General features: G+C 41.2%; 1 protein-coding gene and 1 long non-coding RNA gene across 2 annotated transcripts; both read left to right on the top strand.

Moving 5' to 3' along the window:
* Positions 1–13,611: 13,611 nt before the first annotated feature.
* Positions 13,612–20,339, top strand: LOC132881986 (uncharacterized). Its single transcript, XR_009654095.1, has 3 exons — positions 13,612–13,978; positions 14,727–17,118; positions 19,991–20,339. It is a non-coding gene; the product is annotated as an uncharacterized LOC132881986 (long non-coding RNA).
* Positions 20,340–29,785: 9,446 nt separating this feature from the next.
* Positions 29,786–67,034, top strand: LOC132881981 (macrophage mannose receptor 1-like). Its single transcript, XM_060915116.1, has 6 exons — positions 29,786–29,905; positions 54,182–54,220; positions 54,306–54,514; positions 63,885–64,059; positions 64,790–65,156; positions 65,240–67,034. The coding sequence occupies exons 2-5, from the start codon at positions 54,184–54,186 to the stop codon at positions 65,149–65,151; spliced, it is 783 nt and encodes a 260-aa protein (XP_060771099.1). The 5' UTR covers positions 29,786–29,905; positions 54,182–54,183; the 3' UTR covers positions 65,152–65,156; positions 65,240–67,034.
* Positions 67,035–72,089: the final 5,055 nt, after the last annotated feature.

Here is a 72,089-nt window from a genome sequence, read left to right as displayed (position 1 = left end):
ATATATATATATATATATATATATATATATAAAAAAAAAAAAACAATCCTGTGATTTTATCAGATGTGTCCATTTGCATTTCAAGTGCCTTCTTTGCTCCATACACCAAGAAGGTGTTCTGTCTCTTCAACTGACTAGAACGACCCTTTATCCACCATCATGAAACTTGTAACATGATAAACAAATCAAGTTACTTGACATGCAGTGCTGAGAGAGGATAGTTTCCAAACACTATGCGGACTATAAGAGGGTTCAGTTGAAATGAGCCTTGGCTCAGAGAAGAGTTCCTGCACCTCTCCAAGACTCAAAAACAGCTTTAACACTTGAACAAATGTATTCTGGAGTACAACCCCAATTCCGGGTGTCACGGTGGTGTAGTGGTTAGCGCTGTCGCCTCACAGCAAGAAGGTCCTGGGTTCGAGCCCCGGGGCCGGCGAGGGCCTTTCTGTGTGGAGTTTGCATGTTCTCCCCGTGTCCGCGTGGGTTTCCTCCGGGTGCTCCGGTTTCCCCCACAGTCCAAAGACATGCAGGTTAGGTTAACTGGTGACTCTAAATTGACCGTAGGTGTGAATGTGAGTGTGAATGGTTGTCTGTGTCTATGTGTCAGCCCTGTGATGACCTGGCGACTTGTCCAGGGTGTACCCCGCCTTTCGCCCGTAGTCAGCTGGGATAGGCTCCAGCTTGCCTGCGACCCTGTAGAAGGATAAAGCGGCTAGAGATGATGAGATGAGATGAGAACCCCAATTCCAAAAAAGTTGGGATGCTGTGTAAACTGGAAATAAAAACAGAATGTGATAATTTGCAAATCATGGAAACCCTGTGTTTCATTGTACAAAGTACATGTAAACAATATACAAAATATTGTATGCAATACAATATACAAAGTATTGTATGTTTCAATATTACAAAGACAACATATCAAATGCTGAAACTGAAAATTTTATTGTTTTTTGAAAAATATATGCTCATTTTGAATCTGATGTCAGCAACACGGTTCAGAAAAGTTGGGACAAGGGCATGTTTACCACTGTGTTGCATCACCTCTACTTTTAACAACACTCTGTAAACGTTTGGGAACTGAGGAAACCAATTGCTGTAGTTTGGAAAGACAAATGTTGTCCCATTCTTGCCTGGTATAGGATTTCAGTTGCTCAACAGTGTGGGGTCTCCTTTGTCATATTTTATGCTTCATAATGCACCAAATGTTTTAAATGGGAGACAGGTCTGGACTGCAGGCAAGCCAGTTTAGCACCCGGGCTCTTACCTGAGCCATGCAGAGGTGATTGTAGAGTCTGTTGTGGCCCCAAGCAAAAATTTCCAGGGGGCCCTTCTGACCAGTGTTCATCACCAATATGTTATAAATAATCTGACACCAACGAAAAATGCATGAAACCAAAGTTTTTTAAATTCCAAATGTGAAAATACAATGGTAAAGAACAATAAAAAACAAAATAAATAAGCCCTCGGGCCACGACTCTCAGGGGGCCCCTGGGCCAGGGGGCCCCAATAGTTGCCTGCCTTGCCTGTTCACAAGCTGTGCGTCTGGAGCCATGCAATTTTAATATGTGTAGAAAGCGGTTTGGCATTGTCTTGCTGAAAGAAGGAAGGCCTTCCCTGAAAAAGATTTTGTCTGGATGGCAGCATATTGCTCTGAAACGTGTAGATATCATTCAGCATTAATGATGCCTTCCCAGATCTACAAACTACCCATGTCATGTGCACTGATGCAGGGGTTCTCAACCTTTTATACTTCGAGGCCCTTCATACCATCACAGATGCTGGATTTTGAACTGTGCAATGATAACAAACTGGATGGTCCCTCTCCTCTTTAGCCTGGAGGACGTGGTGCCCATGATTTCTAAAAAGAATTTCTACTTTAATCTTTTAATGATATTATGGACCATAGATGATGTGATGCCCAAATTCTTTGCAATTTTACATCGAGGAACATTATTCTTAAATTTTGCCCACAGTCTTTCACAGAGCGGTGAACCCCATCCTCATTTTTACTTGTGAGAGACTCTGCCTCTCTGGGATGCTCTTTTTTATACCCAATCATGTTACAGACCTGTTGCCAATTAACCAAATTAGGTGGGTTTTTTAAAGCATTATGTAACCCACCTCAAAAATGGTGGTTTGTGTATTCCTCTTAGACAGATGATTAATATGACATTAAGTATGGTCTCTATGTTAACAAAAAGGGCATGTATAATATAAACTATTGAGTTCCCGGTTTCATTGAATTATCAGGCACAAATAGCCCAGGTTGAGTCCTGTTTTGTCTATTCTTTCATCCACTTTGCAGCAGTTGCCAAGTGCCCTACAGAATGGCCCATAGGTGGCGCCCGTGTCATGCAGTTTTGTTTCTGGCCAGATTTTTTATTATTATTGTTTTGGGGAATTTGAAGTTCCAAATGAAAGAAACAAATGTGAAGTTGTGAACTGAGAAAGGTGAACTGTGCAATAATTGAAAAGAAAGAAACTGAATGTGTGTGAAGTGATTTTCTTACAGCCAAAGATTTATGTTATTGGGTGTCAGTCATTGCATTTAAATAACATAATCTTTACCCCAAACCAGGGCATCCCTTAAGAGTGGTGACCCCTAGACCGTGAGATTTTTTTTTTTTTTTGTTAGTTTCATTATCCTGGTTACAATTACACAACTTTTTCAGTCTTTTGTTGCCCCTGTCCCAACTTTCCTGAAACATGTTGCTGACATCAAATTCAAAATGAGCATATATATTTTTTCAAATAAACAAAATTTCTCAGTTTCAACATTTCATACGTTGTCCTTGTACTGTTTTCAATGAAATTTAGGGTTTCCATGATGTGCAAATCCTCACATTCTGTTTGTATTTGTTTTACAGTGTCCCAAATTTTTTGAAATTGAGGTTTCTCAAGTGTGAAAACAATCTAGGGAGAACATTGTCGGCTTCCTGTCTAGTGTAAAAAAAAAAAAAAAAGGTTACAAACTGAATGTCCTCAGGAATCTAGATCCCTTAACCAGCCAAAGAACCCTTGAGGAGCCCATTTTTTCCCCCCAAGTTTGGGATAAGTGCACATTAAATAACTCATAATTTCTCTTTCTGATAAATATTATTTGGTCTCAATATTGCTACTGTATCATGGCTCTAGGTAGTGCTTTTAAGGTCTATGGTTTCAGTTAAAGCTGTATTCAGAAGAAATTAGTTTCATGTTGGTAGGTGAAGTAATCATTAACGTGCTTTCCATCTTCTTAAGTATGATGACACTCCTGAAGGTGCTCATTTGTATTGCTTCCCAATTAATCAAGTAGTGATTTCACAGGCAATATTACAAAATAATGTATTCACCCAGTGTAACATTTGGGAAAAAAAATAGAAGTAGCTCAGATATATCCATGGCTAGGATAAGTTGAAGTATTGGGTGCACCCCACCCCCCTTGAATTAGGCCCATTTGTACCTTCAATATTTTGTCACATTTATAGTTTAAAATATCCTGTTATCTCACACTGGTGCATGAACGTTCATTGCAGCTGATTCATTTGCATCGTCTCTTTAAAAAAAAAAAAGGCATGTGATGAACAAATAGTCATTGAAACAAAGTTTGTTAGTTTACAAAATTGTTTTAATTTTTCAAGTTCATTTTTTTTTAGATCCAGTGTTTACTAAAGAGATGATAACACACGAGAGGAAAGAAAGTTCCTGCTGATCATTTTTCACTGAAAGAGAAAGCAACGTAAGAGTGATGCAGCAAAACTAAAAAAAAAAAAAGCTTGACTGTGAAACATTTCCTGTTTGTTTCAAATTAAAGGGTGTGTATTGTATCTCATGTAAAAATGATCATGGAGTGAAATGCAATACAGCACAGTGGATGATGTTAGTAATAGATAACATTCACAGGCCAGACCTTTTACAATGGGGTGGACAGGTTAGACCTGATTACTTCTACTGAGATGGCAATCTAGGGTGGGATAAAATATGATGATAAAATACTCACACATCCACAGAAAATGAAATAATGTGGCTACTCCTGTTGGTGGAAGGTCTGGGTAGGATCCTCATCTGACATAAAAGGCACATAGCCAAGCAGTACTTGTTTTTTTATCTGGCAAGCTCCAAAAAAGTCAAGTATGCCAGAATTATAAATTCAGTGTGAACTGAAGAAATCCAATGTTATTCGAATTTGTGCTATCAGACCCTTAGAATAAAAACATGGACCCATCCATTGCACTACCGCTTCTGAATGATTTGTGCGAAATCTTTACCTTAATCAATAGCAGTGTTAAATCTGTCTTTGTTGTCAAAACTGAGCATAAATTAATTAATGCAGTTATTAATTAATGCAGTTATTGTCAGTTTCCACATCTGTAAATGCACATGTAGCCAAGTCAAGTTTATTTGTATAGTGCTTTTAACAACAGACATTGTCGCAAAGCAGCTTTACAGAAAATTAAAGACTTGAAGCATGAGATCATTTTATCCCTAGTTTATCCCCAATGAACAAGGCTGTGGCGACGGTGGTGAGGAAAAACTCCCTCAGACAACATGAGGAAGAAACTTTAAGAGGAACCAGACTCAAAAGGGAACCCATCATCATCTGGGTGATAACAGATAGTGTGATTTATAAATAACTAGCTTCTATAACTGTGTCCTATATAGTTGTTAGGTATGCCCAATGTCACCTAAAGAGTAAGAACGGCATACATTTTGCACTGAATGCAAGCAGGGACTCCGGCAAGACTAACTATGACAGCATAACTAAGAGGAGAGAGCCAGAAGGTAACACAGTCATGAGGGAGCCCTGGGACATGAAGCAGCAGCCACTACAATGTCAACAAACCTGAGTGCACAAGTGAGAGTGGGGGGTGACGGCAACCAAACATCCCAGTTTACCTAAACACTCTATATCTGAGGACCTTCCAGATCTATTCCTTGATCTAATAAAACTATTAACAAAAGGCTTGACTAAACAGATATGTTTTCAGCCGAGACTTAAACACTGAGTCTGAGTCCCAAACACTACTTGGAAGGCTGTTCCATAACTGTGGGGCTTTGTAAGAAAAGGCTCTGCCCCCTGATGTAGCCTTCCCTATACGAGGTACCAGCAGATAGCCTGCACCTTTTGATCTAAGTAGGCGTGGCGGGTCATAAAGGACCAGAACTCCGCTCAGGTACTGTGGCACGAGACCATTCAGTGCTTTAAAGGTCAACAGTAGTATTTTATAAACAATATGAAATTTGATTGGGAGCCAATGTAGTGTGGATAAGACAGGGTTGATGTGGTCATATTTTCTAGTTCTAGTGAGGACTCGCTGCTGCATTTTGAACTAACTGGAGCTTGTTTTTGCACTTATTGGAACATTCAGACAGTAAGGCATTACAGTAATCCAACCTGGAAGTAATAAAAGCATGAACTAGTTTTTCTGCATCATGTGGTGACATTAAATGTCTTATCTTAGTAATATTTGTGAGATGAAAGAAAGATATCCGGATAACATTATCAATGTGAGTTTCAAATAAAAGACTGGAGTCAATGATCACCCGAGGTCTTTTACTGCTGCATGTGAAGAAACAGAAAGGCAAGCCAGAGTTACTATGTAATCAGAAAATCTACATCTACCTGCATGTGGTCCTCGTACAAGTACTTCAGTCTTGTCAGAGTTAAGCAGAAGGAAGTTAATAAGCATCCAGTGTCTAATGTCCTTCACACATTCCTCAATTCTATTAAGCTGGTGTCTCTCATCTGGTTTTGCAGAAACATACAACTGTATGTCATCAGCATAACAGTGGAAACTAATACCATGTTTATGAATAATATCACCCAGAGGGGGGCGGCACGGTGGTGTAGTGGTTAGCGCTGTCGCCTCACAGCAAGAAGGTCCGGGTTCGAGCCCCATGGCCAGCGAGGGACTTTCTGTGTGGAGTTTGCATGTTGTCCATGTGGGTTTCCTCCAGGTGCTCTGGTTTCCCCCACAGTCCAAAGACATGCAGGTTAAGTTAACTGGTGACTCTAAATTGACCATAGGTGTGAATATGAGTGTGAATGGTTGTCTGTGTCTATGTGTCAGCCCTGTGATGACCTGGCAGCTTGTACAGGGTGTACCCCGCCTTTCTCCTGTAGTCAGCTGCGATAGGCTCCAGCTTGCCTGCAACCCTGTAGAACAGGATAAAGCGGCTAGAGATAATGAGATGAGATCACCCAGAGGTAACATATATATATATATATATATATATATATATATATATATATATATATATATATAAGAAAAAAGCAGTGGGCCTACAACAGAACCTTGTGGAATACCAAACTTGACCTCAGTATATGTGTGTGTATATATATATATATATATATATATATATATATATATATATATATATATAAATCATCATTTACATCAACAAATTGATTGTGATCAGTTAAATAAGAGCTGAGCCAGGAGAGGGTCGTTCACTTAACTTCCACAACATTTTCTAGTCTATCCAAAAGAATGGAATGATCAATGGTATCAAAGGCTGCACTAAGGTCAAGCAATACTAGCAGGGAGACCCGGCCCTGATCAGATGCCAACAATAGCTCATTTATGAATGAATGAATGAATGAATGAACCCTTTATTATCATTGTACCAGTGAAATTGACCATCAACCTGTCCTTACATACAGTGGGGCAAAAAAGTATTTAGTCAGTCACCAATTGTGCAAGTTCTCCCACTTAAAAAGATGAGAGGCGCCTGTAATTTTCATCATAGGTACACTTCAACTATGAGAGACAAAATGAGAAAAAAAAATCCAGAAAATCACATTGTCTGATTTTTAACGAATTTATTTGCAAATTATGGTGGAAAATAAGTATTTGGTCAATAACAAAAGTTCATCTCAATATTTTGTTATATACCCTTTGTTGGCAATGACAGAGGTCAAACGTTTTCTGTAAGTCTTCACAAAGTTTTCACACACTGTTGCTGGTATTTTGGCCCATTCCTCCATGCAGATCTCCTCTAGAGCAGTGATGTTTTGGGGCTGTCGCTGGGCAACACGGACTTTCAACTCCCTCCAAAGATTTTCTATGGGGTTGAGATCTGGAGACTGGCTAGGCCACTCCAGGATCTTGAAATGCTTCTTATAAACCACTCCTTCATTGCCCGGGCGGTGTGTCTGGGATCATTGTCATGCTGAAAGACCCAGCCACGTTTCATCTTCAATGCCCTTGCTGATGGAAGAAGGTTTTCACTCAAAATCTCACGATACATGGCCCCATTAAATTCTTTCCTTTACACGCATCAGTCGTCATGGTCCCTTTGCAGAAAAACAGCCCCAAAGCATGATGTTTCCATCCCCATGCTTCACAGTAGGTATGGTGTTCTTTGGATGCAACTCAGCATTCTTTCTCCTCCAAACACGACAAATTGAGTTTTTACCAAAAAGTTCTATTTTGGTTTCATCTGACCATATGACATTCTCCCAATCCTCTTCTGGATCATCCAAATGCTTTCTAGCAAACTTCAGACAGGCCTGGACATGTACTGGCTTAAGCAGGGGGACACATCTGGCACTGCAGGATTTGAGTCCCTGGCGGCGTAGTGTGTTACTGATGGTAGCCTTTGTTACTTTGGTCCCAGCTCTCTGCAGGTCATTCACTAGGTCCCCCCGTGTGGTTCTGGGATTTTTGCTCACCGTTCTTGTGATCATTTTGACCCCACGGGGTGAGATCTTGCATGGAGCCCCAGATCGAGGGAGATTATCAGTGGTCTTGTATGTCTTCCATTTTCTAATAATTGCTCCCACAGTTGATTTCTTCACACCAAGCTGCTTACCTATTGCAGATTCAGTCTTCCCAGCCTGGCGCAGGTCTACAATTTTGTTTCTGGTGTCCTTTGACAGCTCTTTGGTCTTGGCCATAGTGGAGTTTGGAGTGTGACTGTTTGAGGTTGTGGACAGGTGTCTTTTATACTGATAACGAGTTCAAACAGGTGCCATTAATACAGGTAACGAGTGGAGGACAGAGGAGCCTCTTAAAGAAGAAGTTACAGGTCTGTGAGAGCCAGAAATCTTGCTTGTTTGTAGGTGACCAAATACTTATTTTACCGAGGAATTTACCAATTAATTCATTAAAAATCCTACAATGTGATTTCCTGGATTCTTTCCCCCCATTCTGTCTCTCATAGTTGAAGTGTACCTATGATCAAAATTACAGGCCTCTCTCATCTTTTTAAGTGGGAGAACTTGCACAATTGGTGGCTGACTAAAAACTTTTTTGCCCCACTGTAGATACATACACATAATTGACAGAGGGGGAGTAGACAGGACAGGAAGATAGGGATAAAAGAAAATTACAGAGTAACATGAGGAGAGGGGAGAAGAAAAAAGCAACCCCACCCTATGTTCCTGTGAGGAGTACAGTGTGGGAACATTAAAAAAAACCTCAGCACATAAGCACAAAATAACACAGGTACACTTTACAACATGAAAACTCGAGACTTGAGGGGGAGGGGGAGAGCAGGTATGGGGTAAAAAAAAGGGGGTGAGGGGGTGGGGGGAGGGGAGGAGAGGAGATAGAGGCAGCCATGATGGTGCTGGTCACGCACCCATTTGTCAAACTGGGGGTGAAGCAGCGACCGCGGGAAGAGGGGGGAGGAATATGAGAGAGTCTAACAGCAGTATTCTCCAGGGGAATTGTTGTCCCAGCAACGGCCTTGGCCAAGGCCAGTGCTGGCTAGGGAGCCGAAAATAGATAAGATTGGAATTTGTTTGGTCTTAGCGAGCAGACGCATTCTTTGCACGCCTACTCCATATGTCCATTTTGGTCTCCAAAACGATCCAATTTCCATTGCAAAGCCGAAAGCTTCTCCATGATGTTATCCACGTTGCGGTTCAAGTTCTGAATAGCCACAGTCTGAGTGCTGACAGCTCTGCCCACTGCTTCAATCATGTCGGGCAGCTTCATGGGGCTTTGAACAGCTGTCACGATTTTCTGATTTCCTCGATAAACCAGGGCAATGCCTAATCCAATCAGCAAAAGTCCTGTAATCATGGTTCCGAATAGGTAGATGTCTTCAATGTCCTCCACAGAAAGAACCGCCAGGCACATGACCCGCCACTTCTCCCACGCATCCATCGTGTAGCCAGCTGTGAACATTCTGGCAGGACAGGCTGGTTCCCCCGAACCAAGGCTTCTCGTCGAGAAGATTGTGTCAGTTGCATGAAGAGACCAGTTTATCAGTTCCATGGTTTTTAGTTTGGAGAGCAGTGCGGAGAGAGCCTCTCAAAAATATAGACACTAGACAGACGAGACAGCAGAAGCAGGAAAGATAAGGGAAGGGAGAGGGAGAGAATGCGACCGCCTTCCACGAGAGCACGGAGAAAAAAAATAATTAAAAAAAACCTACTTTACTACTTTAACCAGTGCTGTCTCAGTGCTATGACAAGGTCTAAATCCTGACTGATACATTTCATGAATGTTATTCCTATGTAGATATGAGCATAAATGCTGTGCCGCAGCTTTCTCAAGGATCTTGGAGATAAAGGGGAGGTTTGATATTGGCCGATATTTTGGACAGCTGACAGGGGTCGAAGTCAAGTTTTTTAATCAGGGGTTTGATAACTGCTAGTTTAAAGGATTTGGGTTAGGTTAATATGGGATGGCCTTGGCCTGAGGTGCCCTTGAGCGAGGCACCTAACTCCCAACTGCTCCCTGGGCGCTGTTAGCATGGCTGCCCACTGCTCTGGGTATATGTGTGTGCTCATTGCTCATGTGTGTGCATGTGTGTTCACTGCTCCAGATGGGTTAAATGCAGAGAGGAAATTTCACAAGTGTGTGATGAATAAAGTTGTGCTTTCTTTCTTTTCTTTCTTCACAGCTAATCCCAAGAGAAGAATTTATTGTTTTTAGAAGTGGTTAAATTCCTTCAGGTATTAACTGCTAGTTTAAAGGATTTGGGTACACAGCATGGGCGATTGCTCTAAGACAACGAGGGAGGCTCAGCCTCCTCTAAAAATGACGAACATCGTGTAGGATGAATTGTGCTAGGCTTATGTTATAGCCGACCTTATAACATTGCTATTTCAGATCCAGAATCATAGAAATATATGTGCTCAACCCAACTACAGTGTGAAATCATTCCATTATAACTTTCCCCATTTCGCCTAATGTGTGCGTGAGTTTTTCCCCCTCGTGACAGCGCGATGCAGCCCAGCCTCAGTGCACTTCAATGGCATTTGGGAGCTATGCGCTTTTCAATCTCAAAATGCAAGACGATTATTGGACAAATACTGCGAAAACGCCCGCCCCACGGACTCCCAGCCTCACAGTGGGAGGGACATGGCAGTTTCCGCAAGGAGACTGGTGATTGGTGAAAGCGGCCAGATATTTTCTTTGATTGACAGCTCGTTTCAAATATAGACAGGCAGCAGTGAATTTCAGTTCAGTCCCATGCGGATTCGCAAGTGGTGTGGTGTATTGTAAGAGATCAGCTTACATTTCGATTTCATTCATTACATACGGTTTCTACCAGCTTTTTTAGTTTGTATATATTTTCATTGTAAATAAAGTGTAAATATAGTGTTGTCAAGTTTGCTATCTTAGTTCCAGAAATTTCATTTATTTGAGTGACTGAACTTGAACTTGAGGGGGCTAGTCAGCTAGCAAGAAAGTTGTGCATGGATGCCAAGCATTGCTGATTTAATTTTGGCGATGCCATTTGCCAGTCTTCCTTTCGAGGAAAAAATTAAAATTAAAGAGCAGGGTTGAGCAACGCCTCAAATTGACTTGGTGAAAAAGGTAGGGAATAATACTCGTTCCTTTCAGCTCTCCTGGTATGAGAAAATGAATTGGCTAACAGCAAGTGACCCACATCAACAACAGTAAATAGGCTACTTTAGTAATATGTCATGGATGGACCAAAAATATAGAATCTATTTAAAATGTTTATGCTGAGTATATTATATTGGAATATATATTTCTCTGGATATGAATTAAACACAGCTACAATTTGGAAAACATTTTTAACCCTCATCCTACCATGCTATTTTACACCTTAATCTTACCATGTGGGGTCCGTTTGGACCCCAATACTTTTCTTTAAAATTAAAGCTTATAAAGACAAAATCACCAGATAAGTTTTGTTCAGAACATCTTGTATTAATAACAGCAATACACTAAAGGGCCCAAGGCATAAAGAACACACTTAACCTTCATCCTACCAGCCAATTTTACATACACAAACTACCAGGCGGGGTCCGTATGGACCCCAGGAGGGAATACCTTGAAATCAATGCAGTAAGAACCAATTCAATGCAGCAAACAGACATAACTTTATTGAAGAACAAAATCCACTATGGCTGAATATCAATGATGTATTATAAATGCAATAACATTGCAATAATATTGCAATAACTAGCATACATGTAGCAAATTATAGCGCCACAAAAAAAATTGGCATTATATACATGATTTTTGCAGCTCATGCAGCTGTAAAACATTCTGGATTACAACTTAGGTCTTTTCTTACAGAATTTAAAACAAAAAAGTAGTTGTAAAATAATTTAGGGCTTTTGTTTTGCAGCCTGTGCTTATTGCAGCAGTGGGGTCCACACGGACCCCAAGAAGGAATGCCTTGGTAGTTTCATTATGGAACATAAAAGAAGTTAACTTTCAGTGTGCTATTCAATTATAAAATGAAAGACAGATAAACTTTACTCTGGGGTCCGGCTGGACCCCAGTAACAAATTAATTATACCTTCACAATGCAAAAAGCTGATCTTCCGGTGCTTTAGTGTTTTAATTAAGACATAAATTCTGACAAATTCATAAAACGGTGAGGCAGTATGTCACATATTTTTAAAATGGCAAACAAACATATAGGTGCGGGGTCCAGATGGACCCCACTTGGTAGGATGAAGGTTAAACAAAAACACAGCCGAGAACATTTCACACTACAGACCTGGATTAAAAGTGAAGGGTTATCAAAATTGTCAATAAAACATTTCTTAGTCAAAATAAGTAAAATATAGGGAAAGTGTCATTGAATGAAATGTGTGGCACCCAGCTCTACTGCTGAGGTTCCTGACAAAGAGCTACTTTCAATAATGATCAATTTTTAAACAACATGCCACAATTTTAAAATATAAAATGTTAAAATATACCCCCCCCAACACCACCATCATGTATATTGGACAGTAGGCTAATGGGCCAAAAGAACCTGTTATTTCACAGTTTGTGACACTGCCAACAATCAGCCAGATCAGAGGCAAGAGTATGGGCAAAATTGATGTTTGTTCTTTTAAAATCTGGAAATATCGTAACCGACCAGCCTCCCCTGTTTGAAAGACTACCAGCCGCCACTGGTACACAGCCAATCCTAAGAGAAGAATTTATTATTTTTAGAAGAGGTTTGTTTGCTTCTGGTATTATCTGTTTGAATAGACGTGTAGGTAAGGGATCTAGTACACAAGTTGAAGATTTTGATGCAGAGATTAATGAAAGTAGTTTGATTTCTCTAAAGGGAGTAAAACATTCTAATTGCTGATCTGATACAGTTATATTGTTAACTACAGGGTTACTTAAATATGGGGTGCCAAGTGTCACCGGGCCCATTTCGTGGACGAAATGCATTTCGTCCATCACAGAATGCATTTCGTCCATCACAGAACGCATTTCATCCATCACAGAATGCATTTCGTCATCACAAAATGCATTTTGTCGGCCGAAATGCATTTCGTCCATCACGAAATGCATTTCGTTGGATGAAATGCATTTTGTGGGATGAAATGCATTTCGTGATGGACAAAATGCATTTTGTGATGGACGAAATGCATTTTGTGATGGACGAAATGCATTTCATCCATGAAATGGGCCCGGTGACACTTGGCACCCCATACTTAAATTGTCTGACCTTAAATTAGTTGTTTGAAACTTTTGTTGGATATTTTCAATTTTGTCACTGAAAAAATTCATGATATCGTTGCTACTACATACTGCAGGTGTGCATGTGTCTCTGGTGGTCTTTTTCCTGGTTAATTAAGCTACAGTATTAAATAGGAATCTAGGATTATTTTTGTTATCCACTATTAAGGAGGAGAGATATGTTGATCTAGCAGCACTAAGAGCTTTTCTATACTTCAGGAAGCTCTCCTTCCATGCTCATTTGAACACTACCAATTTTGCTTGACACCATTTACGTTCTAATTTTTGAGTGGTCCGTTTTAAAGTGCGAGTGGCATCGTTATACCAGGGTGCTAATTTTTTCTTTCTAATAATTTTTCTTTTAAGTGGAGCTACATTAGGGTGTATGTGCATTAGTGCGTATGTATTAGTATGCATGTGTATGCTATTTCTTGTTTTAGAAATTGTACTAATATTTAATTCTGGATTATGTTTTTTTTCTCCACAGTTATAAGTTCAGGAATGCACTTCATTCTGCTTTTCTCTGATCAGTTTAAGTTTTCCTTAACGTCTGTAAAACTCGTTCCTGTTTCCTTATCACACTACTCAGCTCATGATTGATTCTTATCACAGCAGGACTGTGGGCTCAGGCTTTATGTGCCTCTTGTCAGTTTTATGTGGTAGACAAAGAAATGAACTGGACCGATTGTTCAGAATTGCGGTGCCAGGTCTTAATTATTTTGACCTTTAAAAGTAGTAAACAGGCACCCTTGTCAGACATAGTGGCTCCCAACTCGTTAGTTGTCAGGGCATGTTACAACACGCCAACTTCAGACACCCTGGCGCCACTGTCCATCACACGCCAACTTCAGACACCCTGGCGCCACTGTCCATCACACTGTGCTGCGTGGACTATATAAGATGCGCACAAACATCGAGGAAAACACAGCACACATCAGACGGGGACTCCATGCAACACCTGCTTCTCATCAGTGAATATTTGGATCCGTTTCTCTCTCTCTTTCATTTCTTTCTTGCTTTCTATCTTTCTATCGCGGACGTGTCAGGATCCAACGTCCATCATTCGTGCCGTGTGTGCATTCCGTGCGTCCTTGAATGTAAGTTGTTTATTGTTGCGCAGCTACTGTGTTATGTGTGTACTCGCTATCTGTAACTGTTACATGTAGCGGTAAGGCTAGCGAGTATTTCTTCTCCTTTTCTCTCATCCTGTGTCTGTCTATTTTCTTACGTGTTTGTTCTGTTCTGTTCAGTAGCCATGTAATGATAGCGCTTGTTTTCTCGCCCGCGGTCTGTTAAGGGAGCACATTTCATTATTAGCCATTGCCGTGTTGGGAGTGTAGTGGTGGTATGTACAGTTCATAACCGCGCCACATATTCTAACCTTCTATGCGCAATACAGCGCGGAGCAGCGCTTAAAGGAGCTACGCTCCCCTTCATTCAGCCGACACAGTCTGTGTCTTCATGCGGGTGTGACTCGCTGTAAGCAGTTGCACCACGCACCGTGGTAATGATAGCTGCTGTAGGCAGCTATCCTCATCCCCCGTGTACGTTGTACACATTGTACATATTGTGTACATATCGTGTATATAGTCAGTATCTAGTGTGTTGTGTTATTTATTATGGGGTGTAAGTAGCATTCATTGGGCTTTACATTGTTTTACTTATATAGTATTCATTTGTGTTTTACATTTGTATTACATTGTATATAATTATTATTCATTTGTGTTAATATATATTTAATGCGATGTGTATTTGTATTTATATCATTGTTATTATTTACATTATTGCTTGTGTGTATATTATTGCTCATGTCTTGTTGTATTTGTATTTTATTCTGTTTTCTAGTACAACCACGGTTTACACTGTTGCTCATGAGTGGACATCCATTAATTCCTGTTCTAACCGGACAGCCTGTGCTGTATACCTGATCCAGTGTCCCTCTTATACAGTCCTTTACCCTGTCCATCACCGGACACCCATTTTTATACCGATGCTCAGAAATATTGCAGAGAGAATTACACTGATCTCGCCAGGACAATGATAACATTTTAACATAGCCTATGGAAATCCAAAGTTTACACATTATCATCACGCACAGAAATTGCAAAACTAGTTTTAAAACCGCTAAGTTCCAACTGTTAAACATGGCGAGAGGCTGGGCTACGTGTGTGTGTGTAAAGTGTAAACCAGTGCATCCTGACTTTCTAACTATGCCTGTGTGTTGCGTGAGCGGCAGTCAGTCAACAACTCTTCGCAAAGTTTCCTTATGAAACAATATGCTCGCTGAAATTATGGCAGGGACCGCCAGATTAAACATTAAAACTGCCTTCTGAGCACTGTATCTACAGGCTGCCACCGAAAGAAGGAGGCTACCAGAAAGGCATCTCTACTCCGTACGATTTTACTTTCACTACGACATTACTTTGAACAGACTATCAAAAAATTGCAAGGTGATATGATAAAGTAAGGCACAGTTTACTTACAGTCGGTTTTTTTTTTTTTTTTGAAAAAAACGATGCAATCGTTTTCTGCCTTTTGGCACCCTTCATCATGCCGTGTTGGGGTCCTGAACTAGGAGGTGCTGTCCCCGATATGCCTGTCAAACTTGTTATGGGTAACCATAGCAACCAAGCTCGAGCTCGCAACCCGTGCAGTCTGCGCAGTTGCAACTATGTATGTACTGTTGTGCACCTCAATAAACCGAATGGTAATTAGTCTTTTGATTTTTCTGTGAGGTTTGCCTTATGCAAAGAAAGACAGCATAGACGTTTTTTCCTCCCTATAAGTGGGGGGGACCGAACGAGGTGAATTTAAATCTGGGTGGGACGAATCCCCCCCGTCCCCCCCTCTATCTGCGCCCGTGCTCTTGCCCATAGTCAGCTGGGATGGGCTCCAGCTTGCCTGCAACCCTGCATAGCATAAGTGGTTACAGATGATGGATCTGATGCAAATCTGATTAACTGTCCACATTATGTATTGCATGTGATCAGATCTGATCTAGGTGTCAATCCTGATTTTCAGTCTTATTCACATTGGTTGCTATAGTAATGACACTGCCTGTGGAAATAATGACCTTGCACCTGAAAATATATTGTTGACATTAACAAACCAAAATGGACAGTCATGAAATGGGCTAGCTTATTTACCACGTGGCAATGCTTGTAGAGCCGCAGCACAGGTTTTATAACTATAATGAGACTGCGTCAGAGACAGAGGACAATTGCCTGCTCCGTTTTGTTTCATGCACCACCAAACTAGCGTCCCTGCAAACACGTACAGTTGGGGCCCGCATGGGTCTCATCTGGGCTAGTTGGGCTTCGGGTGGGCATGGGCTTCGAGTGGGCTTTGTTGCTGGGCCCCACATGGGCAATGGGTGGGCATTGAATGGGCTAAATTAACATGGGCAATAGGTGGGCTTTGTTGTTGGGCCCCACATGGGCAGTTGGTGGGCATTAAATGGGCTATTTAGCATGGGCAATAAGTGGGCTTTGTTGTTGGAGCCCATATGGGCAATGGGTGGGCATTGAATGGGCTAAATTAACATGGGCAGTAGGTGGGCTTTGTTGTTGGGCCTCACATAGGCAGTTGGTGGGCATTAAATGGGCTATTTAGCATGGGCAATAAGTGGGCTTTGTTGTTGGAGCCCATATGGGCAATGGGTGGGCATAGAATGGGCTAAATTAACATGGGCAATAAGTGGGCTTTGTTGTTGGGCCCCACATGGGCAGTTGGTGGGCATTAAATGGGCTATTTAGCATGGGCAATAAGTGGGCTTTGTTGTTGGAGCCCATATGGGCAATGGGTGGGCATTGAATGGGCTAAATTAAGCATGGGCAGTAAGTGGGCTCCAGCAAGGCTCCATTTCAATTCAATTCAAAAACACAAGAATTTTACTCCCACACCTCTAAGATGCCATAACATAATATAAACAATACAATGTTAATTACAATTGAAAATAAAATTTCTCAATTTTAGAGCATAAAAGATAAAGTTTGCTACAACCTAAAGCACACATATTCCGAGCACAACAAAGTTTGCAATAACTGAAAAGAAAGCAGGCATATTCCAGTGCAACTCCTGCAGGATAACAAAAGCAAGAAGCAATGCAAACTGGGAAATCTCCACCCCCTGTGAAATGGATACATTTCGCGCAGTTTCTGCTGCTTGCTGACTGGTTTTTGTCTCTGCTGCCTGTGAAGAGAAGAGTGCACGCACGAGTTGGATCACTTAACAAAAGGTTGGTAAAATCTTTCTGCATGATACGAGTGTATTTTGGCAATAACTATGCTATTTTTGCAACTATGTTTTCACTGCATCATGTTAACCAAAAGGACAGGAACTAACTGGCTTTAAGTTAATGTAAATTAATGAGGTGCTGTCGTTAGCTAACTTTGGTAATCAAGCCTGGTGAAACTTTGGATATTGATTCCGATCTTTAAGTCAGTATCAAGCTATTTTCGTGGTTACTATCTTCAGTAAGGAAGATAAGCTGTGAAATTCGTGAAGGTCAGCGATATTTTCAAGGCTAGATGATCGGGGCTCCCATTAGCAATGCTTGTACTGATTCTCCACTTTTACAATATGGCCGACCTCAAAGACCCTTTTCACGTGACGTCACGACAAACGCGGCCGCCATTTTGGACATGTACTACCAGTAGTTTACCACAGCCAGCATTGAGGAACGGCAGCAAAGAAAGTGTTTATTTTCAGCAATACTTCCATCATGCCACTATATTCTTGTGCACCTGGATGTAGTAACCATCAACAAACAAGGCAAGGGTTATCATTTTATCGGATCCCGGTAGATGCTGACCGACGGAGAAGATGGATAGCGGCATACCAACGCTTGTGCAGTGACCACTTTGTTGGAGATAAGACGAATAAAATTAGCCAGAAAAGGCATTACATTGCTGTTAACATTCTGTGGCGGCGAGTGTGTAACCAAATAGGCTAAAATAACCCATTGTAACCTCTTTGTTCTTCTGTAGTAGCTATTAGCTAACGACATTAGCTAGCGTTGTGTTCCTTTGCTGTTGGTAGACTGTAGGACAGATCAGAGGCAGTGTCCTACAAACAGCGCTTAATTTGAGGGGGAGCAAGCCGGAGCGCGCTCCGGAACCTCAGGCGTTGGCTCCGGCAGCTATTTACACTGGATCCGGTGATCTGACACCTCTTTTGACTATGTAACAACAACAAAAAAAAAATTAAATAAAAAAAATGCAAGTTTATTTAGTGTTAATGTCTGATTTTGATATCTGTCTTGTTGGTGATTTCTCTCATGAAACGACATCCACAAAATATCTGCAGATGAACTTAATTTGCAGTGTTATTACAAAACATGCCCAGAAGCGCAGCGCAGCGCCGCGCCCCCCTCCCCCCCTCTTTTTTTCCGCACCGGAGCCGCTCATCCTCTGCGCTCCGGGACCTCCCACTTTACAAATTAAGCACTGCCTACAAATAAGTGTTCAAAATAAGAGGAACATGTATTTGTCTCTTAAATCCAGGCCGTTCCCTGTAATCTGTAACAACGGTTGGAGAAAGTAATGGCAAATAGTGAGTGCACAAACCATAGAAGGTAAACTGTACACAGCGCCAGGGCAGGGTGATGGTATGTCTACTTTTAGATTGTGTTAGCTTATCAATGAACACACTCGTCACTCGACGAGTTTCACGTCTTTATGACGGAGACTTAAATGTGTGTTAGGTATTATTGTTGCAGTCTAAGCAGTCATTGTAGCAGCTAGATGAGCGAGAACCGAAAGGGTCTGTGCCATAAACCGTTATTTCTGTACGGCGTTGCTAATGTGTCGTTACTGTTGTTATTTCTCCCTCTGCTCGCCCTGTAAATGCCCTACGTCGCTGGATAGCGAAGGTGTTTTCTGCATCTCGCTCCTTTTTCTTGTATGTTCTCCGTTTGTCGCCTAGTCTTCACCAACGACCTTGACTGACTGACTGACTGAGCGCAGGAACATGAATAGCATACTCAACGCACATTGGACACATGAACATAATTCGCCTTTGGCTAAGTCCCGCCCCCTTGGGTTACAGTTGCAAGAATTTGCGCTGTCAAAAACTGTAGACCTCTGTCGGACCTTTTTTTGCGCTGTGATTGGTCAATCAACATTCTAGTGTGGGCCTTAGCCAAAGGTGAATTAACAGGCAGTCTTTCCAACACTGAGCATATATTTTCAGGGAAAAAAAAATTAACAGAATTGTCAACAGTTACTTAAACCTTCATTGCTTAGTCTCTGAAGCAGGTAGTTAGATGTATTTTATTAAAAGATATGATAGAAATCTTGTCATCACTGTAGAATAGATGCATAAATTAAATACATTGTTGGGGCCTTTAAATGGAGACATTACAATGGCATAATAAAGATGACTGTCATGTCCTAGATAGTTGTCATATTTTGGGCAGTGGGGTTTTCATTAAAGCCCAAAACTTTATGAACTCAAAAAAATATTCTTAACAATGTATAACCACATCCGGTGGTATAGTTATTAAGATACTAATCCTACACTATCAATGACTTCTTAGTTTTATTAGATTCTGAATTACTGCTGGTTTGACCAATCTATAAACTGATCAAGGGGAGTTGCTCTACAGTTTGATACAAAAAAATTCAATAGTGTTAAAAAGCATGCAAGAACTCATTTTCAATCTTAAAGGTGCTGTGTGTAATATCTTTAGTAGTTTGTTTCCAGAATTCATGCTGCCCATTCACAAATGTTACCTTTTTCACAAATACTTACCATCACCATCAAATTCTATGTAGTCATTATGACTGGGAAAATTGTACTTTTCGTACATGAAAAATGGGATCTTCTCCATGTGTGCCATTTTGGATTTCCAGAAATGGGAATTTTTAGCAGGAAAACTTACTGTATTTTGGTCATACTAGCAAATATTAAGTAAGTATATAAGTAAGTATAATAATTATATAAGTAAATATTCATGGCATCACATTTTCAATGAACAGAGTAGTTGCAATACCTACTTTGGCCACAATGTTACACACTGCACTTTTTAAAATGTTATCTGAATGAAAGTAATTGCCTGATTTATGCCTGATAATTGCCTGATTTACTGATTTATCTGTCTCCCACAGCAACATATGAAAGTGCACATGCAAAATTATTGCAAGAGGAACGTAGACATACTGACGTAAGTACAGAGCCTGAGTGTTCGGACAGTATGGGCCGGGGGAAGCGAAAAAAGCGGTGAGTCTATTTGAATTTTATATATATAATATGGTATATACACAGTGTTTACTGTATATTAACTAAGTCGGCGTGTCGTCACTGTCGCGTTGCCAAAGTACTGCTACAGTGCCTATACAAAGTCTACACACCCCTGTTCAAATGTCAAGTTTTTGTGATGTAAAAAAATAACAAAGACAAATAATTTCACAACCTTTTTCACATTTAATAAAAATGATAACATGTACAATGCAATTGAGAAACAAACTCCAAACTTTAAATGGAAAATATAGAAAATAAAAAACTTGAATTAATATGGTTGCATAAATATGCACAGCCTTATACTAATGCATTGTCTTAACATCGTTGGCTTTTATTACAGCACTCAGACTTTTTGACATGGTGTCTATCAGCATAGCACATCTTGATGTGGCAATATTAGCCCACTGTTCTTTGCAAAGGTACTCCAAATCTCACACATCGCAAGTGCATGCCCTGTGCACAGTCCTCTTCACATTACCTGACAGATGTTCAATGGGATTCAGGTCTGAACTCTGTCTGGGCTATTCCAAAACCTCAATCTTATTGTGGTGAGGCCATTCTTTTGTTGATTTTAGGTGTGTGTTCGTGTGTAATTGTTGTTCTGAAAGGTTAAGTTCTTCTTCATCTTCAACATTATAACAGGGAGACGAAGGTTTTGTGCCACTGCCAATGTGGAGCTGTCCATAATTCCCTCCTCCCTGACTAAGGCCCCAGTTCCAGCTAAAGAAAAACAGTCACAAAGCATGATGTTTCCACCACCATGCTTCACTCTAGGCATGGGGTTATTTGGGTGATGTACAGTGTTGTTTTTGCACCAAACATACCTTTTGAAATTATGTCCAAAATGTTCAACCTTGGTTTCATCAGACCATAGCACATTTTCCCATATGCTTTTGGGACATTAAAGATGTCTTTTTGCAAAATGTACTCCACCAAGGGTGAACATTTTGGATATAATTCCAAAAGAATATTTGGCCAAAACACCACCCAAATAACACCATACCTACAGTGAAGTATGGTAGTGGCAGCATCATGCTTTTGTACTGTTTTATTCAGCTGGAACTGGGGCCTTAGTCAGGGAGGAGAGAATTATGAACAGGTCCAAATTACAGTCAGTATTGCCGCAAAACCTTCGGCCCTGTTAGAAAGTTGAATATGAAGAAAAACTTAATCCTTCAGATGACAAGTACCCTACACACATTCCTAAATCAACAAAAGAATAGGTTTCACCAGAATGAAATTGAAGTTTTGGAATGGCCCAGCCAGAGTTCAGACCTAGATCCCATCAACCCATCAGATTTGGAGTACTTTTGCCAAAAGAAATTGACAAATTTTGCCAAATCAACATGTGCCATGCCGATAGACTCCTACCCAAAAAGTCTGAGTGCTGTAATAAAAGCCAAAGGTGCTAAAACAATGTATTAGTTTGACAGTTTGCATGTTTATGCAACCATGTTTATTTAAGTTTTTTATTTTCTACATTTTTCCTTTAAAGCTTTGCGTTTGTTTTTCAATTGCATTGTACAGGTAATAATTTATAGTAAAGATGGAACAAGTTGTGAAATTATTTGTCATTCTGTCATTTTTTTTTTTTTACATAAAAACCTGGCATTTCAACAGGAGTGTGTAGACTTTCAATATCCACTGTATATTGAAATTGGGAAGATATTTACATTAAGGCCCTATGGGAGGAACATGATGATTAATTTAGCTTAATGTCATCAAACAGTTCGCAAATTGTAATATTGCTGCCTCCCAAAACATGAGTAGTATGTAGTATTGCTGCCTCCCGCCAATGGGGACATAAACGGCACATGCAGTGATTTTTCAATGCCAATCAAGTCCTAATTTTTGTAGATGTCACTTCTTACCATGTCCCAACAACTTACCTTCATGTTCATTCATTACCACTTCACATAATTTAACATAACACTATTCAAATTGCTTTCAAATAAGACACCTAACCTACGATTCTCCTGTGGTTCCCCCAAATGAGTATGGTGGGCGCCTGATTTTGGTGCAAACATGAGAAATGCCCGGATGCCTGACTTAGTGAATTCCTTTATAAATATAAGCTAATGCTTTAGTTGAAGTAGTTACAGTTTAACTGAAATGCTCTAACTTATTGATTGTGCTTGATTATAATATATGTTTAGGCCAGTTGTCATGTCCAGCGAAGATGAGGAGAATGATGACATCCATCCTCTTCCTCCTCCACCCGGGGCTCTGCGAATGCCTCCACCTCTTCCTCCTCCACCCGGGGCTCTGCGAACGCCTCCACCTCTTCCTCCTCCACCCGGGGCTCTGCGAATGCCTCCACCTCTTCCTCCTCCACCCGGGGCTCTGCGAATGCCTCCACCTCTTCCTCCTCCACCCGGGGCTCTGCGAACGCCTCCACCTCTTCCTCCTCCACCCGGGGCTCTGCGAACGCCTCCACCTCTTCCTCCTCCACCCGGGGCTCTGCGAACGCCTCCACCTCTTCCTCCTCCACCCGGGGCTCTGCGAACGCCTCCTCCACCCGGGGCTCTGCGAATGCCTCCACCTCTTCCTCCTCCACCTGGGGCTCTGCGAACGCCTCCACCTCTTCCTCCTCCACCCGGGGCTCTGCGAACGCCTCCACCTCTTCCTCCTCCACCCGGGGCTCTGCGAACGCCTCCACCTCTTCCTCCTCCACCCGGGGCTCTGCGAACGCCTCCACCTCTTCCTCCTCCACCCGGGGCTCTGCGAACGCCTGCAGAGACGCCTGCAGCTGCCGAGTCTTTCATCCCAAGACAAAATATTCGGGATGGCATGTTTCGGCGTATTTTGAGACTACTGGAGGACCTGAAAGACACTCAAGTGGAACATGGGAGAATTCTCCAGGCCCTCGTGCAAAATCGTCAAAACATGCCTGACCTAATTCGCACCACTCCTGAAGGTTTCCCCCTAAAGACAATTACTGATCTAATGTCCATGGAGTAGAAACTGCAAGACCCCACCTTCATGGCAGAACTGGTATGTATTTTAAATGTACTGTATGTGAACTGAATCTATCTGTTGCTTCCTGTAGCCTATGAACGGCTGTTATTTAACATGCAAAAGCCCAATTGTTTTAAAAATGGCTACACCAATAGCATACTGCAGCTTACATTCGTATGACATGAACTTTATCCACACGGCTTTCCCTGTCCATAATAACCACGTAGCGACTGCAGAAAACTTTTAAGGAAGTAGCAGGACATACGTAAAGTGGCTGTGGCTACTGCCAGTGGTGGTGGAGCAACTGGGTTTGTGAGACTCACACAAGCGCGAGGGGAGGGGTTCGGGGGGGGACGAATCAGGCACTATATGCGCAGCGCAAACCTGGAAAACTGAGGTTAAATACTTTTTATATATTTTTTTTTTTCTTCGAGGAAAGTTTACTTATGGTGATGTAAAAAAAAAGTGTTAACATATTACACTTTGGCCTAGATCAGGCCTATTCAATTGGCGGCCCGCTTCAAAAATTTAACAGCATTCGCGAGTCTCCAGAACAAACATACCCGTAAAATACCAAATAATAGCGGAGTTCCAATTAACCGCCGAGTTCCCTTTAACGGCCGGGTGTACGCGTGTGTTGTGACAAATAAAGGCCGGTTCCGAATACTCGCCGGGGTCTAAAAAAAAAAAAAGCGTCCGAACGTTCTATCTAGAATCCTGAGGCCCAGCACTTTTCTGGTTTTCTGGTGTTTAAACGATTTTGCATTGCATAGTTTTCTACCGAAACAACATGAATGAATGAATGAATGAATTAAATTATTTCTATAATACTGTTTACAACATTTTGTTACGTGATAATAAACATGCCATTTCAATGTTATAATCTTGGTCTACCGTAATATTTCTTGAGGAATGCAACTCCGTAACTTTTGACAGATGTCTTAGCCACCCCTTTGGGTATACCCAACGAAAGCCAGCGTGTGTGGTGACATTGAGGACTGCGGGTTTCCAAGGTTGGACTGCTGCTTCTGTTAAACGACCTAAATTGCCGAATGCATGCATCAAAGCACACACTGAGTTTTATTAAAGACCTTATACCATTTCACTTGCCCTTACCCATTCGGATCTGGAAGACGCTTTACAAAAAAGGTGAGAGCGTTCTAACATGCATTTCAGTCTGCTCGCGGCCAATCTAATCCAAGGGGCCTTTTCAACAAGTAATCTGTCGTGCAAGTTGGGCAGAAGCACGCGTCAGGCAGGCAACATGTAGGCCTACAAGTCAGTAACCTATTCAACTAACTTTCATCCGAACTTTAAGTTTTCTACGGGGTCGAGCCACCGTACCAACTCACTCGGGGAATAGGCTCATATCGGCCAAATAGGGAGACGTCTTGGAGAGAAACGTGATGCAAGATGACAGTATGCAGCCACTGCAGGTCACTTATTTTTCAGCATAAGAAAAAACCCTTTGGTTTGACACTTCGCACCCTAATTATGTTGCTTCAACGTCGCGCCCTCCATGCAATTTCAGATTGACAGACATCGCGAAGCGCAAAGGGTGGAGGCTGCATGGGTGAGGGTGATAGCAAGTGACCATAACTTTGCAGAGTAATTAAATCACAGTGCTGCGCACAGACAATGGTGTGGTTTCTTGATTATTTTGTAAAGCATGCGCTAAACTAGTCATTAACAGGAAAAGGTGTGTGATTTATCCTTTATCCACCCCGACTGTGCCATGCGAAGATGCATTCTGCGTCTTCAAAATTCCCCGAAGTCGGCACCGTGCTATCTGTAATCTAACTCTAAACAAACTGCAAGTTATACTGGTTAAAAGTAGGCCTATCTGAGAATGATTTTTTTCCCCGTTTTGAGGTAGATTTTGGGGAAGGTATTTGTGAAGAAGGAATTAATCGCCTGTTCCAAATAGCCGCCTAGTCTCTAATACGCGCCGGGTCTCTTACGTGATTGAGACAAATAATCGCCCGGGCTATTATTTGGTATTTTACGGTACATTTTAAACTCTCGCTTACACTAGTTAGTTTGCCTCCCTCTCTAATTTCCAATCCGTTTTACATTCTTAATATGCTTATTTGCATTCTTAAACAAATCTTTTCAATCAATGTCGTTGGAAGAGTGTCGGGCGTTGCGATGTGCAGTAACAAGCGTCTCGCGTCATGCCAAAGCAGCACTGTAGTACAAGGTGCGTGCGTTTGTGATGTGTCTGAAATCAGTCCATAAACAAATGTTGACTATGCAAACAATCTCCCATCTTCAATAATGAGACTGAGCTAGCACCACGTCCATGGTTGCTGTGGAAGAGTCCACTGGAAAATTATTTATGGGGTGTCGGACAACGGAGATACACAGATTTGACAACCGACTTCAAAGATTAAACACGGAGGCGGCATCTAGCAGTTTCGTAGGACTACTTTATGGGTAAAGAAATTAAACCTCCAAAGTCGATCAAAACGACATGCCAATGATGACCATTGCACAATAAGCGTGAGCATTTGAGATGTGTTTGTGGAATGTCCATATCATACACGTGAACGAAAGAAGTGTGAGCGTCAAGTTGGGAGGGAAATACAGTTACGAGACCAGCCTGGCTTTGTGATCACGTTGACGAGACAATGGGCACATCCACGCTTGTAGTAAGCTAGAGTCCGGTAAAAAAAATAAATTCGTGAACGCAGCTTCACAGACTTGACAACTCACTTCAAAGGTCCTTCAAAAAGGATGGGGTGTGTCTGCAGTAGTGTTCATATGGCTAAAGGTTACAGTTGGTCACTCAGAATGCACGTAACGTTAATGTTCCATATCAAGTTCCGATGCGCCCGGTCACTAATCAATTAATTATTTCAAGATCGCTTGCAGTTATGTAGGCCTATGCTACTGCAAAAATCCTCTGTAGCCTGCTGTACACATCTTCCTCCCGCGATTTTTCCCCTGGTGGTGTTTTATCACAACCACATATTCACTTAAGAGGACAGATAATTTCTGTTTGGTAAATTTGTGGGGTCAGATAACAGTAAAGTTATTGAACTTGCAATACTGGGATGTATTCTGTCCAAAATACTGCAATAAAGAACAATGCACGAATTGCATTGCACAATGTATGATAGTTTTTTTCCCCCTGCAGTTTACTGCAGTAATGTAGCAACAGCTTTGATATTGCAGGACAACAAATGATCTTGTGTTGTGATTCTCTGGCTTGTCTTTTAAGGCTACATTGAACATTCAATGTTAAGATAATATTTAGATAGTTTTTACTGGTTGAAAATTGCTATTGCCAGTTGTTAGTGACCACTGAACATGTGCGGCCCAGCATAAGTTCTTGGTTTCAAAATGTGGCCCGAATGAAATTCTAATTGAATAGCCCTGGCCTTGATGAAATGAAATGAAATAAATTAGATGAAGATACGAAATTGTATGGACTGGTTTCAATACAACTTTTGAACAATACAATGTTTGAACATGTTTGTGGAGCTTTCCATTCATCAAGATCATGTTAGTCAAGAGTTAAAATTCATGACTGGATGTTGTAACTTGAACAACGATTCGGTTGCTCGTGGTGGCTTTGCTGGCTGGCGGCATGATTATAACTTGCATCAAAAAAATCGCTTTGTGGGGGCTCTTCGCATTGTAAACATTAAGTTTTCTGAGTATCAATACAGACTGCTTTGAATTGGTGGCCCCAGGTCTAGCTTAATGAAACGCAACTCGCTAACAGTGAATTTTATATGAAACTTCTAAAGTGTGCTCGTATCCATGTATCTGGCAGTGCTTCCATATTGAGAGGTTTACTCCAGTGAGCAATATAGATTAACCTGCCTAGTGCCTTGTATTGTGTTTGTTACCCCTCAGATTGCAGCTGTGGCTGACATTGGAGGAGCCACTGTTGACGGGGCCACCCGCCGTATGATGGCCTTCCTCCTTGAACACAAGTTTTCAAGAGGGTTCAACTTCTTGGGAAGAAATGGCAAGAGGGGCTTCAAGCCCCTCAAGCTGTTTGAAGTCGTTTATGGTAGGTGGACAATACAGTATTACAAATATAGAGAATACCAATCATGCAACTACAGGTGTGTAAGGGTGGGCATAGGTCATGTCTGGGGTAGTTAAGAAGTCGACGGTTCTTGTTTTATTTTTATTTAACTGAATGACACACCCCCTACCATTTAATATGCAGACATGAAACGCGATATTTGGCTGAGAGTTGTCACATGATGTAAGTCACTGCTATATTTGTGTCTTGCAGGAGCCTTGAAGAAGAACACGATGACTCGTACCATCACAAGGAAGGATGCGGAGAAGGCAGTCTCCAAATGGCTCATTGGGGCTAGGGACGGGGGGGGGAATAGACAGGCCCGTCAGGCCAGAGTAGCAGCTCCTCCAGAAATGTAATTTTTCTTTTTTTTTTTCTTTCACGCATACATGCGTGCACACACACCACACACACATAAATGCAGACACACATGCAAACATGCAGATACACGCGCGCGCGCACACACATACACACACACACACATACATACACACACACACACACACACCTTTTATCGGCCCACCTTTTTGGCAGGGAGCCAGGAGTGGGAGTCTGCATTAACAGCTCCTCCGACTGTACTTTTTCTTTCTTTTTTAAAATTAAAGCTTGTGTTAACCACATTCTCAAGAGTCAGTGTTATGTTTCAGTTTTTAAGATATTGGCACGCAAAACATGTAGAGTTGTTAGCAGTTGAAGTAAATGTATTTGTTATTGCTGTTTGTGTAAAGAACTGTACTATGGGCTGACTGTAATAGGCCCACACAATACCTGAAAGGGTAAAATAAGGGACCCATAATGAGCCCGCATGGGACAACTCCGTGTGGGACCCAGATGGGAGAAACCTGGGTTGCCCAAGTAGGTTTTAGCTAGGGCCCATATGAAACCCACTTTTAGCCCAACTGGGCTTGCCCACATGGGGCCACCGCATAACCCTTGGCCAAAACCGACTGGAACCCAGCTGGGCAGCCCACATTCAACCCATGTGGGACCCAGATGGGAGAAACCTGGGTTGCCCAAGTAGGTTTTAGCTAGGGCCCATATGAAACCCACTTTTAGCCCAACTGGGCTTGCCCACATGGGGCCACCGCATAACCCTTGGCCAAAACCGACTGGAGCCCAGCTGGGCAGCCCACATTCAACCCATGTGGGACCCACATGGGTGTGTCGTGTGGGACCCAGATGGGAGAAACCTGGGTTGCCCAAGTAGGTTTTAGCTAGGGCCCATATGAAACCCACTTTTAGCCCAACTGGGCTTGCCCACATGGGGCCACCGCATAACCCTTGGCCAAAACTGACTGGAGCCCAGCTGGGCAGCCCACATTCAACCCATGTGGGACCCACATGGGTGTGTCGTGTGGGACCCAGATGGGAGAAACCTGGGTTGCCCAAGTAGGTTTTAGCTAGGGCCCATATGAAACCCACTTTTAGCCCAACTGGGCTTGCCCACATGGGGCCACCGCATAACCCTTGGCCAAAACCGACTGGAGCCCAGCTGGGCAGCCCACATTCAACCCATGTGGGACCCACATGGGTGTGTCGTGTGGGACCCAGATGGGAGAAACTTGGGTTGCCCAAGTAGGTTTTAGCTAGGGCCCATATGAAACCCACTTTTAGCCCAACTGGGCTTGCCCACATGGGGCCACCGCATAACCCTTGGCCAAAACCGACTGGAGCCCAGCTGGGCAGCCCACATTCAACCCATGTGGGACCCACATGGGTGTGTCGTGTGGGACCCAGATGGGAGAAACTTGGGTTGCCCAAGTAGGTTTTAGCTAGGGCCCATATGAAACCCACTTTTAGCCCAACTGGGCTTGCCCACATGGGGCCACCGCATAACCCTTGGCCAAAACCGACTGGAGCCCAGCTGGGCAGCCCACATTCAACCCATGTGGGACCCACATGGGTGTGTCGTGTGGGACCCAGATGGGAGAAACTTGGGTTGCCCAAGTAGGTTTTAGCTAGGGCCCATATGAAACCCACTTTTAGCCCAACTGGGCTTGCCCACATGGGGCCACCGCATAACCCTTGGCCAAAACCGACTGGAGCCCAGCTGGGCAGCCCACATTCAACCCATGTGGGACCCACATGGGTGTGTTGGCAGGGGTGTTTCCTGCACATGTTATGTAAACATGAACTTTCTGTTTTACAGCAGTGGGGACGAACACTTATGGACAATGATTTCGCAAGATATGACAAATTTAGTTGATGTCTGAATCCTTCTCTTTCCTGCTGTGGAAAATTTAAGGCCTCATATGAAAATCAACCTGTGACATGAAGTAAAGTTTGGAAGGAAGTTTGGGTTGGATGTCATACTGCATCCACAAGAAAAACCTTGAGCTTTAATGCACACTTTGTTGTTTCCAGCTGAAAAACTCTCACTGAGTCTCAATGAAAGCATGTTTGAGATATTGTGCAATGCAGAGAGACTTAAAAGCTCTAAAAATACATTTCATGCTCTAATGTGAGTTCATTCACACAAGTTTTAACAGACATAATTCAGACTATTGAGGAAAAGAATAATGTATTGGTGGTTATAAGGTGAATCATCTTTTTGTAGCCTGTAATACACACATCTACTGCAGAACTGTGTATTTTAGTTAATTTGCATTTTGGATTTCATGGAAAGCAGCACAGAAAAAAGTAGGAAGAGACTGAACAAAGACGTGTTTGAAAAGAAAGCTTAGTCTGAGTTCCAGGGAAGACGGAACACAGCAGACACCAGACAGAGAGACAGACACACACACACACACACGCAGCAGAACACCTTTCCAGTCAAGCACAGGTAAGAAATAACTTTACAAACTCGACAGTTTTGATGGTTTCTTTTTAAATTTCAGTTTAGTAATTCAATTCTTCAAAAATTTGTTTTTGAACAAAAAATGTCATTTATTATTGTTTTGTTTTTTGAGACAGTGTTATTAAGAGACACTTTAACCTGAATGGAACAGCAATTCATAACATTTTCCTCTTGGGACTAGTTTATCCATTTTTAAGTGATTGAGAAAAAATTTATTTCTTCATTCATTCAGATTGTAGAATTGACAAACTGAATGGGTTGTGACGAACACGCAGGAGAAAAAAAATATTCAAATGACCATTCAAGTACATTATATTTGAAAACTGATTTTTTTTTTTTGTCTTCTTGTGCCTTGCGTTCAGCTTGCTGTATCTAACTTAATACTTCCTGTGAATAACTGCACTGTAGTAATTTGTACCCAGGCCTGGCTCCAGCTCTCAGTAACAGGGCAGGACAGGGAGATTTTCTGGAGGGCAAATTGTCTCAATATAAATTAATATACAGTGCCCTCCATGATTATTGGCTCCCCTGGTAAAGATTAGTGAAAATGATTCAGAAAAAAATCCAAAAATATCACACTGGCGAAAAAAAGAGAAATTTAACCTTTAATTGAAATCAATGCATTCTAACATGTAGAACTCAAAGAGTCAGAGTGAATGGTAAATTGTCTGAAATATCTGTAACATCTACAGGATCACCCCAAGGGTGTGTTCTTTCTCCTTTGTTATATATATTATACACAAATGATTGTCGTAGTAACTTCGAAAATCGTCATATATTGAAGTTTGCAGACGACACAGTCATAGTTAGCCTGTTAAATAGTACTGAATCCTTGCACGGTCCTGTGGTTGATTATTTTCTAAATTGGTGTAAGGATTCATTTTTAGTTTTGAATGTTCTAAAGACAACGGATATGTGTATAGATTTTAGGCGTGTGCAGCCCACTCCAGATGCTATAGTGATAGAAGGTCAGGAAGTTGGTCTTGTTGAATCTTATAAATACTTAGGTATGTGTCTTGATAATAAGCTGACTTTTCAGAATAATACTGACTTAATCTATAAGAAGAGTCAACAGCGTCTGTATTGTCTTAGAAAATTAGTTAAATTTCAAGTGGATCCTGCACTGTTGAGTATGTTTTATCGTTCTTTTATAGAGTCTGTGATTACGTTTTCTTTTACTTGCTGGTTCCAATCCTTGAAGGTGAAAGAGAGAAGCCTATTGAATAAGGTTGTCAGTATTAGTAGTAAAGTAATTGGGTCTGCACAAGAAACCTTACAAGATCTTTACAACAAACAGCTTCTTAGGAAAGCAAATGCTATCTTGTCTGACTACTCACACCCTTTACATGAACAGTTTCAATTTCTACCATCTGGTACATTACTTAGATTTCCCCTGGTCAAAACAAACAGATTTAAACACTCCTTTGTTCCTGCTGCCATTTCTCTTCTTAATTCTAAGAGGAACAGATAGCTCTCTTTCATTATTCATGATATGGCCTATTTATGTATTTATTTGTTATGTGTTTTTTGTGCTTTTATAGTATGTTTGGTGCTCCCCACTGTTGTGAAACGAATTGCCCCATTGGGGGACAAATAAAGGTTGATTGATTGATTGATTCAGAGAAAAACAAATCCTTCATCAAAAAAATAATAATTTTCCACAAAAAACACACCTGCACTTGCGTAAATACATTGTACAACCTCTGTGAGCTTCTGTGCTCAGTGAATCATTTTAGTGTTGATGTAGACATTGGATCATTGTCCTGCTGGAAGATCCAATGACGACCCGGTTTTATTTTCCTGGCAGAGGAGCCAGATTCCAATTTAAAATGTCCTGGTATTTCATGGAGTCCATGATGTCATGGACCCGAACAAGGTTTCTGGGGTGTTTGGAGGAAAATCAGCCCCAAAACATCAAAGAACTTCCTCCACATTTTACAGTTGTAATCGGATTTTCATTATAGCCATCCTTCTTTTTACACCAAACCCACCGCGAGTGTTTCTTGGAGGGGGAGCTCCATTTGTGCTCCATCAGACCAGAGAACATGGTTCCAAAGTTGCTGTAGCGTTTCGCAAACTTCAGGTGCTTACATTTGTGGTTAACTGGCAGAAAATTATTTTTTTTCTGGAACCTTTCAAATAATCTGTTAGCATGGAGGTGGAGTCTGATGGTGGTTTTGGAGACTTGGAAATGCCAAGATTTTACTTTTTCTTGTAATTCACCAACAGTGATATTCATTTTCACAACAAAAAAGAACATAATACAATAAAAAAACAAGTGCAGGAGGAGGGAAAAAGCGTTTATCGCTTATACTAGGCCCTCCTCCTCTATACTTATTTAAAATTGATTATAGTCTTAATTACCAATAATCGTGACTACAAATGAAAAATACAAGTAATATAATACATAGAGTGATAACAATACAATAAGGATAATTAAATACTTAATGATATAAATCAAAATAAGAACTGATCATATGAGGCTAATACAAGGGACTATGATGGCTTATGAGATGGCTTTTCAGGGCACTTTTAAACATCAGAAAAGAGGAAATTGTTAGTATATTTGTCTGAAGACTGTTCCATATTGTGACACATTTATATTTTATGGAGGACTGTGCTAATGATGTGCAGAAGAGAGGAATATGGAGCTGATTCCTTTGTCGGGAATAATAATTATGTACAAGTGAATTAGGATTTAAGAAATTGTCAAATATATCGGGGAGATTGTTTGCCAGGAAGTTAAATGTGAAGATACTAATTTGTAATTTATTGATGATATGGATATTTAGTATTTTTAATTTTTGAAACAAGGGAGCAGAGTGTGATCGAAAGTCAGAAGCAGTTGCTATTCTTACGAATTTCTTTTGGAGGGTTATAAGAGGGTGTAGAGTTGTACGGTAGGCGCATCCCCAAACAATGTTATATTAAGTCAAGTATGGGTAAATGAGGCTGCTGTATATAGTTATAAGAGTCTTTTGAGGGATAACGTATTTGATTTTCCCAATAACACCAATTGTTTTAGCAACTCTTTTACTTATGGCAGAGACATGGGCTTTCCAATTTAATTTGTTATCTATTACTACCCCAAAAAATTTAGTCTGTCTCTCTTGCGTAATAGAAACATTCTTTAAGAATATTGTGGCCTTATTAATATCATAACTTTTATTTCTGCTACAGAAAATAAGGAAATTTGTCTTTTTATTATTCATTGATAATTTATTTGCTTTAAACCATGTAGCTACTTTACTCAATTCTTGATTAGCCAGTTGTATCAGAGAATCAAAGTTTTTGTGAGAGAGGAATATGTTGGTGTCATTGGCAAACAGTATAAAATACAGTATTGAGGAGGCTTCTGCTAGATCATTGACGTAGATCAAGAATAGTAGAGGACCCAAAATTGACCCCTGTGGTACTCCACATTGAATTTCTTTGTAGGTTGATTTGGTTCCGTTCAGAGTCACATATTGTTTTCTATTATTCAGGTAATTTCATAAGCAGCTAATTTCCAAAGGAGTATGGTATGGCTTACTATATCAAAAGCTTTTGATAAATCTAAAAATATTCCTATTGTATATTCATTTTTGTCAATGGCTGTAGATATTCTGTCTACTAGTTGCATTAGGGCAAGAGAAGTGGATACACCCTTGCGGAAACCGTATTGGTGTTTGTATAGGATATTAGTGTTGAGATTTAATCAGTCGATTATAGACAAGCTTTTCATACAGTTTTGACATACTGGGCAAGACCGAGATTGGTCGGTAGTTGTTAAATGATGTTGGGTCTCCACCTTTGAAGATAGGGATTACTTTAGCAGTTTTTGTCCCAGTGGGAACCTCTCCACTTTGTAAAGACAATGTAAGAATATGGGTGAGAGGAATGAGGATGTGGGGAAGGGCCATCTTTAGGGCTTTAGATTTAATTTCATCATATCCAGCGGCAGAGTCTTTTAAATTTAAAACCATGTCCTCTACTTCTGTGTTCGAAGGTGGTTCAAAAAGTGACAGGGAACAATTTCTAGAGGCCTTAACGTAGCTTATGAGATCTTTTTGCATTCTTGAAATTTTATTTGCTAGATTAGTACCAATATCAAAAAAGAATTTGTTAAACTCGTTACACATTTCAACATTGTCATTGATGATTTTTATCTGATTTTTATTTCTTGTGGGCCCGTGTTTGTCACTTTTTTTTTTTTACGATTTAGTACTTCATTAATAACTCCCCATGTTTGCTTTATATCAAGACTTGCTTCCGTAAACCTCTTGTGAAAATATTTCTTCTTTGCAGTTCTCAACATGTGATCGAGTTTGTTTCAATATTTTTATATTGGTGTTGGATCAAAGGCGTTGGAATTTTTAGGTATCTTTTTATATAGTTGTTGTTTCCTGTTTATTGATTTGAGTAATCCTTTGCTTAGCCATGGTTTTTTGTAACTTTGGTTGGGGCTTTTAGCCATCTTAAGAGGAAAGCTTTTATCATATATGGTTCCTACAATATTAAGGAATAAATTAAATGCTGTCTCAGTGTCAGGTTCCTCTAATACTCTGGTCCATGATACGTCAGACAGCAGTTCTTTAAATTTCTGTGTTTCTGTTATTAACTTGTCGGTATGTGTATCCCGGTTATTATAAATATAGGAAAATGGTCGGAAATATCTGTAACCAGAACACCTACTTTATAGTCACTATTTCAGGAATTTGTATAGATGTTATCTATTAGTGTTGCAGATTTGTTGGTTACCCTTGTTGGTCTACATACTAGTGGAACAAGCGAAGAAGAAAATAGGTTATTTATATGATCTGCAGTGAGGGAATTAGAACTTTTTATGAGATCTATATTGAAGTCTCCGAATATGTAGCAAGGCTTGTTTTTTCCATTGACCTTACTCATGCTTTATGTCAGTTGTTCATCAAAGTCATGAATGATTGTGTTAGGCGGTCTATAGATACATCCTATAACTATGTTTTTATCTTTTTTGGATATGCTCATCAGTTCAATAAAGATAGGTTAGATACAATAAAGATACTCTGAGTGCCCGTTTCGTCATTTTGGAAGTCAAGATCGTTTCTCTCCACATATTTCAACCCAGTCTTTATATACAATGTAACTCCCCCTCCCATCCTATCTAGCCTAACACGGTGAATACTACTGTAACCCGGTATATCAAAATTTTGGATGGTATCTCCTGTTAACCATGTTTCTGTCAAAGTGATAACTGAGAACTTAAATTGTAAGGAGTGGAGGTAGTTGTTGAGTTCCTCAAAGTGACACGGACGACTACGAATGTTAATGTGGATCATAGACAGGGAGTCTCCTTTTGCTTGAGTTTGATAATTTCTTGAAAGAGTCTTCAGAATGATACTGTGAGATAGTATTAGAAGCACAAAAATGGTTAAAAGTATGTTGGTGTCTGGATCTAGATCAAAAATGGGTGTCGCATTACAATCATCATTTACATCAAATGGGTTAAAAATGAGAGAATTTATGTTAAGAGGATCAAGTGCCCTAACTGAGGAATGATCGGAAGTAGTGGTCATGTCTGGTTTACTTAACAGATTGTTGTTCATGGAACGCAGTCTGGGATTGACTCAAAACAATTCAGGAGTCTCAGATGTCAGGGGTGGAAGCACCAGCTTCTGTCCTGGAGGATCTGGGGTCGTGTCTGCGATGTCCGGTATCCGTTCCTTCCTTGTTGGAATGCCTCTGGGAAGTACTTCTAGTTGTCAGTCTTGGGGGATGCACGAGAAGACGATCGTAGCGCAGGTAGGCGACGTTGCCCCTCTCCCTGGCAGCCTTCATTTCTGGGATGAATTCCTCTCTTCTCTGTTTAACTGCCTCAGACAAGTCTTCGTTAATTAATGTGACTGCCCCTAAGGTACTTCGCACGTTGGAGGATGGCTTCTTTATCCTTGAACCACAGTAACTTGGCTACAATTGACCGTGGGCGTGCATCAGGCTGGAAGCGTCCATTTCTGTGAACCCGTTCGATTTCGATCTTCTTTGGATCTAGCTGCAGTTTGTCTTTCAGGAGGCTTCTTACCTTTTGTTCACACTCTTCCCATGATTCTTCCTTAACATCAGTTATGCCATCTATCAAAATGTTACGCCGTGTCTGGTTTTCCAGATAGTCTGTTTTGTTGTGATTTGAGGTTATGTCAGCTTTCAGTTGCAATATCTTTGATTCAATCTCTTTGATTCTCTGCTCCTGTTGGTGAGAATTAGTGTGGATGTCTTCAATGTCTTTTTGCGAGTACTGCAGACTGACCTTGATTTCTTGGACTTCGCGTATGAGGTTGTCAAATCTTTTGCTGTGGCATTCCAGTGTTGTTTCCATAAAAGATCTGAAATTCTTCTGTTGCAGTTCAAGCATGCTGTTGAAGACTTCCTTTTGATTGTCTAGTAGATTTTTTAGTGTGGACATAGAAACAAGCTCGTCATCTTGGATTGTCATTGGGAGGGAGGTGCACTGAAACAACAAAAATGTGCGGCAGACAACTGGAAGAAGAAAATGGCACAAGGAAACAGCAGAACCTGTAAGAACAGAATCTGTAGGATTTCAGGGAGACCTACCGGCGGGGCTCCACTGAGGGAGCCCGCTGCGGTGATTCAGCTTCGCTGATTGCTGGATAATAATGGCTTCACCCTTTGTTGTATCACTATGGAGTCACCCTGGAAACGACGCTCCTTCAAATTTTGATGTGAGGAAGAGTAGATTTCCCAATTTTCCAATGCTGGACAGTCCTAAAGGATCTCCATTTCCTTCTTTAACGCGAAACCACGAAAAACATCAAAACACGCACGAGCTCAATTCGTGCACTCTCTCGCGTCGCGAACAGGATACTTGGAATTTTTTTTTTTGCCTCTCTTACCCTCCTCCTCACTGTACGTGGTGCAAAATAAACCTGGCTCCTCTTCCAGGCAAATGTGTAACAGTTCCAGTTGGTGTCCACTTTTTTTATTTTTGCCCTAACAGCAGAGGTGGAAAGAGTACTAAAATATTATACTCAAGTACAAGTACTGTTACTCTGATGAAATTTTACTTAAGTACAAGTAAAGTTACCAGACAAAAAATCTACTCAAGTAAAAGTAAAAAGTAGATCATTTAAAATGTACTTTGAGTAAAAGTAAAACGTTACTTTTAACAATGGGTGTTTTCTGCCTCCATTGTGTTGTGCAAAAATGAAAAAGAAGAGGAAACAAGGATATATGTACATCTCAACCCAGATGTTTTATTTAAAGGAAGTGTATCAAATTGAATGCTTAGGATAATGCTGCATTAAAACTGAGACAAACAAAAAAGGTCAATACACACAATCATGTCGTTTACATCGCCCTGACCACACAAAGCATTGTACACGAAATATGAAAGTGAAATGTTGCACCGAAATCTCGTAGCTTGCCTGTGTGCACTGTGTGTTATTGAACAATTCAATTCAAACATTATTTGTTTTGCTTAGTATTCCTCTCTGGCCTGTTGGATGTAGAATGGTAGGAGGACTGATCACGTCAGGTTGGCGAGCTAACTTGCTTGCATGATTAGCCAACCGAATAACAGACTAGTTACCGTTATGTTACAGTACCAACAGGTTGCTACTTCAACATTAGCAATGCCATCCACTATTTTTGGAATATAACCAGCCTATTGTCGGTTTTACTATGGAAAGGAAACATTATGATCAGGGGCGCAGATACGTTTTTTGAACTGGGGGGGGACAAAAAACTGGGGGGGACAAAGCTGCCAGCAAACCAACCCCAACCCCGATATGCCTGTCAAACTTGTTGTGGGTAACCATAGCAACCAAGCTCGAGCTCGCAACCTGTGCAGTCTGCGCAGCTCAACCAACCGAATATCAGTCTTTGTTTTGTTTTATGTGAGTTGTTGCAACTATGTATACACTGCTGTGCACCTCAATAAACCGAATGGTAATTAGTCTTTTGATTTTTCCGTGAGGTTTGCCTTATGTAAAGAAAGACAGCATAAACGTTTCTTCCTCCCTATAAGTGGGGGGGGGGGGGACCGAACGAGGTGAATTTAAATCTGGGTGGGACGAATCCCACCCGTCCCACCCTCTATCTGTGCCCGTGATTATGATGCCAATGACAATACTTACCTCAACATGCTTGCGCAGATTAGACGTCGAATTTTTGTATGCCGCAATGGTTGTCTTCTTGGGCACACATAATCTGCATTGCATAATGAAACTGTCACCCCTTTTCTCTACGAAGCTGAAGTGATCACGTATGTAAGGCCAGGGGTGCACTTCATTACTGGAAGAAATTGCGTTTTCTGCAGGGTCGTCCACCACAGTTTCCTCGGTCTCCTCCATGTCCGCAGGGGCGCTTTATCAACACCCGTGGCCCAGGGGCTAGGCCCCTCATAGGCTACCTGTCAACCCTACCTTTACCATTGGCCAGGAAAACACTCTTATTTTATTTGCAATACGTGTCAAGCATTTACAGTGTAAGTGCGTAATTAGCCTAGAAGCCTACGATAGGTTACGTTTGGCTCAGCGTAGCTGCGCAAGGCCCACGCTCACATCGCTCAACACATCCGACCACAGAGGGAGAGAAGAACGCGCGCATTATCATTACAGAGCCGGTTCTGATTATTACCACAGACAGGACAGTGATACTGCGTAACTTTCACGCAGGGGCATGGCCAGAGATAACCACACAAGCCTGCATGCGCTATAATGTAGACCTATGTGTTGTAAACATAAAACACACACACCTACAGACAAGTCCTTTTAAAAAATAAAATACATAAAAATAGCTTGGCGGCATGAAAACAAACATTCACTGCAAGTCAAGGTACTTGGCTCGGTGGCCACATGAAACGTAAACACCATGGACAGCGGCCAAACTCATAACTCTACAGACCGAAATACACGAAACCAAGTCCTACTAGGGTCTATTTTACCGATCTATGTTCAAGCATCATGCAAGTCTTCCTTCTCCTTGAATGAGACCGTGCATTCAACTGCCTTTTTGACATGACTGCATCAAAATACCACTTGCAACAATATTTCACGCTAGGGCTGTGCCGATAGACGATGCCATCGTCCATCGACGATGGTGGTCATCCATCACGATGGAGAGCCACCATCGTGATACCACGCCCCCTCCTGTCATAATCATGCATATACGGTATCATCTGGGCCTATTTAACCTAAAAAGTTAGTTTTTTGTTAGTTTAGTTAGTTAGTTTTGTTTAATATATAAAAATATAACATATTATAAATACATAATTATATAAATCATTATAAAGATCCTATTACCGCTTGTTCACGTAGGCTATGGTGCAGGGACGTGCTAGTGAACATAACATGTGGTTACACAAATACAGTATGCTACTAATAATAAATTTTGACTTCATTTTTTAGCCTACACTAGACTTTTAATAAGTGAATTAATAAAAAGGTAACTGTTGATTAGCCAAGATGGCGGATGGCAGTGTGTCAGGAGAAATCACTGCTGGTCTAGGTGATAAACCTGAAGTTTTTAAAGTTTATAAAACTCAATGTGGGAAGATGATTGTAGTGCAGTGGTTCTCAACCAGGGGGGCGCGCCCCCCTAGTGGGGCGCGGAGGTACTCCAGGGGGGTCGCGAGTAGGCTTCATGTATGGAGGAAAAAAAAAATCTGGGGCTAACAGGCTATAGTAGCTAAGCAGATGCAACACATTTACCCATGTCAAAATGCAGGACATTGGACTATTACATACAAATCAATACTATTATAAAATCTATCATCAATCTATCATAAAATCTTGTGTGTGTGGCCGCATCAGTCGGGGGAACTGTGATATGTTCCCAAGCCTTGCAGACTTTATCAGTAATGCAGGCACTTCCCACGATTTCTCATCTGTCTTTCAAGCAGCGTCAGAGCACCTGTCGGTAATGAGAAAACAGTTTGCGGCATACTTCACAGAGGATTATCGCTCTTTTGCGTGGGTTCGAGATCCATTTGTGTGTACTGCTGACGAACTTCCAGTTGACATGCAGGAACAGCTTATTGAGCTGAAGAGTGACAGTAGACTTAAGGCAGTCTTCACCTCATGCCCTCTTTCGACATTCTGGGCAGCATTGATGCAGGAGTACCCGCAACTGTGTGACGTAGCCTTGAAACTGCTCATCCCATTCGCATCGACCTACTTGTGTGAGGCAGGATTTTCAAAAATGACTGCGCTCAAAACAAAATATCGCAATCGTGCGCAAATTGAGGATGACTTGAGACTGTGCTTGTCAAACATTTCGCCAAGAATCGAGGATCTTTGTAAGGCAAAGCAGGCTCAGGTCTCGCATTAACGCAAATGCAGATCACAAAGGCACAGTAAAAAGTAAAACCTAAATTCACGCCTGGTCCCAATTCCCAATGATATCAATAGCCAGCTAATGATAAGCCTAACAAAATACCTAATAAAAACACATAATAATAATAATGATGCCTATTAATAATAATAGCATAATAATAATAATAATAATAATATCAACAACCAACAACAGCAATAATAATAATAATAATAATAATAGGCCTAATAATAATAATAATAATGCCTGAAAGAACATAAGTCTTGTACTACTGCCAACAGCTTAGTAATGATAATAGGCCATAATAATAATAATAATAATAATTATAATAATTATAATTATAATAATGCCCGAAAGCAGATTAGAAATGTGGTGCTACTGCCAATTATAACAATAGCCTAATAATGATAATAGGCCTATGTATTTCTATGGAATGGATAATGCTACTACTGCTGCTACTACTACTACTACTACTACTAATAATAATAATAATAATCTAGCTCAGGGCTATCTATCTATCTATCTATCGGTCAATATAAGGTGCTGTAGGTCGGGTGGCGTCACTGCGGGTGAGTGTGTTTGGGGCGGGGCGAGAAGAGGGGCCCCCAACTGCAATGAACCAGCTTTGGTGGGGCCCAGGTTGCAAAAGGTTGAGAACCCCTGTTGTAGTGGATGAGTTCCTGAACTTTATTTCAGACAAAATGAGGACTCTGGACCACAATGAGATTGTGCTGTTGGCTACAAACAATTTCCCATCGGAATGGATTGCAAAATCGAAGGCTTTCCTGTTTGAAGTGTGCTCGAGAACAACGCAACGCAAAATTAATCATACGGGAAAAGACAAGGACGCTAAAAACGTGAAAGCATGCTTGAGCTTGTTTAATGAGTTTGGGGAAAACATGCCTATGTTTGTCTCGCACCGTTTGGACAAGCTACCACCTGTTGGCTTTGGCAGTATGGACGCATCGGCCCTGCTCAGGAGAGTAGAGCAACTGAGCACTGAGGTCGCTGGGTTGCGGAGGACTATGGAGGCACAGGCTGAAGTGTACGAAAATCTGACAGCAGCTACTGATGCTGTAAGCCGACAGATGACCGCGGTGGAGAGGAGCTGCTCCGTGGACCCGGCTGGGGCAGACACCTCTCAGGTATGGAGGAAGGCAGATCCCGCTCAGCAGGCAGAGATGGCGCTACCCCCTCCCGCTCCGGCATAAAAAGCTTGACTCCGTAATTAATGTCGTCAGACTGGAAACTGACTGGTGTATTGGGCTCCAGGTCAGGATGCACAACAGGGAGTTTATTATTTTGAATGTCTATACACCGTATGAGTCTAGCCATAATGATGATGAATATGTTTGGAAACTGGCATTTATCAATTGTTTTATTGCCGATAACTGCTGCACAACTGTTTTTGTAATGGGAGACATGAATGCAGATATTTCTGATATTTCTTCCCCTTTTGCTAAACATATGCTAAGGATGTGTGATGAAAATAAGCTGGTGTTATCTAGTCAGTTGCTTTTACCTGAGGATAGCTTCACTTACTATAGTGAGGCCCACAAGACAACAAGTTGGCTTGATCATGTGATATGCACTGCGGATGCTCATGCCACGCTGGAACATATGAAAGTACTTTATGATGCAACCACAACTGATCATTTCCCTATAGAGATCATACTAGACACTGGTAGCCTCCCTGAGACTCTGAGGGAGGACAATATCGGAAATAGGGAAAAGGTTGACTGGATTAAACTTTCCTCAGAGGATGTATCTTTGTATTATGGAAGATCAGATGCACTCTTGAGTAAAACAGAACTGCCTATGCATGCTATTCTATGCACCAATGTTAATTGTAAGAACATTCATCACTGTGTTGATCTCTGAGTTTTACAACTGTATTGTGTATGCCTTAGTAGAGGCTAGTAAACCGCTTCTCACTTATTTTAATAAAGCTAAGAACATTAAGCCTGGCTGGAACAGGTATGTTGCTGGCCCCCATGCAGAAGCTAAGGCGGCCCATAAGGCCTGGGTTATGGCTGGTAGACCTAGGCAGGGGCCTGTTTTAGAACATAAAAAGGCAACTAATTTAAGATACAAATATGCAGTGCGTTATGTGGGTAAACATGAGCAAGCCCTGAGAGCAGACCTCATGGCTGGGGAACTGCTTGACAATAATGTCATTGGTTTTTGGAAAGAAGTCAAAAACATAAATAGGGGGAAAACACCACTGCCATGTAACATTGAAGGGGTATCCGGTGGGGAAAACATCACAGAACTATGGAGGCAGCATTATGCTGCTCTATTCAACTGCATTAAAAGTGAACCTTACTGTACAGGTAACATAGAGGAGGAGGTGGTACACATCTGCCCCTCTGAGATTTTCCAAGCTATAAAGCAGCTAGCTGATGGCAAAGCATGTGGTTTGGATAATATCACTGCAGAGCACCTGAAGCTAGCTAGCCCTAGGGTAGCAGTGTTACTATCCATATGTCTTACAGGGTTGATGACACACGGCATCCTTCCAGATTCTATGCTGACCGTTGTCCTTGTTCCAGTTATTAAAGACAAGGCTGGCAAGGTAGGGAGTATGGACAATTATCGGCCTATTGCTCTGGCCAGCATACTGTCTAAAGTGTTAGAAAGGGTCTTAATTTACAAACTTGGGGACCTTATCTGCACTACTGATAACCAATTTGGCTTTAAGAGTAAGCACAGTACGGATATGTGTATTTATGCACTAAAAGAAGCTGTGGAAAAGTACAGAGGGCAGGGGTCAACAATGCTGGTGGGCTTTATTGATCCTTCTAAGGCGTTCGATCGAGTGAACCATCATAAACTCTTCACTAAGTTGGAGCAAAGGGGTGTCCCAAGATGCATAATACGTATTTTGGCATATTGGTACGACAGGCAAGCTATGCAGGTTAAATGGGGTAATGTATTATCCTCTCCCTTTAAAGTAGGCAATGGGGTGCGACAGGGTGGGCTTCTATCCCCAAGCCTATTTAGCCTGTACATGGATGACCTGTCAAGGCAGCTGAGAGAATGCAGAACAGGGTGTATAATAGGGAACACCTTAATCAATCATATCATGTATGCTGACGACTTAGCTATTATATCTCCCAGTAGTGCAGGATTCCAACTGCTCCTCAATATATGTTCAGACTATGGGGTCAAGTTTGACATAAAGTATAATGCTAAGAAGAGTATAGTAATGATATGTAGGACCAAGGAGGATAAACACCTTAACTTTCCACCGTTCCAATTATCTGGGCAAATCTTGTCTGTGTGCTCCAGTGCTAAATATTTAGGCCATATCATTAATGATAAAATGGAGGATGATGCTGATATGCTTAGACAGAGAAGGACTTTGTATGTCCAAGCCAATGTGTTGGTGAGAAAATTTTACTACTGCTCTGATGAGGTGAAGGTGAACTTGTTCAGAGCATAAATTCATAGGCAGGTTGCAGGGGTCCCAGAATAATCTCCTTATAGAGTTGACCAATCCTAGGTGCAGTTCTGTAAGATATCAATCCTATATATGGAAACACTGGTATCTATGTCTATTGTAGGAGGGGTAAAATGATATTTAATTTTGTTTTTAATAATTGTACTTTTCCTAATGTATGTATCTTTTGTAGTAATGAACTTGTGCCAGTACTTTTTAATACGAGGTGATTTTGTACCTGATACACTGTACTGTATGTTGTGTATTTGTATTGTATGTGGTTTTTTTTTTATGTCAATGTTTGGACGTTGGAGTCTGCAATAAAAACTTGATGATGATGATTTTAATGTAAAATTTGTCATGTTGTTCAAACAAATAGCCACTATTAACAGTCGGGAAATATTGCACCTTATCAAACGGCAGTGAAGCGCAGACTTCGGCAGAAGTCAAATAACTTTAATCTGGTAAACAGGCCTACTTTCAGACACAAAATGGTCCACTCTAAGCCATAATGTCAAACCAAATGGAAGAATGAAGGTGATTCTGACAAATGTAAAGACAGTAAAAAAAAAAAAAAAAAACAATATTAAATCATGATTTTAAAAGCTGGTGCAATAATTCAAACACTAATAAATTGGAAAAATTAGCGCGTTCAATTGCGCACTAAAGGCCGAAACGCATCTTCAATTGATATGGTGTAAATAAACAATGAGTAATAGCTTAAGTGTAGCTTCTTCTCATAGTTTGAATACTAGTCTTTCATTGTTAGAGCAGATTAATATCTTGCCGTGATCAGTGAGTGCTCGGGGAGGTTCATTTCCACCTGCGCTTTGCGCAGCTCATTTCTCCGAAGCCAGCTGTGCGCAAACGCAGTGTTGACTGCTCGGCAAACTCCAAACGCTCGGTCTGTACTGGCCCTCTGTTGCGCAAGCGAGTTGGTTATGGCCAGGTTCAAATTGTGCCCAAAACAACTTAACCACGGCCATTTCAATTGCCTGATGGCTGTGACAATATTCGCCCCGTTGTTATACAGGCGATCTTTTTCTCCTCTATTTTCCATTCGGCAAGTGTCTCGCGCAATGCGTCTTCTAAATTGTCCGCCGAATGTGTCTCTGGCATGAAACTCGTCTGCAGGCATTTGGACTGCATTGCCCACTCTCGGTCCACATAATGTACGGTAGCTGACATATAGGGCATCATGTTGCAGCTGGACCACATATCCGTTATCAAGGCCAAATATTCCACATCACCTAGCACTTTTTTTTCTTAACGTGCCAAAGCCTCGGATGAGTATCTAATACTTTTAATAATAATAATATATTTAATAATGTGGTATTAAAATCCCCCCCCCCGCCCACGATATGATCGTCCATCACGATGTTTGCACTGTAAACATCGTCGATGCCAATTAAGGGGACATCGCACAGCCCTATTTCACGCACTCCATCAAGAAAAAAGTTAAACATGATGAACACGGGCATACTGTTTTGAGCATACGATTTTTTAAAAAGAAACTAGCTACATCAAAGTCCTTCAATAAACCCATCCTTTAGCGCAAATGAGCTTAACCTAGTTCAAAGCATGATGCTAGCAGTAGCTGCATAAGGCAAAATCATGTGGGCCTTTCGTCAACAACAAGCCACAGCGGGCAAACATTAATAATCAAGCGTCCTTACCTTAAAACGTTGTCTTGACCACAGAGCTTCTCAAGTATTTCACTTAAATCCACACGGGTTAACTTACAGACAGAGTAAGTATGCTTACAGCAGACAGAGTAAGTATGCTTACTCTGTCTGCTGCCCGAACTGTGAACGTTATAGGCTACAATCTTTTCATCAATTTCTTCAGTAGATGCCGTTTTAGACATTTTATTATCCCCATCGAAATATGCTATTATACTAACAGGATTATAACTCAAATCACACGACACGTATTCAAATCACAACTGATTTATTTTACTGTTGGACAGATCATAGCATATCTAGCCTAGCTGCACATAGCCTAGCTGCTGGTAGGCTGATAACTGATAAGTAGCTGATATTCTGAACAGATTGGTGATCCTTACCTTAAAAAAGTCTGTGACTTTAGGCAACGATTCTATCATTACCTGCATCTCTCTTTTTTTTTCCTTTTATGCGCCCCGCTAACATGTGAACGCTTCATCTTTCAAAGCCTCTAAATTTGTGTCTCTGTGGTCTGCAGTCTTTGGCGCGCTTTCGTGCGTGACGTTCCATTTTGTTCCATTTTATTCTGGTCCAGTTGTGGGTGTTCGTTTCGCGAACCACATCCACCATGTCTCTTACAGCAGGCTACTGTGCGCTCATTTATTTCTAACCTTATTTCTATCCGTACATTAATGTAGGCCCACGATTCCGACAGTTTATTATTTTATTAATATTACAAGGCCCCTGATTGGCTGTGGCCCAGGGGCGTGAGCTCCCCTTAAAGCGCCGGTGCATGTCCGCCATCGTCTGTGTGAGACTCGCGCGCGCGACAACTGTCCTTCCCGTGATTCATTTCCAGAACGCATTTCCCCTTCTCCGTTTTAGCCTTTTTATTATTATTATTATTTTTTTTTTTTTACTCAGTAACGGTTGTGATGTAAAATGTACCGAAGTACACTACTTAAAAGAAAACATAAGTAAAAGTACACTCTTTAAAAATTACTTGAAAAAGTATAAGTACAGTGGGCGGCACGGTGGTGTAGTGGTTAGCGCTGTCGCCTCACAGCAAGAAGGTCCTGGGTTCGAGCCCCGGGGCTGGCGAGGGCCTTTCTGTGTGGAGTTTGCATGTTCTCCCCGTGTCCGCGTGGGTTTCCTCCGGGTGCTCCGGTTTCCCCCACAGTCCAAAGACATGCAGGTTAGGTTAACTGGTGACTCTAAAATTGACCGTAGGTGTGAATGTGAGTGTGAATGGTTGTCTGTGTCTATGTGTCAGCCCTGTGATGACCTGGCGACTTGTCCAGGGTGTACCCCGCCTTTCGCCACTGGTCAGCTGGGATAGGCTCCAGCTTGCTGCGACCCTGTAGAAGGATAAAGCGGCTAGAGATGATGAGATGAGAGATGAGAGATAAGTACACAAAAAAGCTACTCAAGTACAGTAATGCGAGTAATGTAATTCGTTACTTTCCACCTCTGCCTAACAGGACATTGGAAATGGACACTTTCTGGTGAGTAAATACTTTTTATAACAATTCCCTGACTGCTGGTCAACACACTTCTCCCTCATTTGGTTTGTGAGCTCTCTTATCTTTCCCATGTTGATGAATGACTGACTAAGGGAATTTGGTCTCTGTGTCACCTCATATTTGTTCCCCAGTTAATCAGGAAGTCATGAATTACAGCTTGAAAGTTCCTCCACACTCCAATCAACTCAGACACACTGTACAATTTAAATGGAAACATGCTTCAGTTACATTGTATTTACTATAATTTCAAGGGGTGCCAATAATAGTGGTACATGGATTTTTGTTGAAAAATTATTTCTTGAGAGATCTGTTTTTCTCTGAATACATTTATTTCAATTAAAGGTTGGATTGTTCTCATTTTTTCAGTGTGCAATAAAACGACCTCACCAAAAGGTGTTTTTTTTTTCTGACTTTTTTTTTTTAAGTAATCTTGACAAGAGGGGCTAATAATCATGGAGGGCACTGTGTGTGTGTGTGTGTGTGTGTGTGTGTGTGTGTGTGTGTGTGTGTGTGTGTGTGTGTTGTGTGTGTGTGTACACACATTGATCAACCATAACATTTAAAACCACTGACAGGTGAAGTGAATAAGATTTTCATTATCTCATTACAATGACACCTGTCAAGGGGTGGGATATATCGGGCAGCAAGAGAACTGGACCCATTCTTGAAGCAATTCCAAAACAAGCCTCGAAATCACCACTGATGAAGTTGTAAGCACAGGTGTTTATTACCTGCGGGGCATTTCTACCTGTCTCACCTCCGCCGGTGCCAGTGGGCCAGCCACAGGGCTGTCAGCTGTGAGCCACCCTTTGCAGATGTTTCACCCCTTTAAACTCAGAACATCTCTAGGTGGTGGCACAGCAGTAGGGACATCTCCCTACCGCTCCCTGTGGCTGACCCTAAGATCCTTGGTTCCCCCACTTTAGGTCTCTTCTTCTGAGCCAGAAGTTCCCTTTCTCTGCCTCCTCAGCCAGTTCCCTGAGGGCCTTCTTCTGCTTGGACCCAGTGACTCCAAGGGTCTTCAGTAGCTGCTGAATGGATTTTCCAACGAAGCCTCTGCATCTGACTTCAGCGGGGTAGCTGCATACCTTCCACTCTGCTTCTGAACAAGCTCACTGTACTACTTTTTTCTTTCAAAGGCTGCCTCCAACATTTCTTCCCACAGTACTGTGAGTTCTGCCAAGATTACCGTCTTAGCAGAGGTGGACCACAGAACGATGTCTGGCCGTAGGGAAGTAATGACTACTTCGGGAGGGACCTTGAACAGCTAGTCAAGGTCAACCTTCATCTGCCACTCACATCTGTATTTCACAATGGACCACTCCCTCTGGCTGATGTTTCCTGCTTCCACTCCTTGTTTAACGAAACCTATCCATGGTTTGGAGGATGAATGGCTGGCTCTGTTGGATTCGAGCATGCGTTCTATCAACACCTCTGGAGCACTTGGTCATGGCACCATCTGTATTGGCCCTGGGTCAGAGCTGTTTTGCAGCCAGTGAGGATGTGCTGCAAGCTTGGATTTGTGCATCACAAAGGCTGCAGCTGGTTTCTGAGCTATACCAGAGGTGCACATTCTGGGGGCCTGAGAGGGTGTCATAGGTGGACCCGATGAGGAAGCTCAGTCTTGCTTGAGTGATCTTCCACATGTTGGTACACTTTATGACACTGTTGGTAACTGCCTCCCAATTTGTCCACCTTCCTTGCTGACAATGGCTCACAGCTCTGATTCTTAGCTCTTCATCCTCCATTCTGATGACTTCTGGGTTTTTTGGGTTTTTTTGGTATTTTGACCAGTTGTCATTTTCTGCAATTCAATGCTTTGACAATACCTTTGTGTGGAATTTAATGGAAATGTTGTCAGCAGTTTATGTAATAAAACAAAAAATGTTCATGTTCCTCAAACATGTACCTATAAAATAAATAGTAAAACCAGAGAAACTGATAATTTTGCAGTGGTCTCTTAATTTTTTCCATAGAGCTGTGTATTTAAAATCACACACACACACACACACACACACACACACACACACACACACACACTGGTGCTTGAAGGTTTGTGAGCCCTTTAGAATTTTCTATATTTATGCATAAATATGACTGGCAGTGGGGGCATGGTCAAGTGGCGGTCTGTGAATGGAGGGCGGAGTCAGGGAAGGTAAGTGGCAGAATCACTGCACCTGACGGGAATTAACCTGTGTTTTGTGTGTCTTCCCCAGTGACCGCGCCCTATAAGAGGAGAGGGAGAGCAGAGAAAGGGAGCTCTCTCCCCAACCAGAATGCTTGTGTGCGCGCGCGACTGGGAGAGTGCAAAGAAAAAGCTGAAAAGCTAAAATAAGAGTTTCTGAGAACTCAGTTCTGGCCTGCCGTGCTTCTGTGCTCCACCCACCTTAAACCATTCCTACAGTGGTGCCGAAACCCAGGCATTGGAGTACAGAAGAGAACAGCCTCATGGAGTCCTCCCCCTTCAAGGACCTGGTCCATGCCCTCGCCACGGCCCAACAGAGCCAGCACCAGGTGCTGGTCGCCCTCCGGAAGGAGCAGGAACAACGGTTTGAAGCCCTGGTGCTGGCACAGCAGGAAGATTGCCAGGTGTTCCGGCACCTGCTTGTGTCGGCGGGGTCCACCATCACCACTGCCGCAGACCTTCCCCACCTCACCCTAATGAAGATGGGCCCGCATGACAACCCCGGCGCCTTCCTTACGTCGCTGAGGCGAGCGGGTCTCACAGCCAACCCGAAGAAGTGTGCGATTGGGCGGGTGGAAGTACGGTATCTGGGCTTCCACTTGGGCAATGGGCAGGTGCGTCTCCAAATCAATGAGACAGCAGCAATTGCGGCCTGCCCAAGGCCCAAGACGAAAAAGGGGGTGAGACAGTTCCTGGGGCTGGCTGGCTACTATCGTAGGTTTATACCTAATTATTCAGATGTCACCAGCCCGCTGACTGATCTCACTAAAAAAGGGGCACCAGATCCAGTCCAGTGGACGGAGCACTGCCAGCAGGTTTTCTCTGAGGTAAAGGCTGCACTGTGTGGGGGGACACTGTTACACTCCCCTGACTTTTCTCTCCCCTTTGTTTTGCAGACGGATGTGTCGTACAGAGGGCTGGGGCCTGTTCTGTCCCAGGAGGTGGAGGGGGAGGACTGTCCAGTGCTGGACATCAGCTGGAAGCTGTCAGTGTCGAGGGCAGGTACAGCACCATAGAGAAGGAATGCCTCACCATCAAGTGGGTGGTCCTCACCCTCTGCTACTGCCTGCTGGGGCACCCTTTCACCCTCTGTTCGGACCACGTGCCCCTGCAGTGGCTCCACCGCATGAAGGATGCCAATGCGCAGATCACCTGTTGGTATCTGGCACTCCAGCCATTTAAGTTCAAGGTGGTCCACAGGCCGGGGGCGCAGATGGTCATGGCGGATTTCCTCTCCCGTCAAGGGGGGAGTCAGCTGCCGGCTGGATGGCTCCCCAGCCTGAGTCAGGCAGTGGGGGTATGTGGCAGCGGGGGTGTGGTCAAGCGTCGGTCTGTGAATGGAAGGAGTCAGGGAAGGTTAGTGGCAGAATCACTGCATCTGATGGGAATTAACCTGTGTTTGTGTGTCTTCCCCAGTGACTACGCCCTATAAGAGGAGAGGGAGAGCAGAGGAAGGGAGCTCTCTCCCCAACCAGAATGCATGCGTGTGTGTGTGTGTGTGTGCGCGCGCGCGCATGGGCGCATGACTGGGAGAGTGCAAAGAAAAAGCTGAAAAGCTAAAATAAGAGTTTCTGAGAACTCAGTTCTGGCTTACTGTGCTCCTGTGCTCCACCCACCTTAAACCATTCCTACAATGGCCTAAAACGGGCGGCACGGTGGTGTAGTGGTTAGCACCATCACCTCACAGCAAGAAGGTCCTGGGTTCAAGCCCAGCGGCTGACGAGGGCCTTTCTGTGTGGAGTTTGCATGCTCTCCCCATGTCTGTGTGGGTTTCCTCCAGGTGCTTCGGTTTCCCCCACAGTCCAAAGGCATGCAGGTTAGGCTAATTGGTGGCTCTAAATTGACCGTAGGTGTGAGTGTGAATGGTTGTCTGTGTCAGCCATGCGATGACCTGGCAACTTGTCCAGGGTGTACCCCACCTCTCGCCCATAGTCAGCTGGGATAGGCTCCAGCTTGCCCGCGACCCTGTAGAACAGGATAAGCAGCTACAGATGATGGATGGATGGATGGATATGACCTAAAACATCAGATTTTCACACAAGTCCTAAAAGGAGATAAAGAGAAACCAGTTAAACGAATGAGACAAATATATTATACATGGTCATTTATTGAGGAAAATGATCCAATATTACATATCTGTGAGTGGCAAAAGTATGTGAACCTCTAGGATTAGCAGCTAATTTGAAGGTGAAATTAGTCAGGTGTTTTCAATCAATGGGATGACAATCAGACATGAGTGGGCACCTTGTTTTATTTAAAGAACAGGGATCTATCAAAGTCTGATCTTCGCAACACGTGTTTGTGGAAGTGTATCATGGCACAAACAAAGGAGATTTCTGAGGACCTCAGAAAAAGTGTTGTTGATGCTCATCAGGCTGGAAAAAGAGTTTGGAGTCCACCAATCCACAGTCACACAGATTGTATACAAATGGAGGAAATTCAAGACCATTGTTACCCTCCCCAGGAGTGGTCAACCAACAAAGATCACTCCAAGAGCAAGACACGTAATAGTCTGCGAGGTCACAAAGGACCCCAGGGTAACTTCTAAGCAACTGAAAGCCTCTCTCACATTGGCTAATGTTCATGAGTCCACCATCGGGAGGACACTGAACAACAATGGTGTGCATGGCAGGGTTGCAAGGAGAAAGCCACTGCTCTCCAAAAAGAACATTGCTGCTCATCTGCAGTTTGCTAAAGATCATGTGGACAAGCCAGAAGGCTCTTGGAAAAATGTTTTGTGGAGGGATGAGACCAAAATGGAACTTTTTGGTTCAAATGAGAAGCATTATGTTTGGGGAAAGGAAAACACTGCATTCCAGCATAAGAACCTTATCCCATCTGTGAAACATGGTGGTGGTAGTATCATGGTTTGGGCCTGTTTTGCTGCATCTGGGCCAGGATGGGTTGCCATCATTGATGATACAGTGAATTCTGAATTATACCAGCAAATTCTAAAGGAAAATGTCAGGACATCTGTCCATGAACTGAATCTCAAGAGAAGGTGGGTCATGCAGCAAGACAATGACACTAAGCACACAAGTCGTTCTACCAATAAATGGTTAAAGAAGAATAAAGTTAATGATTTGGAATGGCCAAGTCAAAGTCCTGACCTTAATCCAATCGAAATGTTGTGGAAGGACCTGAAGCAGCAGCAGGTAGCCTGCACCTTTTGATCTAAGTAGATGTGGTGGGTCATAAAAGACCAGAACTCTGCTAACGTACTGTGGTGCAAGACCATTCAGTGCTTTAAAGGTCAAGAGTAGTATTTTATAAACAATATGAAATTTGATTGGGAGCCAATGCAGTGTGGATAAGACAGGGGTGATGTGGTCATATTTTCTAGTTCTAGTAAGGACTCTTGCTGCTGCATTTTGAACTAACTGGAGCTTGGTTTTGCACTTATTGGAACATCCAGACAGTAAGGCATTACAATAATCCAACCTGGAAGCAATAAAAGCATGAACTAGTTTTTTGCGTCATGTAGTTATATTAAATTTCTTATCTTGGCAATATTTCTGAGATGAAAAAAAGCTATTCTGGTAATGTTATCGATATGAGTTTCAAATGAAAGACTGGAGTCAATAATCACCCGAGGTCTTTTACTGCTGCACGTGAAGAAACAAAGGCCATCCAGAGTTGCTGTGTAATCAGAAAACCTACATCTAGCTGCATATGGTCCAAGTACAAGAACTTCAGTCTTGTCAGAGTTAAGCAGAAGGAAGTTAATAAGCATCCAGTGTCTAATGTCCTTCACACATTCCTCAATTCTATTAAGTCTGGCTTTGCAGAAACATACAAATGTGTGTCATCAGCATAACAGTGGAAACTAATACCATGTTTACGAATATCACCACCCAGAGGTAACATATAAAAAGAAAAAAGCAGTTGGCCCATGACAGAACCTTGTGGAACACCAAACTTCACCTCCGTGCATATATATAGAAAAATCATCATTTACATCAACAAATTGATCGTGATCAGTTAAATAAAACCTGAGCCAGGAGAGGGCCGTTCCCTTATCTCCCACAACATTTTCTAGTTTATTCAAAAGAATGGAATGATCAATGGTATCAATGGCTGCACTAAGGCCAAGCAATACTAGCAGGGAGACCCGGCCTTGATCAGATGCCAACAGTAGGTCTTTTACTACTTTAACCAAAGCTGTCTCCGTGCTATGATGAGGTCTAAATTCTGACTGATACGTTTCATGGATGTTATTCCTATGCAGATATCAGCATAACTGCTGTGCCACAGCTTTTTCTAGGATCTTGGAGATAAAGGGGAGGTTTGATATTGTCCGATAATTGGACAGCTGACAGGGATCAAGGTCAGGTTTTTTAATCAGGGCTTTGATAACTGCTACCTTAAAAGATTTGGATACACAGCCAATCCTAAGAGAAGAATTTATTATTTTTAGAAGAGGTTTGTTTGCTTCTGGTATTATCTGTTTGAATCGACGTGTAGGTAAGGGATCTAGTACACAAGTTGATTTTGATGCAGAGATTAATGAAAGTAGTTCGATTTCTCTAAAGGGAGTAAAACATTCTAATTGCTGATCTGATAGTTATATTGTTAACTACAGGGTTACTTAAATTGTCTGACCTTAAATTAGTTGTTTGAAACTTTTGTTGGATATTTTCAATTTTGTCATTGAACAAATTCATGAAATCGTTGCTACTACATACTGTGTGTGTGTGTGTGTGTGTGTGTGTCTGTCTGTCTGTCTGTCTGTCTGTCTGTCTCTGATGGTCTTTTTCCTAGTTAATTTTGCGACAGTATTAAATAGGAATCTATGATTATTTTTGTTATCCACTATTAGGGAGGAGAGAGATGTTGCTCTAGCAGCACTAAGAGCTTTTCTATACTTCAGGAAGCTCTCCTTCCATGCTCATTTGAACACTACCAATTTTGTTTGACACCATCTACGTTCTAAATTTTGAGCGGTCCGTTTTAAAGTGCGAGTGTCATCGTTATATCCGGGTGATAATTTTTTCTTTCTAATAATTTTTATTTTAAGTAGAGCTACATTAGTGTGTATGTGTAGTGTGTATGCTGTTATTTATTGTTTTAGGAATTGTACTAATATTGAATTCTGGATAAGTTTTTTGTTTGTTTGTTTGTTTGTTTGTTTCTCCTCAGTTATGGGTTCAGCAGTGTGCTTCATTCTGCTTTTCTCTGGTCAGTTTAAGTTTTCCTTAACATCTGAAAACTCGTTCCTGTTTCTGTATCGTACTACTCAGCTCATGATTGATTCTTATCACAGCAGGACTGTGGGCTCAGGCTTTATGTGCCTCTCGTCAGTTTTATAAAGTAGATGAAGAAAAGACCTGGACCGATGCTCAGAAATATTGCAGAGAGAATTACACTGATCTCGCCACCATCGAGAATGAAGAAGAAATGGATGCTGTAAAGGCCGTTCTTAATGGGAGCGGAGACAACTTCTGGATTGGACTGAGGCAGGTCAATGACGCTGTAAGCATTTTCATTGTTACTTATTTTAATTGTAATAATTTAAACACTATGGATATTGCTGTTTTTACCTTTAAGAAACTTTACAAAATTTTGACGAATCAACCAGCACTATACTCCATAAAAGCACCAGCAGACGTGTATCTGTAAGACAGCTGATTAATCTATCAAATGTGTTGAATATATTGTACAGATCCCTATATTTCTATTTTGGGTTTATGCTTGAGAAAACAACTTTACTGAACATTTCAAACTAGAACTACAGTAGGCCTTATATTAAACATGTACAGTGGTGCTTGAAAGTTTGTGACCCCTTTAGAATTTTCTATATTTCTGCATAAATGTGACTTAAAACATCAGATTTTCACACAAGTCCTAAAAGTAGATAAAGAGAACCCAGTTAAACAAATGAAACAAAATATTATGCTCCGTCATTTATTTATTGAGGAAAATGATCTAATATTACACATCTGTGAATGGCAAAAGTATGTGAACCTCTAGGATTAGCAGTTAATTTGAAGGTGAAATTAGAATCAGATGTTCTTAATTAATGGGTTGACAATCAGGTGTGAGTGGACACCCTGTTTTATTTAAAGAACAGGGATCTATCAAAGTCTGATCTTCCCAACACATGTTTGTGGAAGTGTATCATGGCATGAACAAAGGAGATTTCTGAGGACCTCAGAAAAAGCATTGTTGATTCTCATTAGCCTGGAAAAGGTTACAAAACCATCTCTAAAGAGTTTGGACTCCACCAATCCACAGTCACAGATTGTGTACAAATGGAGGAAATTCAAGACCATTGTTACCCTCCCCAGGAGTGGTCGACCAACAAAGATCACTCCAAGAGCAAGGCGTGTAATAGTCGGTGAGGTCACAAAGGACCCCGGGCTGGGCTCACACTAGCCGCTCGCACGTCCGCAAACTGCAAAGTTTTATTCCAATTTGCGAAAAGAAAATCATCTGTATTCGCATTTTATGCGAAAGTCATTTAAAGTTTAAGCAAAATCCATCAAACAATTGTGATTCCTCAAGATAAACAGTACCTTTCATGTCCATCTTCGATATTTTGATTTATAACCAACGCCCCTGAGTTTCGAAGCTTCTTATTGGTTGACCGCAAATTACATCTTCCAATAGCATCAGACCTTACATATAAAACTAGAGCCAACAATTCCCCTGTGGGAAATTGTGAGAGTGATGCAGTGTGCGTAGCAGTCACTATTGCAGGAGCTGAGCTGTACTGTGTGAATGTATGATTTGCCCTGAAGCTTCAAGCCTGTGTCTCTCTGAGAGGGAGCAGCCCCTCCCTCCTGTGTGTGTGAGAGAGAGCGAGCAGCCCCTCCCCCACCCGCGCGCTGAGCACAGAGACAGAGTCACACAGAAAGCGAAGGATTGTCTCAGAGCGCTCCCTCCAAACAACGGGGATTTACATGAAAACGGAAGGAGATATTCACAAAATTCTTTCACATTGAGTGCCACAAGGCTCTCCTGAACACATTGATGTAATTTTCTTGTCTGGTGTAAAAAAATTAGGACAATAGAGCGAGTTAAAAACGAGTGACTTTTCTGATTTTGCAGTAAAAGCGCTGCCACGTTTATAATGGGAGTGTATGGGGCAGCGCGCCTGTCCTCTCCTTACTTTCAGGCTTCTCATTCAAAAACTGTAAATCATATTGTTCAGGTAGACACATTGTGTGAATCAGGACAAGTGTGACTACTACTTTTGAGAAAATTGTGTGTAGAGTGAAAAATGTGGCTGAAAACACAGTTTAAATGAGAAAGTTTGAGCTTTTTTTTCAAGCTGCCTACACTCTAAATTCCTGAGCTCCACTGGTGTGTAACGCAATAGACACCCATTATAAAGTCTGAATTTATCCAGATTTGCTCATGGTGTTTGAGGTGGGACTGATCCAAAAGTATAGAACCTAGCAAAAAACTTGAAAGCCAGATCCACAGAGGAGAAGTTTGTCCACGTTTTAAAGTTTGAATCATGTCTCTAGGTGAAACCATGCCAGAGCAGTGGATGTTTGAAAACATTGGAAAAGTGCGTTGCTTTTCAATTAATTCCATAGAAATGAATGGGAAATTTTGGGTGATTTTTTTTTCACGACTATGTCGCGAAAAAATCACAGAATGATGAACAAAGTAATAGCACACCGAGTCCGACCGAGCCGCATGTTTTGATATATTGCTTGTCTGTGTGCGATGTACGGTTATTGGGTTATTACGAATCAAAAGTTGTACGGAAGATGAAAAATTCCTAGGTACTCCTTCTCTAATAATAAGAAGAAACACACAGAAGAACAATAGTTATGCGTGCCTAGGCACTGCATCACTAATGATCAATTTCCGAGTTGCGCTGATAATGTCGGCAATTCTCGCTCATTCATACATGTCAACCCCTTTGGGCATCCACCTGTAGTATCAGAGGAAGAAATCCATAAAATCAACATAAAATCCTTATAGCCTTCGAATCGCACCAAACTTTTATTTTGATGTACATTTGTACAATACATATTTACTGCTATCCTATTGTTCATAGGGTAGGCTGCTCCCACTCCAAAGGAAAATACTTTTTACAGACTCAGGGAAAACACTCAAACTCCACTGTCTGTGCACTGTCAGTCAAAGTGTAGGCTGCTCCCATTTCAATGGGATACTTTTCACAGAGACCATTTTTGTCCACAGTCAACTTTTCATATAGCCAGAGAAAGCACTCAAACTTCACCGTTTTTGTCTGTGGGGGTGATGTCACAACAGAAGTCTGTGTTCAGTTTGCATTGCAGTAGTGCAGTAAGGGTGTCTGTGCCCAGGTTTTTTCTGCAGTCAGTGTGGATTTTCCTGACCTGTGAGAATACCCTCTCACAGTCAGCATTGCTGTGAGGTAGACACAGCAATGCCTCCATAGTTTTTCTCAGGTTTGGAAATCTCTCCTGTCCCATGGGTGTAACCATCTTCAGGATGGAGCGCCACACCACATCAATCCTGATGGGCTTCTCATCTGCATCCAGGAGCTTTATACCTGTATCCTCCAGGAGCTGGTATTCCTCAAACTCCTCTTTGAGTTCCTCCTGGTTCACCAAGGGAGTGAACTTGTTGGCAAGGGAGACAACTGCAAAAGTAAATAACAATAGTGATGCGTGCTGTGCACTGCATCACTAATGAAACATGTTATTGGGTATTTGCAAATCTGTACAAAAAAAGCATAAAACTTGTATGTTTAATGCTAGCCTGCTCATATCAAAATACCACTGTAGAAGGTGTAACATGCTATTCTAACAGCAAATTTTCTAATTAATCAGCAATAAAAATGTACTCAAAATTGTATCATGTGGTTTCCTCTTTTTTGTACTTCAGTTAAAAAGATGGACAGTGCTTACTCTTGGTGTAATCCAGGTCTTCTTCTGCTCTTATTCCACTTGTTGGTTGATCATCGGTCTTAGGCTTTGCAAACATCGTCATTTGCGGCTGATTCTGTTTCTGGTGCAAATTTCGCTGATGTAGTTTGGACCTCATGTGTTCCCTCACGTCGTAAACTCCAGACGCTGCAACTTTTATATCTCGCACACAAACTGTGCAGTGCGCGTACTCCTCATTTTTCGCCTGAACAATGACACCATTAAATGTCTCCTTCCATTCAGGAAGATACCGCCCGCCGTATCTCATTTTCTTTCTCGGTGTTCCCATTCTTTCACTCAGCAGACGCTATTCAAAATCTCTCAGGTGTAAACAATGTCGCTCTGCACAATCAGAAAATCGTTCGAACAATGACCGTTTGGTGCATTTAAATGCAGATCATGCGCATGACCAGAATGAGTGAAGTCTTGCAGTCGCAATACTGCACGAGACTTGAGGAATAAACATCCGGTTTCACATAGTCTGGGTTATCTGCCCCTGCACACACGCTGTTTTGTCTATAAATCGAGCTTTTGTATGTTTTTGCGACGATCAGCTGACGATGTAAGATACACAAAATAAATTTAGGTCAGAAAATACTGAAAATCTGTAAGACTTTGTTTATACGCCCATATGCCCTTGAAATGAGCTAAAATCCGTATAATTTCTGGACAATCCGTACAGATTGACATGTATGCTCATTAGTGAACAAGATTATAGCGAGGTTTGTTTAAAATAAATTATCCAACTTTACGTACGACTAAAACATCTAAAAAGTGAGAACATATTAGAATATTCTGTTAGCTTTCTCAGTTAGGGATAAAAACACGATATAACCATTCTAAAGACATATTTTCTACATAATATCAACCCTGACAGAACTTTGGAAGAACTCACAGATGAACCAGGATATATCGACCAAGCGTACCTTGTTTTCAGAGCGTTTTGATGCACATGGTTCAAAGTTTTGACTGCAAGTGTTTCATTTGAGAAATTAATGGTGAATATCATTATATTTGGGTTATGAGATTAATTTATAAGAAACAACCATTGATTTTAACTCCCTGAACTCCCTTCATCCTACCCATAAAGACACCCCCCCCCCCCAAACACACACACACACACACACCAGAGCCCTGCACTCCCGCGGGAGTCCCGCGGGACTCGCGGGACCCGCCGCAAAGCAGTGCGGCGCGGGACAAATTTTGAAAGCTCATTGCGGGCGCGGGCGGGACCGGAAGTGCACATATGCGCGCGCGGGCGGGAGCGGGAGTGCACATATGCAGCGCGGGCAGGAGCGGTGATGAGCTGCAGTCCCGCTAACTAAAAACGTGTTTGAAATAAAATTTATAAATTATTAATTTATGTCTATCATATATAATTTGTGCTGGATATTTTATTTGGCATTAATAAAAACATTTTAAGATGCCTAAATTTGCAGAGAGAGTCAGATTGCCAGATTGAGTGAGGAATGGCATCTTAAATTTGCCATTGATCACCCTAACGGGAAATCCTTTGATCACTCTAATGACTCGCAGTTCACACCCAGCCTCCAGTGACCCACACTAACATGATGCCTCAATGACACCTTAGATGAGCTGGTCATCAGAATTATGATTCTGATTCTGATCCAGGAGAGGATAAATATCTCTCGTTCGTTTCTCGATTCTTTTCCTCTTCCGTGTTTGAGATCTCCGATCATGGCAGAAGAGCAGAGCTCCTTTACTGAATCTCACAGTGCTTCAAAAGTAAGTGCTGCTTTAAAAAGAGGTACATTTACCGTTAAAAAGTCAAGAGTCCTGAAATCGGACATTTGGAAGTCGTTCTCACTCGTGTACGACGTGGCTGGAAATCAGCTGCCCTTTGCTTGCTGTGATAAGTAGGCTGTGTTTTGTTATAACATTTATATATGCAACTGGGTTAGCCTAATGTTTTGTATGGCTGAACAATAAATATACCAAATTTCCACTCGGAATTACGTGCTCGCCTTTCTTTTATTTATTATTATTATTATTATTATTATTAGTGCTGTAAAAAATGTTGCGTTATTATCGCGTTAACTTGACTCAATTTTAACGGCGATAATTTTTTTTATCGCGAGATTAACGCTCTGTGACATGATGTAGGTTTTTCATAAGCTTTTGAAACTAGTAGAGATGGGATTTATGGCTCTTTGATGGGATCCGCATCTTTGTGATCCGTTCTTTGAAAAGAGCCGTTCAAAAGACTGGCTCATTTGGCTCTTTTTAAATATTTATTCAGTTTTAAGAAGACAGCGTCTGTAAACTCAATGCTATCCCAGAAATCCTTCCTGTAATATGCAAATTTGGCCACCTCTGATTGGACAGCGCGACGCATCAACAGGTAGAAAAAGTGTAAAAGTACGAAATGTGTTTTTTGTGGGAGCGGGACTGAAAATCATAATTCTTTGCGGGCGCGGGCGGGAGCGTGACTGCACAATGCGGGCGCGGGCGGGAGCGGGACTGAAAAATCCGACCCGCGCAGACCTCTAACACACACACACATCTCAATCATGAATGAACACACACACACACACACAATCCCAATTATATACACAGTCCCAACCCCACACATACACACATCTCAATAATGAAAACACACACACACACACACACACACACGAGGCAATACCAGTGGTTGAGATATTAAAATAGAATTTTGAAAAAAATAAAATTAATATTAGCAAGCCCAGCCACTGATGTTGGCCAGGTCCGACACTGATGTTGGCCAGGCCAACTTGGCCAGTTCAAATTTATACATGACCTTGGGTTACCATGGACCTCTAAATGGCCTCTAACTCCCAAACCATGGCAGATGAAGCTTAAGTTTGTATGAGCAGTTAATATGAAATCAGCATTTTCCTGAACATAGCATACATGACCTCGGGGGACCTTGAAAGGTCAGACTCGAGGTCGCTCAACTTGAATTGCCTATAACTCCCAAACCGTGGCAGATAGAGCTCAAATTTGTATAGGCCACTAATATAAAGTGATATATCACCTTTCCATTGAACATAGTTTATATGACTCTGTAAGGTCATATAAACTATAACATATCTTGCTAAAAAAATTACTTTGCTAAAAAGAAAATTGTGCTTTTAGCATTTCTTGCTAAGCGAAATTGCAAATTGCTAAAGAAAAATTTGAGTCTTTAGCACTTTTCGCTAAAACAATTTGGGTCCTAGAGTGAGCACAGCCAGGGTAACTTCTAAGCAACTGAAGGCCTCTCTCACATTGTCTAATGTTAATGTTCATGAGTCTACCATCAAGAGAACACTGAACAACAATGGTGTGCATGGCAGGGTTGCAAGGAGAAAGACACTGCTCTCCAAAAAGAACATTGCTGCTCGTCTGCAGTTTGCTAAAGATCATGTGGACAAGCCAGAAGGCTATTGGAAAAATGTTTTGTGAATTGATGAGACCAAAATAGAAGTTTTGGTTCGAATGAGAAGCGTTATGTTTGGAGAAAGGAAAACACTGCATTCCAGCATAAGAACCTTAGCCCATCTGTGAAACATGGTGGTGGTAGTATCATGGTTTGGACCTGTTTTGCTGCATCTGGGCCAGGACAGCTTGATGGAATAATGAATTCTGAATTATACCAGCAAATTCTAAAAGAAAATGTCAGGACATCTGTCCATGAACTGAATCTCAAGAGAAGGTGGGTCATGCAGCAAATGCTTAGTTGCAGTTATTGCTGCACAAGGGGGTCACATGAGATACTGAAAGCAAAGGTTCACATACTTTGCCAGTCACAGATATGTAATATTGGATCATTTTCCTCAATAAATAAATGACCAAGTATAATATTTTTGTCTCATTTGTTTAACTGGGTTCTCTTTATCTACTTTGCAAGACAACGACCCTAAGCACACAAGTCATTCTACCAAAGAATGGTTAAAGAAGAATAAAGTTAATGTTTTGGAATGGCCAAGTCAAAGTCCTGACCTTAATCCAATTGAAATGTTGTTGAAGGACCTGAAGCGAGCAGTTCATGTGAGGAAACCCACCAACATCCCAGATTTGAAGCTGTTCTTTACAGAGGAATGGGCTAAAATTCCTCCAAGCCGGTGTGCAGGACTGATCAACAGTTACCGGGACTTGTGTGAAAATCTGATGATATTTTAGGTCATATTTATGCAGAAATATAGAAAATTCTCAAGGGTTCACAAACTTTCAAGCACCACTGTATGTATATACTGAATTACAGACCGTTTTACTTATTTGATATTCTTTCAAGAACTTTCTAAGTTTTCAGATTAAGAGTTTCTGGTAGGCATATCAGACGCTTGCTGGCCGTGCTGTGAAAATTGTCCACAGAGACGCTCAAAGTTTCCAAATCCGTCATTGCTTAAGTCTTGAATATTTTCTATTGTGAATAGTATCATTAAAAAGCTTATAATCTCTGCTTTCAAAGGAAATGTATCTGGTTAAGATCTGTTCATTACTTTGGGAGTAACGGCAGGTTGAATTCGGTACAACAGAGTAAAAACTCTGCTCACGGTATGTCGGGAAACTGCCGGTGCTTTTTGAGTCATGGGAAAGCGGTCAGGTTCTCTCACTCTCTTCTGATAGGTTTCCCACTGGATTACTCATGAATATCAATCCAGATAACTTTTATCGGGATGTTCTCTTGCTCTCACTGTTTCTGATGAAGGATTCAGCAAAATTTTCCGTCTGCTAGTTTTGATGTGTGATGATTCATGGGAGACTTTGAAGTGAGTTTTCATAGGTTTACCTACTTGTTTTTCAAATCAAACCGACTCATGTCGATAAATAACTATTTTAGAATCTAACTAGTTGTTCTGATGAAAAATATTGAGATCTTAGTGGTTGGAAAGAGATTTTAAAAAACCAGAAGTCAAGCGCGAGCATCAATTTCAGTTCAGTTAATGTGAATTGTTTATTGGATGTGGCTCACACAGTTTTTTCGAGGTTCGCCTTGAAAGCTGTGAATATTAATCAAAATCATAATTTATATTCTTTCATACAAACACTAGTAGGCCCTACTTTTGAGAAATACAAAGGCCTACAGAGCACAAAGAGGGGATTAAAAATATTTCATTACTTTTTTACTGAGTGTGCTAATTTAATGTTTTTACCTAATTAGCATCATTAATACTAATTAAATACTAATTTGCATCATTTGTTTTTACTATTTTTTCAAACTTTGTATTCAGTATACAGTCATCTATGTTCCTGCCAATTTCTATGTAAATATCTTGAATAATAGAAAAGTTATGAAGAAAAAACATTTGATCTCATTGGTTATGAGGCCCATTTTGGACCATGTGATCCTCATACAGAATATTACGGCAGGTTTCTAAAACTTAAGCCATTTTTTCGAGTCAAGTTTGTTTGTATTGCGCTTTTAACAATAGACATTGTCCCAAAGCAGCTTTACAGAATCTGAATGACCCAAGACATGAGCCAATTTTATCCCTAATCTATCCCCAATGAGCAAGCTCGTGGTGACGGTGGCAAGGAAAAACTCCCCCAGACGACACGAGGAAGAAATCTCGAGAGGAACCAGACCCAAAAGGGAACCCGTCCTCACCAGAACAACAGACATGACTATAACATTAACAGTTTTAACATGAAGTCAGTTTCGTTGATAAGTCTTCATTAATTAATTTTTCAATCTTTGATTTGTAATATCTCAAGAACGCATAAACATACTTTAATTCTGTAAAAAAAGTATTTTGTTCTGCATTCAATTCTGATTTCAATGAGACCAGTTTCAAGCAATTTGGATTGAATTAGATTTTTCACCTGATTTGCCAAAATAAATGCACTTCTGATAGATATAAAAAAATTATTATTAGCTGAATCACTATTCACTGGAAAAATATCTATTTGAAATCATTTAAACAAAACCATATGTTTATTACTTTAAAACTGTTTGTGACTCATGAGTAATATTTAACTTTTTTCTGTACTCCACGATTGTTTAGAAGAATCGGACTTTTGTCTGGTCAGATAATACTACATCTTCATTCACATACTGGAGTGACAAGGAGCCAAACAACGAAGGGACTAATAACTGTGTGGAAGTCAATGGAACAACCGAAAATAAGACATGGAATGATTCAGGCTGCAGCCACACTATCTCTTTTGTCTGCTATAAAAGTGAGTAATGAAACAGAACATTTTAATAGATTTGCTGCACAGGTTTAATTAACTCTCTTTCACACCCAAAAACTGCACTCGAGATCAGACAGACAACTCATGTACATCATTTTACAAGCAGCTAAATACATTTTTATGCACTATGTTTTTATGATTATTTATTTCAATCTTTCCTTTCAACCATTTTTTAAAATTTCTTTTGTTGTGATTTACACTCATGCTCTTCCTTTTACAAAGTATTTTACATGGTTTATTCTGTTATTTGTATTTATGATTTTTTTTAATATTTAAATTTATGGTACTTACTTTGAGACTGTTATTCAGAGCAATTTACAGAAAAGCTTATTAGTCTCCATTTTATTATAGTTGTTTTCACAACACAAATGATGTCCATGTTTGGTTCTTATGATCACTTTTATTGTATTTTCTTGTGAAGCACTTTAATCTGCACTTGATGTATGAATGGTTTGAAACAAATAAAATTTTTTAAATAATATTTTTATTTAAAAAATTATATCATCAGTATTTTCACATTGATACAAAATCTGAATTTGAAAGAAAAATAAATAAGATGGATAGAAATTTAAAGAAGAATGAAAACACCTACAGATAAAAAAGACACTATAAAAATGCTAGATGTATAATATTTGTAATATTGGAAACCCATAAATATTTAACTATCCCAAATTATTATTATTATTATTATTACATCTTTCCTTTCTCATTACAGGACGAACTCCACTCACTGTGATTTCTGAGAACAAGACGTGGCGAGAAGCCCTGAGGTACTGCAGACAGTATCATTTGGACCTGGCTTCTATTGACTCGAAGGAAATGCAGAAGTGGGTAGAAGTGGTCACTACAAATGCCTCCAGTAACATGTGGATTGGCCTGCGTCACACCTGCGCTCTGGGCTTCTGGTACTGGGTGACTGGAGAGATGATCTGCTACCAAAACTGGGCTCCAGGTAACGGAACCGGAGTGGAAGACTGTAGTGGTGTTGAGAGAACCGGAGCGCTGCTGTCTGAGAGTAAGAAGTGGGTCAGCCTGCCACAGACTGCCACACTCCCCTTCATCTGTACCTACTTCTAGTGGAGGTCAGCGATCTATACATTTATCACGACTTACAATCAATCATTCACAGAGAAATAAAACTGATTCAAGTCCTTTTTTTTTATAGGCTACTAGAAGTGGAGGCATGAAATTCAGCTGGATCCTTATAATTCAGGGCCAGACATTTCTTTCTCAACATGATTTTACTCCATTTTTTTGTGTGACATGCAAGTACAACAATTAATGTAAGAATTTTAGTACATCATTGGGTTTCTTGATGGTGTTGGTTAAACTTTCACTTCCAAACTAGCTCTGAGTAGCTTTACTGTTAGCTCCTGTTTAAAATTAGAATATGTGAGACTTTCCTTTTGTTCACGTTTTATTATCAGTAGTATATAGTTTTGCTATTTTATGTATCATTAATTAATATTTTTGATTTGCAGTGATGGGGTGTAGCCAATGACATGTAGCAATGTTACTAACTTGACTACATTTTTAACAGCATGGCAGTAGATGAGCTGATTTCCAAACAGCATAGTTTTTCCAGGAACAAGCTGCTTTTTCCATGTCATGTTATGTAATGTAACTCTAACTAGCTCACTATTTCCAAAAATGAATCAAGAGTCATGGAGTGATTCCTATCTACATCTATTTTTAGTTGAAGTTGAGTAACACTACCTGTTAACTAAAGGTGGCTTACACATAGAAAATCTATTTATAGAAAATCTCATGTAAAGCAGGTATATTTTATTTTGTGCAAAAGTATTGGTTGCATCATAAATAAAAAATGTCAGCTGATTTTCCTCAGGTTGATAATCTACTTCAGTTGCAACTAGCTACTTGTTCAAAACATTAGTTTATCTGTTTCTTAGTTAGTCAATAAGCAACAAGTAGACTGTAAAGTTACTACAGCAATGTAGCTTGCCTGGTACTGTTGGTTTGGAAATTGCTGTTCTTCTGCTAAGCCTTGTCAAATAAATAAATGTACTGGATACCCTGCACATGGTTTTTCTACATTTTCCACCCCACTTTTATAGGGACATGTTCTTGATTCTCAGATCCCTGTTCTTCACAGGAGTGGAACCCAATGTGCTCTTCTGCTATTGCATGCTGAGATGCTTTTCTGCTCACCATGGTTATAAAGAGTGATTATATGACTTACTAGATCCTTCCTGGCCAAAAGGCTCGAACCAATCTGTCCATTTTCCTCTGACTTCTTTTATCAACAAGGTGTTTCTTTCCACCCACAGAACTGTTGCTCACTCAATGTTTTTTGTGTTGAGACTGTTGTGTGTGAAAACAAACCCCAGGAGATCAGCAGTTTCTGAAATACTCAAACCTTCATGCTCCATCTGGCTCAAACCAACACCCATGCCACAGTGAAAGAAAGTCGTACTTTGAGATCAGTGTTTCCCATTCTGATGTTTGAACAGTGTGAACATTTACTGAAACTTGATTTGCAACTGCATTATTTTATGCATCAAGGGATTGGCTGATTAGAGAACTGCATCAAACAGCAGCTGGATGTATTGGTGTTCCTAATTCTAGTGGTCGGTGAGTGTATCTTTAACACTCATAGTCTATGTAGATCTATCCTTGACTGAATAATTCCTGATTGACCTACTGATCACATTTTACATCCGAAACTGGCTTTGGGAAATACCATTACCATGTACCTGGTCAGCAACAATAAAGTTGGTGGCACATAAATTGACGTTGACGTGAAAGCCTGGACCTGGGGTTACCCAATAGAACATTGCCTAGAGCATCACACTCCTTCTATTAGCTTATCTTCCCAGCTTGGTGCCATCACAGGACACACCCAGCTGTCTAGCAATAGCAATTTAGCTGTCATCAAAGTCACTCAGATCTTCACACCTGCCCATTTCACCTGCATCCAACACAGGAATCAACTGTTTGCTGATCGCCTAATACAACCCCGATTCCAAAAAAGTTGGGACAAAGTACAAATTGTAAATAAAAACAGAATGCAATGATGTGGAAGTTTCAAAATTCCATATTTTATTCAGAATAGAACATAGATGGCATATCAATTGATTGATTTGCTTTATTCCGAACAGTAAAGATATAAAAAATAATAATAATAAAAAAAAAATGCAATCATCAAAACATCGTCATAAACAAACAGAATAGCATAGCCACAAGGCAATAACATAATAATGTTCGGAAAGGATTAGGAAGAAGTAAATAACTTATCAAATCCTAACCCTCTATACCACCATTAATCAAATGTCACTTTCCACCATAATAAACTATATATACACAAAAGAAAGCAAAATCAACAACAAAAAAAACCATACCAACAGAAAGGCCCCCATCAGCCAGGGGGGCTCGAACCCAGAACCTTCTTGCTGCTCGGCGACAGTGCTAACCACTACACCACCATGCTGCCCACATTTTGAATATGACTAGTATTTTTATGTCCTTATGTGAAACATCCAGTAGGTGGCAATATTACACGGTTACTTTCCTAGCCTGGAACAACAGAACTGCAATAGCTTATGCCGCTTTTCCACTACAAACGCGGCTGAGCCGTGCCGTGCTGAGTTGGGCTGAGTCGAGCTGAGCGGGGCTGTTGGAGTTGCATTTCGACTACAACCGCGCTGAACCGTGCTGGCTGGAAGTGGGTGGACACATTGGGTGGAGTTAGCGAAAGTGGGTGGACGTCACGTGATGTCGTTAAGCAGCGCAAACAGTGACATCAGTGATCTTTTAAGCGGTAGTCTCACGACCCGGATAGTAAACAATAAACATGGAGGACATGGAGTCGTTAGTGTTGCTGGTCTTGGTGCTGTGGCTTGTTGTCACCGACAACGCCAACAGATACTGGCAAGAGCGTATAGATGAGGCGAGGCGCATAAGGCTTCAGAAATTCTCATAATTCGTAATTATTATTCTTCCGGGTTTGCGGTGTTTACAGATCCCAGCGTGCTCGCAGGGTGTGTGTGAGCATGTGAGGACACTCCTCCTCACCAATCAGTGCACAGGGGAGTGTCTGCTCACGCCCCCAGCCTCACTCGGCTCGCTTTGGCTCACTTCAGCCCCACTCCAAAACCGTGCGAGTTTTAGGGGCTAAGCAGGGCTGAAGCGAGCCGAGTCGTGCTGTTTTTTGGTAGTCGAAACGCGAGCCGTGTCGGGCTGAAGTGAGCTGAAGCAAGCTGAAAAAGGGTAGTGGAAAAGGGCCATTAGAGTGCTAGATATACTTTTTATTTAACAATTATTCACCGAAGGCGAACTGAATATCAGTGAATTATCCCCGAGATAAAGTCGAGGTTATTATTCACTCATATTCACTGAGCCTGAGGTAGATAATTGTTTTATTATAAATCCACAGGTGATTTATTTAAAAATAATAAAATCATATTAAAAAAAGTTTATTTCAAACTTCAAAAGCAGCATGTAAATGTAATAACGACGCGGCACAGACTTGTCACTTATCTACACCGAGTCACATAAAATACTGGATAAATCACAATTCCACCTCACCTTTGAATAGTTTTAGACCAAACTTTGTAGCATCTTTAGTGCTTTTAGGAACAGCATTTTCTTTCATCATTTGTAATTCTTCCTCACTTACGAGTGATTGGCCACCATTTTGTTGAGTCGCTCGAGGTGATTGGTTGAGAAATTCAGACTATTTCTCGATAATCAGTGCAGGCAATTTTCTATAATAACTTCCATAATTATATGCATTAAGAACATAAATTAATTCTTACTATTTAGGAAGAAATTTGATCACATAACTCACTAGAGATGGAACGATTCACCCAATTCATGATGATTTATGTAATGTATTATATTCTGATGCATATGAATATCAGTCATGCCCCAGATATTCACTTAAAGTGCATGTCTAATAAGCACAACATAAAATTTAATAATTCAAGTTTCATAATAATATTAATAATAAATAAATAGTAATAAATTAAATATTTACCAAATATGAAATTCAGGCAATTTTGCCACAGGTTAGTTTCATAAATCTTCCAGGAAAGAGGAAAGAGACTAGTGCTGTGTGAGAAAGAGAGAGAGAACCATGTGTGCGCTGAATAAACTAAAGTCCCTGAAACGCGAAAGTGAACAAAATGAAAGTGTATCTTCAAGTTGTTGCAAGTCTGCCTCCCGCCTCCTCAGTTTCCTTTCAAACCCCACAAGTGTTACATGTCCTCCAATTTTTTTCCCATAAATCTTTAGAAACCAATACCAAACTCACAACACTGTTTAATCTCTTAAAACTTAACACATTCCTGGTCTTTATTTCTGTTTATCTATTTGTGTGTTCAAACTCTGTGCGTCATAGCAGTCGACATCACAGAAACTGTGCATGTATGAATAAAAATAATAACATTACTACCCACCTCTGCTTTTCATATTGTTATATCACTCCATATTGAAGTTAACCAAGTCAAAGAATATTAAGTTATAAATGTATTGTTTGTTTTATCTTTTTTTTTCAACTTTATTTTTATTAAACAACATCGCCACGGAGAAATACATGTTCCAGTTGTTACATTTGTTTTTGTTTTTGTTTTTTACATTCTGCTAGATCTTAATACAAAGACAGCAATAACAATATTTAAAAAAAAATTCTCACAGTTCCTGGCCCTGGTCTGGTGCACAGGTTGATAAACTTTTAAGAGTTTTCCACCCTTACCTAACGCCATTCCTCACCCACCACTTCCAGCCACAGTGCCCATCGGTCTGCAAATTGTGTATTTTGGAGTCTCAACATAAAAGTCATCTTTTCCATTATGTAAATTCTCTTAACTACTGACTGCTATGTATCAAATGTCGGGGGATCCTTTTTAAGCCAGTTAAGGGTTATTGCTTTCCTAGCTGCTGTAAGTAGTATATGTCTTTTTCTTGCTCATCTCTATTTCAGGGGTGGCCCCAAGGATGGCCAGCAGTGAGTTCCTAGGAAGCTGAGAAGCAAATATTTTGTCCAATAGGTGAAATATCTCCCTCCTAAAGTCATCCAAAAGGGGACACTTCCAAAATACATGTGTGTGGTTTGCAGACTCATCTCCGCAATTCCTCCAACATGAACCTGTTTGACTGGGATCTATTTTGGAAAGGATTAGCGGGGTTCTAAAGAATCTATGAACTATTTTCTACTGGAACTCTCTCCATAGGTTTGCATAAGTGACTTTATGCACTTCTGAAGAAATATTGTCCCAGACCTCCATGCTTATCTCTAGTTCAAGTTCTGCTTCCCATTTTTGTTTAATATGCAGAGTGTTTTCTTGTTTCATACTAGACAGCGCGCTACCGTATATACACTAGAAATTGGTCTCCTAGTATGCTCTCTTTTTTGGATCCTCATCAAGTATTGTTCAACGGGTGAATCATCTCATCTCATTATCTCTAGCCACTTTATCCTGTCCTACAGGGTCGCAGGCAAGCTGGAGCCTATCCCAGCTGACTACGGGCGAAAGGCGGGGTACACCCTGGACAAGTCACCAGGTCATCACAGGGCTGACACATAGACACAGACAACCATTCACACTCACATTCACACCTATGGTCAATTTAGAGTCACCAGTTAACCTAACCTGCATGTCTTTGGACTGTGGGGGAAACCGGAGCACCCAGAGGAAACCCACGGGGAGAACATGCAAACTCTGCACAGAAAGGCCCTCGCCGGCCATGGGGCTCAAACCCGGACCTTCTTACTGTGAGGCGACAGCACTAACCACTACACCACTGTGCCACCCATGGGTGAATCAGATTTTTTAATAATCGTCCAGTCTGGGTGTTTAAACAGATAGCTTCTTATCTGTAGATACCTATAAAAATCTAATCTTGGCAGACTGAATTCATCAACTATCTGTTCAAATGTTTTAAATTCCTGTTCCCTAATGAACTGGTGGATAAAATTTAGGTTCAAATGTCTCCATCTTTTGTAACCCCCATCCAAGTTTAGAGGCATAAACCCTTTTAAATGAGCAACACTTGACAGAACCAATACATTACTTGGGAGGCCGAAAGTCCTCTGTACCTCTCTCCACGCTGCCAGAGTGGCTTTTGACCATCTAGCCAGGGTCTCTTCAAGAGGTTTATTTTCAGTGAACGGGACACTTGACAAAGGCATCAGAGCACAGAGTGACTTTTCAATCTCCAGCCATCTTGTATCTCTCTCATCTGAAATCCGAAGGCCCTTAGCTGATAGGCCAACCAGTAATATCTAAGGTGAGGAAGCCCCCATTCTCCAAGCTGTTTAGATAACTGCAGAGTTTTGTACCTTACACGTGGGTGCCTTCCTTGCCAGATAAATCTGGAAATAAGGCGGTCTAATACTGTAAACATACTTTTTGGTGGTGAGAGGGGCAGTGTTTGAAAAAGAAATAACCTAGGCAGCACATTCATCCTAATACTTTCTATTCTACCTGACATAGCAAGGGGCAGCACAGCCCATTTGTTAAGATCAGCAGATATTTTGTCCATCAATTTATCATAGTTTGCCTCATACAACTTATCTAGATTTTGTGTAATAGTAGTCCCCAAGTAGGAAATACCTTCCTTTGGTCACTTAAATGAGAATGCTGCTCTGATCTGGTGTGTGGTACTTGAATTCAGGGCCAAGGCTTCTGTTTTATTGACGTTGACTTTATATCCCGAGAGGGTTCCAAATTTAGCAAAGCATTCCATCAGACTAGGAATTGAGTTTAGGGGGTCTGACACATACACAAGCACATCATCTGCGTAAAGTGAGATTTTATGAATTTCATTGCCAATTTCGATCCCCTTGATCATTGCATCGTCTCGTATCACCTGTGCCAGTGGTTCGATGCTTAACACAAAAAGGAGCAGTGAAAGCAGGCACCCCTGGCATGTCCCTCTGCCCAGAGCAAAAGGCTGAGAAATATGTCCATTGACTCTGACCATACTCTGAGGAGCAGTGTAAAGTAACTGGATCCACCTGATAAAATTAGGCCCCAATCCAAATTTATGTAAGG

This window comes from Neoarius graeffei, chromosome 1 (genome assembly GCF_027579695.1).
Source record: "Neoarius graeffei isolate fNeoGra1 chromosome 1, fNeoGra1.pri, whole genome shotgun sequence".
Classification (NCBI taxonomy): Eukaryota; Metazoa; Chordata; class Actinopteri; order Siluriformes; family Ariidae; genus Neoarius; species Neoarius graeffei.
This window is presented reverse-complemented; position numbering and strand designations above follow the sequence as displayed.

What these genes read in the sequence shown, in the direction of transcription:
- LOC132881981 (XM_060915116.1), top strand. Translation starts at nt 54,184, where the DNA reads ATGGGTTCAGCAGTGTGCTTCATTCTGCTTTTCTCTG. An exon ending in TGAGGCAGGTCAATGACGCT is followed by an intron (nt 54,515 to 63,884) that starts GTAAGCATTTTC and finishes ACGATTGTTTAG; the next exon opens with AAGAATCGGACTTTTGTCTG. An exon ending in CTCTTTTGTCTGCTATAAAA is followed by an intron (nt 64,060 to 64,789) that starts GTGAGTAATGAA and finishes TTCTCATTACAG; the next exon opens with GACGAACTCCACTCACTGTG.